This window comes from Myotis nattereri (assembly GCF_964212035.1).
Source record: "Myotis nattereri genome assembly, chromosome: 8".
NCBI lineage: Eukaryota > Metazoa > Chordata > Mammalia > Chiroptera > Vespertilionidae > Myotis > Myotis nattereri.
In genome coordinates this window covers 65,237,118-65,308,264 of record NC_138083.1, presented here as the reverse complement: position 1 = coordinate 65,308,264, position 71,147 = coordinate 65,237,118, and the positions used below count along the sequence as shown (strand labels likewise).

At 50.5% G+C, this 71,147-nt stretch overlaps 1 protein-coding gene across 1 annotated transcript; it reads left to right on the top strand.

The window, feature by feature from the left end:
• Nucleotides 1-31,622: 31,622 nt before the first annotated feature.
• ALDH1L1 (aldehyde dehydrogenase 1 family member L1) lies at nucleotides 31,623-70,842 on the top strand (the record flags this gene model as incomplete). Its single annotated transcript, XM_081096556.1, has 22 exons — nucleotides 31,623-31,749; nucleotides 33,515-33,749; nucleotides 34,551-34,716; nucleotides 36,775-36,876; nucleotides 37,702-37,791; nucleotides 38,649-38,786; nucleotides 40,687-40,812; nucleotides 41,610-41,701; nucleotides 46,430-46,577; nucleotides 48,088-48,207; nucleotides 49,383-49,510; nucleotides 51,925-52,075; nucleotides 52,368-52,438; nucleotides 53,359-53,464; nucleotides 55,851-55,938; nucleotides 58,006-58,099; nucleotides 59,680-59,779; nucleotides 61,930-62,028; nucleotides 64,436-64,601; nucleotides 67,238-67,343; nucleotides 68,534-68,733; nucleotides 70,533-70,842. The coding sequence occupies 22 exons, from the start codon at nucleotides 31,623-31,625 to the stop codon at nucleotides 70,586-70,588; spliced, it is 2,709 nt and encodes a 902-aa protein (XP_080952682.1). The 3' UTR covers nucleotides 70,589-70,842.
• Between the last annotated feature and the right edge of the window lie 305 nt (nucleotides 70,843-71,147).

Sequence of the window (71,147 nt, the reverse complement as noted above, 5' to 3'; positions counted from 1 at the left end):
TGCTGCACTCCGCTGCCCCCCTCTGGTCAGGCTGCGAGGACACCGCAGGCTCTGAGCCCTGGTTTGCAGACCAGGAGACAGGAGGTGTCAAGCAGCCCTGACCCCAGGAGTGCTCTAGGAGGAGACGTTTGATCTGCCTTGGAGACAAGCTCTTCCTCCCCCTAGGGCAGTGATGGCGAACCTTCTGAGCTCGGTGTGTCAGCATTTTGAAAAACCCTAACTTCACTCTGGTGCCGTGTCACATATAGAAATTTTTTTGATATTTGCAACCATAGTAAAACAAAGATTTATACTTTTGATATTTATTTTGTATATTTAAATGCCACTTAACAAAGAAAAATCAACCAAAAAAATGAGTTCGCGTGTCATAGGTTCGCCATCACTGCCCTAGGGATGGCGCTGGGTATGTCATTTACCGAACCAACCATTGAAATTTCTATGCGATTCTTCAGGGGCCTTGCAGATGCTCATGGACATTAGGTAGGAAGAGGGCACGTACTTCCCTGACCTCTGGATGAGGTGGGGAGGCCAGGCCAGCCTGGGCAAGCCTTTCACCTGCGGAGAAATCACACAGCCTGCCCTCTTTTCTTCGGTCTCTTTCTGTCTTTCTTATTCACAAGAGTCAATAGATCTGGGTCCCGGTCCCCAGTTTGTCATGCACTGTGAGACCTCAGACAGGAGGCATTCCTCCCAGGGCCTCAGTTTCTCCCTCCGTAAAATGGAGCTCTTGTGCTGGGAGGCCGTTATATTCCTCCAGCTCTGACATCGCTTCAGATGCTGAGATTCAGAACAAATAAAAACCTTCCTAGCCCCCAAGAAAAGATGCAGTCATGGGCCCCTTTCCCTGTGTAAAGGCTGGGGCAAGATAACGGGCAGGAGTGCTTTAGGCCTCCATTTCTACTTGATACTTTTTTTTTTAATATATTTTATTGAGTTTTCACAGAGAGGAAAGGAGAGAGATAGAGAGTTAGAAACATCGATGAGAGAGAGAAACATCGACCAGCTGCCTCCTGCACACTCCCCACTGGGGATGTGCCCTGCAACCAAGGCACATGCCCCCGACCAGAACCGAACCTGGGACCCTTCAGTGCGCAGGCCGACGCTCTATCCACTAAGCCAAACCGGTTTTGGCTACTTGATACTTTTGTATTTAAAAAAATGTAGGTATCTTAGTAGATTTTTCCAGTTATGAAAGTACTATGAACACATAAAACAACACTCGACTTTCCAGCAATCAAGGAACTGGAAATGTAAATGACCACATATGGCATTTATCACTCACCAGAGTGGCAAAAATGCAAAAGTCTGTGAATGACTAGTGTTGTCGAGGGTGTAGGAAAAGAGGCAATTAGACATCCCGTGCCCTGTTCTGAGCGATTGCATGTCTATGAATCTGCCCTACAGAAGGACTTGCTCAAGGATGCTGGCATGTGGTCCAAAATGCCCACTGGGGCATTCTTTGTAAGAGCAGAAATGGGAAATGAGCTGGATTCTGTCCACAGAGGGGGAGCTGGCTTACGATGCAGAAGTAAGCAGATGACTCACGCCAGCTGTGCCCATGTCCGCTGCAATATGACTACAGTCCCGCACAGCACGAGCTGGGGCCTGTTTTTCACCCTTAAAGGCCGGCCTGTGACACACACACCATGTGGGAGTGGCCTTGTGCCAGACCCTCACAGCTTCTGCTGTCACGCTGAGCCTTACATGTTATAGCAAAGACTGGTCCAGCCTGCTAAAGGAGGGTTGGGGGGGTCCCCATGGAGGGCACCTGGCCCTAGTGGACAACCAGCACTGCTGGATGTGAGCAAGGTCTTCCTGGGCCTCCCGGGCCTTAGATAAGCCATCTGATGACTATTGCCACATGCGTGATCATGGCTGAAACCAGCGGAAGGCGCACCCAGGCCGGCAGCCCTCAGCACCGTGAGAAATAACAAATCTTTGTAGTTTTCAGCCTCTAAGATATGATGTTAATTTATGTGTCAATTTGGCTACACTATGATACCCAGTTTGGGGTCAAATACCAGTCTAGATAGGTAGTTTTAGATGAGATTAACATGTAAATTGATAGACTTTGAATAAAGCAGATGACCCTCCAGAATACGTGTGGGCCTCGCCCGTTCTGCTGAAGGCTTTCAGACACAAGACTCAGGAGAGGAAGGAATTCTGCTTCAGACTCTGCTGTGATTCCCTCCGGGCCCTGTGATACCTTCAGAGACAATCAGCACACTGCCGGCAGTCGGCATACTTCATTTTCCCTTTGCATCCAAGGAATTCCATGGGCAGCACATCTGTCCCAGACTCCACAGGAGACGGGTGGCGTGCTTACAGAGCTGAATGGAAGAGAATGAAATGACACGGTTATTTGCCAGAACAGGGCGGGGTCAGCAGCCAGCCTGAGAGCTGCTAGGCCTTATTCTGCAGAAGCTGGCGGGGCTGGACCCATGAGGGCTGGAGCCTGTCAACATAAAAAATGCCAAACCTGTCAAGAATTTTTATAAGTTTATTTGAGCCAAAATGACAATGATTGCCAGGAAGCAAGTTCTCAAGTGCGCCAGAGAATGACATTTTTTCAGATTCTTTTATGCAATTGGAATTAAGGAGGGACATAAGGAAGGTTACCTGAAGGTCAGAGAAAGCAGACCATGATTGGATTACAGGATAGCTAAGATTATGCGCTCTCTTGAGGGTGTTCTTGCTATTTCAAAGGTGTGTTAACCTAGACACACAGAAACAATGGACAGGTCTTAGGCAAAGATAATCTTTTGCTAAAGAAGTTATATGTCTGGGGCAAGACTGCCCACCGTGACCTGCCCAGTGAGGAATTCATGACCACATCACTCTGTGGGATAATTTTGATTAGATTGATCACAGTGCCCTGTTTTTGTCCCCCACAAGCCACACACGAATTTCCTAGCAAGAACAGTGGCCCCAAAGGAAGCAACCACTATCAGAACCACAGGGAGGGGAAGAGGAAATGGGGAGACTAACCACCCTGATCTCTCCCCGCACCCCCACTCTCCAGACACCTGCTCCCTTTGGCCCAACCCAAGTGGAAGCCAGAGGGTGAGAAGCTGCATGATGGGAACTGCGTCTGGCCGTCTGGAGCTGGAAACAGGACGGAGAAGGGCAGACTGCACAGGGAGGACAAAGCGAATAACCAGAACACAGGCCCATGCAATCTCTTTCTAACGCGCTCATTTTTCACTGTGACTCACAGAGGGGTGCCAACCTCTATCCCAGTGCTTGGTCCTGTGCCTTCCGCCTTGGCCCTGTAGCCTCTGGGTCCCCATGAGGGGAGAGGACTAGACCAGACCAGCATTGCCCTGCATGCCTGGCCTGGGGGTTTCTCCCTTCCCCTGAGCAACAAGCTTGAAAAAACGTTCATAAACTTGGTTTGGCCTCGGCCACCTTGGCATTTATCTCTTGGGAGCAAATAAGACAACAGCCAAGGAAATACCTGTGAACAGAAAGGACATGTATTATCTCTCTTGAGAGGTTGAGAGGGGGGCTTCAGGGTTGGCTCAACTGCTGGACCCTGTTCCCACTGAGTGGTTTCTCCCTGCTTCTCCCTACCCCAGCCCCTGGCAGCCACCAATGTGCGCTGTCTCTACAGACTCACCTATTGTGGTTATTTCATATAAAAGGAACCTACAACGTGACCTTTTGTGTCTGGTTTCCTTCAGTTACCGTAATGCTTTTGCGGTTCGTCCCGTTTTAGTTTGTATCAGGATTTCATTCCTTTGCTCTGGCTGTGGGATAATAAACAATCTGTCTGGCCTTTGTCCCAGGGGATGAGCTTCTAAAGCGCTGGGGATCCCCAGTGAAGAATGTCTTTGTTATTTAAATGAGGCCTCTGAACCTCCTAGATAACTTCAAGGCCCAAAGGCGTTGTGGTGGGAGGGGCTGCTGTGTTTGAGACCATTGTCCTAAGCTTAGCAAAGCTTCAAATATTTATTGAAGACGGGGTGGAAAACCACCCAGCTCTTAATAAATCAACTCAATAAAAAAGAGGTTGGAAGTCATATTTGAAGATTTTCCTCCATCTTTTATTTTCCTCTTTATGGAAAAAAGAAACCACTGCATTCTCAAATTTGTTATTGGCATCTGTGAAAAACCCTGGAAAATAAATTTAATATGGAAATCCTGCTCTATTCACACTGTTATGTAACTTGATTTTTCAGACATATGTGATGGCAAGCATATTATACATAATTATTTTCCCTTTCTCTATTTTTTAAAAATGGTTTTGCTGGACATCCTCTGCTCCTTACTCCCATCCTTTATAGCACCCTTCTGAGAATTCATGATAAGAAGTTTCCAGGTGTACTTTTATATTTTTGCCCATGCTGAAATAAGAATAAACTGTCCTAGACATAGACATATTAATATATATACACATACATATATATATACATATACACATATATATGCTCACATAATATGCATATATGCAATCTCCTTATCATTGCTTATTTTCCAAAATGAGATCATAGTATATGTATTTCTTGGCATCTTTACTTATATATTGTAAACATTTTTCTATTGGCTTTTCATTCTTTTTTTTTTAAAATATATTTTATTGATTTTTTACAGAGAGGAAGGGAGAGGGATAGAGAGTTAGAAACATCGATGAGAGAGAAACATCGACCAGCTGCCTCCTGCACACCTCCTACTGGGGATGTGCCCATCCCCGCAACCAAGGTACATGCCCTTGACCAGAATCGAACCTGGGACCTTTCAGTCCGCAGGCCGACGCGCTATCCACTGAGCCAAAGCAGTTAGGGCGGTTTTCATTCTTTTTATTACTAATGTATAAGAGCTTTTTACGCTTAAATACTATTAACTATTTGTGTTAGTTTCCTGGGGTAACACAGAGCAGCTTAGAACCACAGAAAGCCGTTGTCTCGGTTCTGGAGGCAGTGAGTCTGAAATCAAGGTGCGGGCAGGCATGCCACCTCTGCAACCTGTGGGGCATCCTTCCTTGCCTCTTCCTAGCTTCAGGGGTTCGCCAGCAATTGTTGGCATTCCATGTCTTAAAGAGGCATCACTTCAGTCTGCACCTTCACATGCCCTTCTTCCCTTTGTGTGTGTCTGTCTCTACTTCTAAATTCTCTTTTGATGTGGACACTGGGCACATGGGGTTTGGGCCACTCTAATGACCTTATTTTAATTTGGCTGCCTTTGTCAAGACCCTATTTCTAAATAAGGTCAAATTCTGTGGTAACAGGGATTAAAACTTCAACCCCTTTTTTGGGCTACACAATCCAGCCCGTAACACTTTCTGACGGTCATTTCAGTTGTGCAGATTTTAAGCTAGTGATTTCTTCCTCCTTTAATATTTGTGGGGCTTTTAAGCATAAATTAAAAAGAATTTTTTCCACATAGTTAAATCAGTTATGTTTTACCTCTCTCTGACTTCTGAGAAACAAAACTTTCTCCACCAAGTTTTTAGAATTATTACTCTATCTTATTGAAATGATTTTGTTGATGTTTTCATGTTTAAAATTTAATCCATCTGCATGGACAGAAGTATCTCTTGAATTAAACACAAACACGAATCTCTTAAAGACAAACAGTTCTTACCACAATGAAGAAGAAAATGTCTCCTGGCTGCCCCTTAATTAGCGAAGAATAACCACCATTCCTCCACTGCCCCTCCACCCCTGCCGCCCACTTGCATGGAATCAGTAAATCACACTGCTATCCAGGGTGGTATTTAGTCTGTGCTCTTTTTTTGCTTCCCTTTCAGGCTTAGCTGGGCAAGAAAGCAGCCACAGACCGCCCACCCCCCTCCTTCAAAGGCTGCTCCCTTAGCAACACAACGAGAGCCTTAGAAATGAGCGGTACAGAAAAGACTGGATTAAATTATTAGCAAAGGACTGTAACTGTCCTTGGTCTCCATCTGGGAGGGGAATAAAAGGATGCCCCCCATTCTTACATACATGCACAAACTTATACCCATGGTTACACACATATGTTATAGTCAGATATATGGGCAAATACTGAATTTTTTAAAGTACAGCTCTATCATTGTTTTGAAAGGGACAATTAATATAATGAAAATGATTTTGCCTCATTTCTCTGTCTTTTGGCATTGTCTAGAATTTTATGGACCATGTTGATTGACACCATAGATCAGGGGTCCTCAAACTTTTTAAACAGGGGGCCAGTTCACTGTCCCTCAGACCATTGGAGGGCCGGACTATAGTTTAAAAAAAAAACTATGAACAAATTCCTATGCACACTGCACATATCTTATTTTGAAGTAAAAAAAACAAAACAGGAACAAATACAATATTTGTATTTGCATGTGGCCGCCTGTCATAGATCATCAGTACTACATATCTGCAATTTCTAAGTGCTAAAAGCCCTGAAATCTAAAAGTTCTTCACAGGTTTGTAGCAAACTTATTGGGAAACAAAACCTGACCTGAACTAATGTCAGCTCTTTGTACTCTTTATATGCAGAATTGGGGAAGCTTATTTGGCTGCTGAGATACTAATGTGCTTGATTATGTAGGGCTGGCCCTGCCCCCACTGGGGTTGTACCCAATATATAGTATATACTAGTACATAATATTGCCTTGAAAAACTGATCACCAGATTGAGCTGATCCCAAGGGTCTCAGTGAAGGGTTTCTGCATCCTTAGCTCACTGAGCATGTGTCTGTTGCCTGACATGAATAAAGATGCGTCTAGCACTTATTAGTTAAACTTGACTTTAGCTACTGTCTTGTGACAGATACTTTTAAAGTTTAAATTAAATTAACTTTTAAATTCAGTTAAAAGCGTTTTTCATGCCATCCTTTTGGTCATTTTGGTTTACCTCCTCTTGGTCATTTTCCTTTTCATAAAAAAAATTCAATTGTATTTAGACTTAAGTGTTTTTGTTACTGTAGGTAGCTAGATATTAATACAGGAAGGGAGCAAAGGGAATCAGATGTTATCTATAATAAATAAAGCATAATATGCTAATTAGACCAGACAGTTGAACGACCTTGCAGGCATCATTCCAGACGTCCTTCCAGATGAAGCTGTGCTGGCATGGGCCAAGGCAGAGACAGTTAGAGGAGATCAGGCAGGCAGGTGAGCAGTTAGGGGCGATCAGGCAGGCAGAGTGGTTAGGGGAGATCAGGCAGGCAGGCAAGCAGTTAGGGGCATCAAGTAGGCAGGCAGAGGCAGTTAGGGGCGATCAGGCAAGCAGACAAGTGGTTAGGGGCGATCAGGCAGGCAGGCAGGTGAGCCATTAGGAGTCAGTGGTCCCAGATCGCAAGAGGGATGTCCGACTGCAGGGATCAGGCCTAAACTGGTAGTTGGACATCCCTGGAGGGGTCCTGGATTGCGAGAGGGTGCAGGCCAGACTGAGGGGACCCTTCGTGCACCAGGCCTCTAGTTAAGTATAATAAAGTAGGGAGTTGAATTGGACACTGAGCCTGATTCACTAGGAAATTGCAGCATTCATAGGCTCCCCAGGGAACCTAATCTCTGAAGCAGGCAGAAAGGATCAAAACGGATCAGAAAGGATTGTTACCAGTCATGACTTGGGGAGGAATGAAAACAGCAGGAGAAATTCCTGTGCTGGCGCATGCCCAGCTAAAGCAAAGATGACACAGGGGAGGTGCTTCTAGATGAGGCAAGTGCAGTAGGAGCCAGGATGGGGACCATAAGGGGCAGAGCCTAGCTGGAGAAAGAATCGGATTGGATAAGGGACACAGAACCCTGAAAGATCTAGGAAATGGATTGGTTATAGGGGAAGGACCCAACACAAGTTGGGGAGGAACTGGGAAATTGGCTTGACCTGGGTGATGGTTAGTGGGTATTTTTGTGTAAGATTTGCCAAGCTGTTCACTTAAGGGATATATGTTTTCTTTCTTTTTTTGTTAATCCTCACTGAGGGTATCTTTTTTCATTGATTTTTTAGAGGGAGTGGAAGAGAGGAGGAGAGACAGAGAGAGAGAAACATTGATGTGAGAGAAACACATCAATTGCTTGCCTCCCACATGTGCCCTGCCCGGGGCTGAGGATTGAGTCTGCAACTGAGGTACGTGCTTTTGACTGGAATCGAATCCAAGACTCTTCAGTCCATGGGCCAGGGCAATGCTTTCTATATTCACACTGCACATCAAAAAGTGTGTATGTGTGTGTGTGTGTGTGGGGGGGGGGGGCGGCGGGCCAAAGGTCTGGGTCTAAGGAGGCCATCAGGGTGGGGGGATGGTACTTGAAGATAAGAGTCCTGGCCTCCTTTATGCCCTCTAATTATGCAAGTGCTGGTGGGGTGCGGAGAGGGGGTGGAATCTTTCCAAGAACCACAAAGGCATTTCCCCGGCTCCTTTAGATGCTGGAGCTCCCCGGCAGGAAAGTCCACATCCTGGGAGACAGCCCTTTTGAGTTCTGGACAAAACACTTTTGGCTGCAGTCCCAGACGTGTCTCTGGAACCAACAGCCTGCATTGTCTCCAAGCAGACAGGGAGAGAGCAGAGAGGGAAGCATGGAGAAGAGGAAGCAGGCACAGAGTGTGGTTGGTAAGATGGGGACAGGACTGTGACCGGGAGAGGATGGCAGTGCTCTGATCTCTCAGTCCCCATGGACTGCTGGGAGAGTGGCCGGCCCTGGCCCTCCATGGCAATCTGGGCTCTGGCAGGCAGACCAAAGCAGCAGCCGGGGGCCCTGGCTGAGCCTCTCCCGGAGCCCACCCCAAGTTTCCGGGCCTCTGTGTCCCCGTTTGCCGCAGAACAAAGCTCACTGTCCTCTCCTCTTCTGGGAGGGCAGCCACCGTGAGGATTGCAGCCAGGACGGCAGGACGCTCTTGCCACACAAATTAGCTGCTCTAAGGCATTATGATCTCAGGCCCAAGTGTGACTCTAGCCGGAAAACTGGGGGTGGGGGTGTTCTTTGTGGGAGGAAAGCTGGGGTTGGGGGTGACAACGAGTGCTCCTGGCTTAAAAGTTTCCAGGTCTGTGACAACTGGCGACTCTGTGCAGCCTCTGTCTACATGGATCAAAATGATTTTAAAGACAAAGTTTACTTCTACAAAACGAACTCTTCCATCCCTGTCTAGCTTGCTCTTCTGCGCCCCCTGTAGACGCTTTCGTGAGTTCTCTCAGTATCTGTTACATGTTTTGCCAATAGGAGATGCAAGCAATAGAACATATAGCCTACTTCATGCCTTTCTTGTTCTGTGCCCTGCTTTTTTTATTTAAACGCAACAATATGTCCTAGAGATCGCTCACTGCCCACGAGTGAAGGACACTTTGTTCTTTTTGGCAGCTGAACTGCGCTCCTGTGTCTTTTTAACGAGGACCCTGTGGAAAGGCGCTTGGCTTGTGTGTGTGTCATTTGCACCCGTGCAGGTGTATCGGTAGCAATCGCTCCGGTTTCTGTCACCCAGACCTACCCCCCACTGACCTTCGAGGCCCTCAGTGGCCATGTACCAACCTCAGCTCCCTGGAGAGTTGTCAGGGCTGTGTGTCCTGTGGTCCCGACTTCCTGGCTTTCCCACCCTCTGTCTCCCCTGCAGGAGACCCCAGCTCAGGGAAGATTGGACAGGACCTGGTCCTTCCAGGATGGCCTGTTAGATGGGACCCGGTGTCAGCCTTGTTTTCAGAAGGCCAAGCCACAGAGGCTCTTCCAGTCCTATTTACCCCCTCGGGGGCCATGAGTGTTTTCAGAGAGCCTTGGGCAGTTAGGTCCCTGGATGTGGTGAGTCTCCAGCCCCGTGTGTTGCCCCTGAGACCTCAGGGAGTTGGGCTATGTGCTAGGGGCCCAGGCCAGTGTGGAGAGAGGCAGACTAAAGGGGCTCCGGAGGTGGACCTACCACAGCGCCGGCAGGCCTATGGCCTCTCTGGGCATGTAGGGGGAGTGAGGTATGGTGCCAGCCAGCCTCAGCAAGGATCGGAGGGGGGTTAAAATGATGTCTGATGCTCAGGTCAGATCTGAGAATAGAGGTGGGCATTTGGCCTTTCCCAATGGCTTCTGGATGGTCCATGGCTCAAGGCACAACAACAGAGAAGCCCATAGCTCACCCAGGGGCCTATCCCATGAGGCACCAGATGAAGCTAGGGGAACACTGCCAACAGGAAGTGGATGACAGGAGCCAGGAGGACACACAGAAAGCAGAACACCCACACCCTACTCTGTGCCTTCCTTTAGACCTGAGGCTGAGAAGTTTGTCCCAGGTTTGTGGAGAGGCCAGGACCCCTAGTTCACATGCAGGGCCAAGACCTCAGCCCAAATATGAAGCCAGGACTCCTTGTCCACATGTGAGGGGTTAATACTCTAGGCAAGTAGATGAGCTCTATGTCCCAAGCATGTGCTTGGGACCCAAGTATAAAGCCCATTTTCTAATTGCATATGAAATCCAGGTCCTACCTAGACCCATGGTTGAAGCTGTATTCATATGTCAACATTAAATAAGTATTTATTAAGCCCCGTGGTATATCGTGCTATTATTCTCCAGCAGTCCATGGGAGGGCTACACTTCCATGCCCTGTTGACAGTCTTAACCAGTGAGGTGTGAGCAGTAGCGTAAACTTAAGTGCCATCATGTAGGTACATTATTGCTCTTTTCCTCTTCCATCAGACTCACATGGCCTGGTAGGGGCAGCTGCTTCAGCTCTGATTCTGGATGAAGGTGACATGAAACAGACCCAGGAAGCTGAGAGAGACATAAACATGAGTGAGAAATAAACCTTTGCTGTTCTAAGTCACTAGGACTTGGGGTCATTTGTTACTGCGGTATAACAGCTTCTTCGGCTGACCAGTACAAGCGTCTACCTTGTGCTGGGCAATGTGTTCTTAGCGGGGAATACAGCAGTGAACAGGCCCATGGGAGCATGTGGACTTGAGGAATACCACCCCCACCCCACCCCTTATGGAAGATTGGGGAAAACTGGGTTTAGGGCAAAGATGGAGAGTATACTATTTTCAGTATACTAAGATTGAGGTGTTTATGAGATATCCATCCAAATGGAATTGTCAAATCTATAGCTAGATGTAGGAACCTGCAGTTCAGAAGAGAGGTTTGGGATGTAAATTCGGGCCTTGTTGGAGCCTACATTGCCAGTTAGGAGCTAGGCATTATTAAAAAGGTGGGTAGCTCACATAGTCTGGGAAAACATGAGCATTTCAGAAATCCACACAAATACTAGTAGAGGTACAGGGGAGAGGGAAGGGGGGGGGTTGCTATAATGCATGGAATAAAGATGCAGGCTGTTTGTTTTTCAACTGAATAAAAGACAGACCTCTGATAATTGGAGGACTTGGGGAGGTCCCGACTGAAGACATTTGAGGTCCTATACCACACACCTTAGAGCAATGTTTCCAAAATTGGGTCAGCATATCACTGGTGGTACACAGGCTGGTGTTAGAGGAGATTACATTATATATTAGTTATTCTATACTTGTGCTTTTTTTTAGATATACCTTCTACTTACAGCACTGATACTGGGTTTTCATTTGAGTTATAATATACATATATTTTCAAAAATATATTTAAACAAAGATATAATTTGACCAAAAATGAGTGAGTCAAGTGGAGAAACATGGCCTTAAAGATAAATCATGTGACAGATGAGAAAAAGGGGACTCGATGAAATTCAGTAACCTGGCTGAGCTCTCCCAGCCAGGCAGTGGTGCAGCTGGGACGCAAGCCAAGTCTGGAATGATGGTCACTCTATCTGAGCCAGGAGGGGAAGGACTGGGGCTGCCACCCCGCACCCCCCAGGCACCAGCACTGCTCAGCCCTCACAGCTCTGTTGGCCCCATATCCTGGAGAGTTAGAATCTGTCAAACAGTTCGTTTTCCAATGTGGCCAGCAAGCACTTTGGCCTCTCTTGGAAATGCTTCCAGCCTAACTGACTTTAATTATGAACAAAGAGCCAACTTGTATACTTGAGTCCACTGGGTGAGCTTAAAAATCAGACTTCCAAACGGGAAAGCATGTAATAAAAATGTTGAAACACAATTTGGGAAAGATTGCGATTAGAATGGAGAGAGATATGGAAATGAAACCATGGCCAAATTGCTCAAATCGTGTTTTTGTGTTTGTTTGTTTTTTTGTCAAAATGCCGAATGACAAAATTGTTTCAGCGGTAAGACCTGACTGGGATTTTATGAAAGCCGATGCCTTCCAAGGCCTCTGTACAGATTAGGTCCGGCACTGGGAGAAGCGGGGAGATAGGGAGGCCTGAACCAGTTGGTGAACAAACACCTGACTCTAGGTGGCTGGAGACCCGGCAAGCTCATGGGCACATGCTACAGGGCCTGGGGAAATCCATTTACACACCGTAGGACACAGAACCTAGATTACGGCTTTCTCTCTGTCATTCACTTGCAGTGACATTGATCAAGCAATTTCTCATCTGCAAATTGGGGTAACAATGGCTACTATATGTGGATTTTATGTAAAGACAGTGAGATGTTTATTTATGGTCTGTGACCCAGAGCCTGGCATGTGTCGCTCTCCATTTCCCCAGGAGCCTCACCTCTCTGCTGCCATTGGCAGTTCTTTAATTGGAAGCGACAGAAACTGTGTCTGGTTGACCAGAACAAGAATCAAAGAGGGGGTTGGGTAGCTCACAGAATCAAAGAAAAAGTGAAAACTCAGCTCTTCAGAACCAGAGTGAGGTCAGACCTGGCGAGTACTCTTCTCAGGGGGCACAGGGCAGCCACACAGGAGTCAGACTCCTGGGGACCCAGAGTCTCACTGGCTTGTTTCATAGGCCTTTGCCTAGGAAACGCCCCGACTGAGTTTTTCACCACGACTGCATGCAATAGAGACCTGCAGTTTTCCAAAGCAAAATCAGGAAGCGCTATCAGAAGTGGGATTAGGTATGGGGAGTGAAGAAAAATGGGGCGAGGGGAGACCATAAGTTCCTGCCACTGAATGTGCTGCCTCTCAGCCCCACCTTCCCTTCCGCATGGGCCACTCCCGCTGTTCTTTGCCTTCTAGTTCCGGCCACTCTTCTCGGACCATAAGGATAATGCACCTACTAGATTGCCAAAATCTTGTTAACGTCCCACGTGAACACCCATCTTTACATTCTCCAAAGTGCCCTGTGATCACAGTTTCTTCATATCCACTCTCTTCCTGGCTCTTCATGACCTACCTTCCAGCCGCCCAGGCAGGGGGTCCCCGACTTTCAGAAGGCTCTGCGAGACTCAGAAGAGAGAGAAGAGATAGGAAGAGGCTCATCCCACTCCATAAAGCTTGCGGGACTTCACTTACTAATTTTAATAGTTTGTCTGTTTACTCTCTTAGATTGTCTGTGGATCAAAATCAACATATCTGTACCTAGTAATACTTTGTCTCTTCTAATACTTATGTGTTCTGATTTTTTTTCATTGCACTGTCCCAAAATTGTACAATAAAAACAATAGCTCATTTTTTATGTTTAGTTCCTGAACTTAATGAGCATGCCTCTCATGTTCTGTAATGAAGCATGATGTTGACTGATATGAAAAGTGCTTAAAACAGTTGCTTGATATGAAAAGTGCTTGGCACACAGTAAGTACTATATGAGTGCTCTAGAGTAATCAGAGGCCCAGTGTGGGTGCTGGCTGCTGGCTGGGGCCTCCCTTCCCCCGGCTGCCTGCCACCACCCACTCACCTTCTCCACCATCCTGCCATGGGGCCAGCAGCTCCTCCATTGCCACCAGCTGCCAGCACCCACCATGTTCCACGCTGCCCCCTGGTGGTCAGCGCACATCTAACTCCCAGTTGGTTGAACTCCTGCCCGTGGGGACAATTTGCACATTAGCCTTTTATTATATAGGATTCTTGTCCCTCTGTAGTTCTGTGCTCAAAGACCTCACAAGCACAGGATATGACTTAGTGAATGTTTATTGGCTTAAAATGCATGCCTGAATGAATCAGTTGAAGGAGTTCCAGCAGCTCTTATCTGGAGCCTGCTGGCCTCATGGCTAAAGGGAAAGAGCTTGGCAGAACCATGCAATGGTACCTATAGTTGAGATAAAGATAACCATCATCACCCCCACCCCCACCCCACATGCACCTACCCTCCTTCCCAGGAGCATGGCTGACCCTCCAGGGCCCTCTCCCTCTCTAAGTGTCCAGCCCAGAACTGGCCCCATAACCTCCCAGGAAGAGGCATGCAGCCTTCAAAGCCGAGTTCCTGACACAAGGCTTGGCAAGTGCCTCTGAAGACCCCGTCCTCTGGAAATATAGTCTTTAATAAACAGTTGCTTTCATAACTAACATGGAGTAAACACCCCAAGATTCCTAATTTTTGGAGGTAAGACTCTAAAGCTATGAATCCTCTCTCTGGGATGAAACCCACTTGTGAGCAGTACAGACAAATTCCTGTGCAGTATTTCTAATGGTTACTGACTCTGTGAATCTTCCCTCAAGTCCCAAGTTGAGAAGAGCCTATATTTCAGAGGTTTACATGACAAAGGCCGGGAGGAGATGGGTGAGACAAAGGTGAAGGAGGGATTTCTAGCAACAATCAATGGAGGGTGGTAAGGGGGAGAAAGAGAGAGTAAGGATAAAGGAGGCCTCCTAGACCTCTGAGAGCCCGGGGAGCTGGGGAACCCCAGGGAGGTGAAGGACACCTCTCCTCTGAAACTGAAGGGAAGGCCAGGAAGAGAGGGCAGGTGGGGCTTGCTGGGCCCGGGCACCACCAGCCTCCTGTACACATGACCCTCCTAGGTGCAGGTTCGTGGGAATGAGTGTCAGAGCATAGGGCATCATTCTTCCCACAAGCATTTACTGAGCCTCTACTGTGTGCCAGGCTTTGTTGTAGGACATGGTCCCGCTCTCAGGGAGTTGGAACAGGGCAAATCAGTGAGGAAAACTGCATTCATAAACATGGCAATTTCAGACGCTGCTCAGAGCTGGAAGGAACTATATTGGGGTTAGGAAAGGGGACAACGGGAAGCACCTCCAGTCGGTATCTAAATGAAGGACAGGAGTCAGCTAAGTACAAGGCACCAGAGGGGAGACAATGAGTACATCAGCCCCGTGAGAGGTCTCACTCCAGAGCCTGCGGGCTCGCCTCACTGTGTAGGTCTTCACTGCCCACCAAGGGCCGTGGACAATGTTGGCAATGTCCCACGAACACAGAACAATAGTGTGGTGAAGGCCAAGGGGGGAGGGGAGGGGGGGATAGGTGTGTTACAGGATAGCAAGAAGCTGGGAACATTCCAGGGCAGGAGGAATAGGGAAACTGAGACAAGAAAATTGAACAAGCCCAAGCAGTTTGGACAGCTTGCAGCTGGCTAATAAATAACAAGCCATTATCTTCCCCAAACCAAGGACACGTGGGAGCAAATGGTTAAAAGCCTCCCTAATGAGGGAATGCAGGAAAAAGGGGGAAAGGGGATAGAGGCAGTTTTATGTCACTCCCTAAACAGAGAAGCCAGCAGTCTCAGGGCTTGGAAAGATAAAAGTGCCAGGAACATCTCACAAATTCCTGGAAAGCCACAACAAAGTAAAAGGGGGACCTTGAAAATTAATTTGTACCAAGATACCTGGCAGAGGAATTTAAAAATCTATAGGCAGAAAAGTATACACGGCAGAAACCCCTCACTCCACTCGCCCCTCTGATTAGCGGAGAGAGCCCATCCACACTTTGAAGTGAAATGGGGGGGGGGGGGGGAGAGAGAGAGAGAGAGAGAGAGAGAGAGAGAGAGAGAGAGGAGAGGAAATCCTTTATTTTAATTTTCTAGTCCCTATAGAGGAGAAAGGTAAGGGAGAAAGTGGGTAGGAATCAATGAGTCTCTGAAAGTTATTATGCTTGTTTTTATAAAAACAATACATGGACATAATTAAACATCCAAGCAGTACTAAAAGCCTCTGACAAAAATTCCAGCTCTCCACACCCCACCGTCCACTTCTGTTGGCTCTGCTTCCTGTGAGGGATCGTGTTCCCTTCTTCAGGTGTTGGTTTTCCCACCCGCAGGTCCCCAGTGCCTGCAGCAGTGCCTGCCATGTAGAAGTATTTCACAACTACAAGTTAAATACTAACTGAGCTGATCACTATATCCAAGTAATGTGCTTATACTATTGCTCAAGGAACAAGTTTTGAAATGTCCTATTGAGAGTCTGTTATGGCAAATGAGGATTTAGTCCTTTACAGTGACCTTCCGCTTCTCTGCCATCTCTCCCTCCCCACTGCCACCCGCTCCCCTAGCCTCCCAATAGGGGCATAGCAAAATTTTGGTAAAATGAGTAGTCTGTTATAAAATTAATAATCTGTTATGACTATGTGATACTATGCACTGTAGAGGCCATAGTAGGAATTTTTTCTTGTCCAATTTTGTTGTTGTTGTTGTTGTTGTTATTTGTAGAGTTTTAAATTTGCTTCGTTTTCACTGTACTGAGTTTTGTTTGGAAGTTTTTCAGAATGCCCCATCACACCTGCAGGCATAGTGACACTCTCCTCAGATGCTTCACCCGAGTGGAGGATCCGTCCGTGCCTGTCTTGGCGCGTCTGGGCCCCTCTCCATGTGGACTCCTTGCTGTCTGGCCTGTCACCCTGAGACCAACCTTTGCCCATTTCTTGTACTGGTCCCCTTGTTGTCTTGATCCAAACCTTGCTGTTTCTTGGTTTATTTTGTTGATTTTTCTGGATGCTGTACTCCAATGGCTCCTAAGAAAACGTGTAGTATTCGTTTGTTTTAAAAAGTACTCCTTCTACTCTCAGTTTCACTTTGAGTTGGAAATAAAATATGTGATTGAAAGTAATTTCCCTCAGAATTTTGAGGGCCATTGGTTCTTGCCTTTGAGAACACGACTGTATCTGCACCCCCATTTCTTTGTAGATGACTTGTTTGGATTTTGGTTTTCAGTGTCGCCCCATCTGTACGGACACATGCTTTTTCCATTCAGTGCAATGGCAACAAGAGTCCCTTCCATCTGGTTGTTATGGTCCTGCAACTCCTACACAGAGCAGGCTGAGCTTACCTTCTGTGGGTGAGAGGGGGCCCATGAGTAAGAAGGTACACAGTACCACTACTTGAGACTGTCTCAAATCATTTATTTTTCTCTAGACTCTTGTTTCAGAATGTAAGAGCCTTTCTTATTTCTTGGATGATATTAATTTATGATTTGGAGCTTTCTTATGTCCTTTACAGGGTGTCTAACTTCCTCGGTATGTGTGTATGCACACTTTCACCTATCGAAAAGAAAAGATATGAGGTAGGCAAAGAGTTTAAGTCTAATATACACAAGGCTTCTATAAATTAACAAGAAAAACACCTCCCACCCCACCCCCTCATAAAAAAGGAAAATGCAAGAAAATTACAGGCAAATGCAGAGGAGGAATTCAGAACATCAGTAAACACCCTAAAAGATGATAATTTCCTCTGCTTTGTTGCAATCTTAAAGCAATAGTGCGATTCCAGTTTTGCAGGACTGATGGACAAAAATTAAAGTCAGATAACATCCAATGTTGGTAAATCACCTGCTCTCTTACACTGGGGTGTAAGGAGGGGGTGAAAATGTTATAATATTTTTAAAAAGCAAATTTGATCATCTCTATTAAGATCAAAACAATCTATACCATTAATGCAGCAATTCAACTTTTGGGAAAGTGGCCTACAGAATGAGTTCTAGCACATAAGGATACAGTATTGCTACAGTATTGTGGTTTGGGGTGGGGGTACTGAAACCCCGTGTGATGTGCATCAGGATGCTGACCACACCATGGTATGCCCACCTGCAGTCATTATGTTCATTAGTTGTGAGCTTAAGGCAATGATGGTGCATGCACTCAATGGAGTGCTCGGAAGATATAAAGAGGAGTACTAAAAAAATTCTTGAACTCTTTTCAGTCATCAAATAGTCAGAAGTGTCAGTACAGTTATTCCTACACTGTTGTCCGGAGGAGTGGGATACAGGAAGTGGTGATTACTCCCGGTGTCCTTGGGATGGGAATCTTCCGCAAGGGAGGAAAGTGAAACTGAGATGCATTTTTTAAAAAATATTTTTTATTCATTTCAGAGGAAGAGAGGGAAAGAGAGATAGAAACATCAATGATGAGAGAGTCATTGCTCAGTTGCCTCCTGCACACCCCGCACTGGGGATTGATCCTGAAACCTGGGCTTGTGCCCTGACCAGGAATCAAACCGTGACCTCCTGGTTCATAGGTCAACACTCAACCACTGAGCCGCACTGGCGGGTGTGTGATGCATTTTTTAATGAGAAAAGGCATTGCAGAGTAACAAGCACAGTAACAGTGACTTCAATTTGGTAAAATAAACAGTAATTACATCAGTTATGCCAGGGAAGACCAAAGGGGGTGAATGTGTGCGGGGGATGGGGTGGGGAGAATTATTCTTTATCCACCTTTGGATTGGTTTACATTTTATACTGAGCATATATATATTTTGTATTAGTTTATAGTCATTTAATAATTTCTATACACATATCTTAAGTGTTCAGTTTAATGCGTTTTGAAAATTGCATAACGTGTTGTAGCCACCACCCACAAAGCTTTAGGAAGGTTTCCTGGTGACCTTTTCCTGTCAATTCCCTTGCACCCTGTCCCAGTTAACCGCTATCTGACTTTTACCCCATGGATTGGTTTTGTCTGACTTTACCTATCCTATCAGTGGCTCTCAACCTTCCTAATGCCGCGACCTTTTAATACAGTTTTTCATGTTGTGGTGACCCCTAACCATAAAATTAGTTTCGTTGCTACTTCATAACTGTAATTTTGCTACTGTTATGAATCGTAATGTAAATATCTGATATGCAGGATGTATTTTCAGGGGTCACGACCCAGAGGTTGAGAACCGCTGCCATAGATGGAATCATACAGTGTGCACCCTCTTGAGTCTGGCTTTTTTCACTTAACATAATGTTGCCACACCTATTCGCTCCTTTTCATTGATCCTAGTAAGCCATATACTACTATATAATTATATCACACTTTGTTTATTCTTTCTCCTGTTAATATGCAATTGGGTTGTGTCCAGGTCTTGGCTGTGATGAATAAGGCTGCTGTGAACACTCTATAAGTCTTTGTGTGGATGTATATTTTATTGGCTTGGTTAAAGTATCTTGGAGTGAAATGGCTGGATCATGGGGTAGGTAATTATCCTATATAATAAAAGGCTAATATGCAAATCAACTGAGCGGCAGAATGACCAGTTGCTATGACGTGCACTAACCACCAGGGGGGCAGACGCTCAATGCAGGAGCTGCCACCTGGTGGTCAGTGTGCTGCCACAGGGGGAGCGCTTCTCAGCCAGAAGCCGGGCTCATGACCTAAGCCGTCAGTTGGACATCCCCCGAGGGGTCCCGGACTGTGAGAGGGCACAGGCTGGGCTGAGGGACCCCCCCTGAGTGCATGAATTTCGTGCACTGGGCCTCTAGTTTTTAATAAAGTAAATTGAAATATAAAGCATGAAAACTAAAGCAATTAAAAATGGTAGTTGCTGGTCCAAAAATAGAAAGACATCAATTACAGGGAATATAAAAATGTGTGCTTCTTCCTAGTGCTAGTCTCAAAAGGGCCCTTGCTGCCATAACCTCCTCATGATCACATCTTACAACTGTGGTCACCTAGGCCCCCTCCACTTCCAGAGCCACTGATTTAGGCATCCCATTTTCTGCTCACATGTTCTCTCATTCAGCCTCTGGTTCAACTGTCCCAGCATGACCACTTGTTGGCCTTAAGGAACCTCTATCTAGTTCATTGACCTCTATAATTTCCCTCACCAATCAGCAATTTCCTTGTCCAACTTAGATACAGCAGTTCACTACTGCCCTTTGCTTTTCACTGAAATCATCTGGGAAAATTGCCAGCTGTGGATGAACACAAAGCTCTCTTTACTTTTGTGTAGTACCTCCTCTTTGAGTACCTGGTGCTGCTAGAAAAGGGTCTCAAAATAGTACAGATGGGTCCTAATCATGACCACCAATATCAAATGAGCCTTCAACACTGCCATGGCTTCTCAAACTTTCACAAACCAACCACCTTCCCCCCTCCTACTTCACAAGATGATCTCACCTGTTGTTTAGAGAGAGAAGGCAAGCTATGAGGTGAGATCTATCATCCTGAACCAACATGAAACAGGCAAAGGAAATCCACCATTCATCTATCCAGCCATCCATCTATTCATCTACCCATCCATTCATCACTCATTCCTATGACTACATGTCCATCTATCTACCCATCCACATATCCATATCCCTTTTTTCCTTCATTCTTTCCTTCCTTCTTTCCTTCTTTCTTTCTTTCCTTCCTTCCTTCCTTCCTTCCTTCCTTCCTTCCTTCCTTCCATCTATATATCCATCCATCTACCCATCATCTATCCACATATCCATCTAACCATCCCACCCAATCCATCCTGCCTTGCTTCCCTCTGGTTAGTGTCATTGAAGAACACTCCATGAATCTGTTCTTAAATGCCTTCCCTTCCCACCTGTTTAGGGACCACAGACACTACTAATTTTCCCCTTTCTTCCTTGTACATTCAGTTTTTCCTTCTCAACCGAATCCTTCCCATAGACTTTTTACACTGGTAAGTTTCTCTCATTAAAAACCCTTTTCCTTGACTCCAGGTCTTTCTCCCATCTTGGCCTTTCTCAATATCTTCCTCTTCACAGCCAAAAAAGCCACAAGTGCTTGCCTCCATGTTTTTTATCATCACACACTTGTTTCTTACTCCCTCCAAGATGGCTCTGCTCCTGTTACTCACTGACATCACCAATACCTTTCATGTTGCCAAATATAATACACAGACTATCTTCCCCATCTTGTCCTCTCTGTAGCAGTCAAAGCTCTTGTCCCGCTGTGTCAGTCATGTGCCTTGTTACTCACTCCTCTGTTTCTCCCTTGCCCCTCACCCTGTTCCATACTGCAGGTGCCTGGCCTCAGGGAACCACATTTCTTGACTGCTGTCAAGTGAGTGCCTTCCAGTGTGTTCAAGGCCTGGGGAGCTCTGGGAAGCCCTGGGGGAGACGGGAAAGAATGAGCATCATCTGTGCTTCAGGCTGCATTTCCAGGAGAGGCCTGATGCCCTTGATCTCAGCTCTCCCTGGGCCACCCTGTTGGTCCCAGTTCCTAGGTGGTTCTCTTTTATGTTTGTTTTTCTCCCCCTGCTGGATGACTCCAATTTCAGAGCTTTGCAATGCAGAGCAGATGAGGGCAAGTGTTTTGAACAACCAGGCTCATGATTGACACAGGGGACCAACAGCATTGACTACTATGGAGAGGTCAAGATGGGGGTAAAAATGTGTGCATTGGGTTTGGCAATATGAATGGCACCAGTGACCTCATTTTCCCTTTGTCAGACCACCTGGCCTTAGGGGTTTCAGCTTCTTATCTGCTGCTAAGCTCTGGATTGCCTCATTATTTCTTGTCTGCACCCTCAGTTCTTCTAATGCTTCTGTAACTATGGCTTCATATTAAGTTCCCTCCATTAAACTTGGGTGGGTTTTCTCCTAACTGGATGGTATCTGCTCCTCCGCTCCTCCTGTCCTTGCTGCTTGCTGCTCGGGAGTCTGACCTGGAAGGACTGCTTCTACCGGCCTCTTTATCCATGACTGCCAGTTACCCAAACACGAGAGAGTCCTGGAAGGAGATCTGAGGTGAGAGGGAAGAGAATGAGATGGGCTTTTATTCTCCTGGCTCTCCCTTGTAGTTGGCTGTGTCCTTGCCCAAGGTCACAACTCCTCTCAAACAGCCTTCTCTCCACACTGTCTTCCTTTGGATGTGGCAAATGCTCCATGCCCCCTATGGAGACCATATGGAGCTCATGTGAAGACACATGAGAAATCTGTGACTCAGAGGAGGGCTCTCACCCAACCATGCTGGTTCCCTGATCTCGGACTCCCAGCCTCCAGGACTGTAAGAAATAAATTTCTGTTGTTTATAAGCTACCCAGTGTGTATTGTGTAATAGCAGCCAGAATGGACTAAAACAATATGTAAAATCACATGTTGGCCTTGATATTCCAGGGGGATTATCAAGGAAAGCCATCCTGAATCCCAGGTTCCCACTGGGGATGGGACATCAGGTGATACAGTGAGTAATTCACAAGGAAAGTGGAAGTATGGGGTGGTCTCACTTTGCATCTGAATAGGAGGCCACAGAAGTTGAGCAAAGGGGAACACTGGCCCCAAATTTGAAAAGAAAGTTCAGGTCATGTGTCCTGCCTGTTTTGATTTCCCAAAGGTCATAGACCTTGCCAAGTTAATGTTTCCTTTGCAGGGTACACATAGCACCATCCAGTTACTAAGTTCCCAAAGGACAAGCTGAATCATCCTTACACAACAGAAAGCAAACCCACCTCTCTAGCCACCTGGTCACCCACCCATGTGGCCCTGGGCAAATTCATCCTCTAAACTGGCCCTGGATTGGAACAGTAGCCCCATCCCCTTAACCAGAACATAGGACTGTGCAAGCACCCACTATCCTCTCAGCCACCTAGGGATCCACAGAAAGTTCTGGCAGAGGCTCTCTCTGTTGGGCACATCCTCAATCCACAGTCAGCCACTGGTGCCTTTGAGTCAGGTCCCATGCAGGGCTCTGGGCTCCACAGATGAAGTAGTCCCTGTCCTTGCCCTCAGGAGCCTTACAGTTGAGAGAGACAGACAAGCATTTGGAAAATTATATTAGAATGTGACCTGTGCTGTAAATATGGGAATTTCCAAGGGAGAAGCGCTGGGGAAAGCTTCCCAAAAGAGATAATACATCAGCCAATCCCTGAAGCATAAGCTTAGATAGATGAAGGGAAGGAACGTTCCTGGCACAGTGAACTGAACTGGCCGAGGGGTGCTCAGTATGACTCATTCAGAGGTTTTCATAGAGTTCGAGGATAGAGAAGAGCTCTCTTCTGCCACTTCTGACCACAGGCCCAATTTCTCTATCTGGTCTATGGAATAATAGATTCAAAAGCCACACTTTGTCACTTCTGCGCTATTTCACTTGTTAGAAGCAAGTTACTGAGTCCAGTAAATGCTCAAGGGCTCAAGGAATTGTACTCCTCTTGACGGAGAGAGTGTGAAAGAGTTTAAAAATTACTACAGTTCACCCAGTGGCCACAAATTATTTACTGTCCTCCCACTTGCAAAACATACACACCCTTCCCAATACCCACCCCTCGCCAACAGTCCCCTCCTACTGCAGAATGAGCTCCAAGTCCAGAATCTTTGCATCCAAAACAGGTTCTTATGAGAAGGAGGCTCCTTGGGTGTATTTCCTTCAGTGCACCTGCTAGTTGCTCTCAATTTATAGACCCGTGAGTTCCAGAGACAAGTTGTCTCTACTCTTGCCCCACCCCGCCCCCCCGCAGCATACACTCCTACACCCCCCTCCCCAGCATACAATGGTGGGACAGGCATAGCATAACCACTCTAGATATTCCTGTGCAAAGGTGGGCTTCTGTGGTTCCACCTTTGGGATCTTTGCTCTGCTCTCTAGTCATGCCGTCTGTTTCCATGAAATGCAGCCCATGTTTGCTTCCGTGTACTCTCTGGGATTGCTTATTGCCAGTAGAATTGGGGCGGGCAGCTCCAGAAGTCTTTTTATTTTGTACTATCGCTCATTCTTTTAGTCCAAGCTCCAAACGGGCACTGTTTTGCCAATATAATTCTCTTAAAAAACTGTGTGTGTTTTCCGTGAATCTTATTGAGGTTCACTCCTCTGAACAACTGGCATCTCTTTGAGATTAGTTCTTCTCTACCTTGGGCTTTGGCTAAATGACAACTTCAAGATTCTTGGAAGTCCTCCTGCTTAACTGAATACTCTGAGGTGCCACTTTTGATGTTTTAAGAACTTAACAAAGGATTTCACAGCCACCCTTTGGCTTCATCTTTAAACCATCTTTTCCTGGCATGGCCCTGGACTGCATCGTTGCCTGGAAGTTGTTAGTTAATTTAAGCATCATTTGATATTTGGAAAAGCTGGGAATTTTTTTAAGCCAGCAAGTTTTGGTCCCTTTTATTTAACAGCCCTTTTGGCTTATCTCTCTTTTCTCGCTTTTTAATATAAGCAGCAAGAAGAAGCTAGGAAACAACTTCAAGAATCTGCCTGAAATGTCCTTACCAGATTACCCAGTTCATTTGGCACATTTCCTTTTTCCATGTTACTGCAGGTGGCAGCGTTGCTAAACTTTCTGCTTTAACTCCCCCTCCTCCCTGCTCCTTATACCCTGTAAGACTATGGGTTCTTTTCTGATTTTCTAGCACCTTTTTGGGGTGTCTAGTCTCTTAGTCATCCTTTTGGTGGTTCCTGTTGCCACCTAGTATTCTGCCTTCTCTATTCTAGCTTCAGTTCTGCTCACACTACTTTCTCATTCCAGGCCCCTGACATTCAGTGATTTATTCCACAAATTTCATTGAGCACCTTTGGAACACAAGGCATTACACTAAGTGTTGGGGGAATTCCTGGGGACCAAAATAGTCTTTGCCTTCATATTCTGGTGGGGGAGGCATGTCAATCAAATAATCCCAGAAGCTGGGATAAAATTACAACGGAAGGGGGTGCATGAAGGGAAGTTAGAGGCCCCTCCGTAGTCATATAATCTGTCCCGGTGGTGCGTGCTTAGGGAAAGCTGCCCTGATGATGTGACATTTAAGTAGGAACCCCTGAAATGTGAATGAGATTCCCTTGGGGAAGAGGATGAATTAGCACATGGGAAGTTTATAAGGCAAGAAGGTTGGCGTATGTGAGGGATAGTGAGGAGTCCTGGAGGCTGGAGCAGGACGATCAGGGGACAGCTCCGAGAATGAGCTAGAAGGCTCCGTAGAGATGGGCCACCTCAGTGTTGGGTGTTCCTGCTGGCATGTGGGCATTAAGCCACTCAACAAACATTCAGCCTCTACGAGGTGCCATCACTGTGTATTGGGAACACAACAGTGAATTGATCACACCAGTTTCCTGCCCTCCAAGAGCGTAGAAGCTAGTGGTAGAGACAGATAATAAACAAATAATGAACAAGAAAACTCAGCTATCCAGTGAGTGCTGTGAAGGAGGTACGAGAGGGTGATGTGACAGAGAGAGGGTGATGTGACAGGGAGCGGCTGAGGGACTTCAGACCGTGTGACCCAGAACAGCTTCTCCGAGGCCCTGCATCAGGTATTTGACGTGTAAGCCACGATGCGAAGGCGAGAGGGGGCAAGCCTCTGTAATATTTGAGAGAAGAACGTTCCAGCAGAGGCCAGTGTAGAAGCCTGGAGGCTGGAGCGAGCTTGATGTGTTCAGGCCCTGAAGAGGGAGGGGTCCGGGTGGCTGGAATTCAGGCAGCGAGAGCCCTGGCCAGGAAGGGCACAGAGGGGTCCAGTGCGGGTGTGAGGGAGGCATTCCGGTGGAAGGAGGCCGCGCAGCACAGGCTGGAAGGCAGGACACAGTGGGCAGGGTTGCTCTCCTCCGCATTCTTTTCCCTGGGGCTGCTTTTGGAGCGGAGGGAAACCATAACCCTGCCCGAGACAGGACTGGTCAGGTCGGCAGCCAGGGCAGGGGTCCTGGCATCCAGACCGAGTGGGGGCAGAGCGAGGGGGGGACTTGCCGAGAAGGGCGGGCGGACACTGAGCAGGCGGAACCCCATAGGCGCCAAGACGCGCCGTTACTGCCTCTCTCGGGCGCGTGGAGGCGCAGGCGGCGAGGGTTTTGTTTGGTTCTACCTGTGTCCACAGCACCTGGTAGGCACGAGGCGCTTTGTTTTTGAGTGAGTGGGTGAAAACTGCCGGGTTTGGCAAGAGTTTCCTTTCCAAAGCCCACGCTCTGTGGATCCTGGAAGGACCCGTAGCCAGCAGCCCCCGAGGGTGAGAGAAGCGCCCAGCCTGCGCCGCAGTTTGGCGAGTCCTTCCCACCGCCGTCCAGATAGAGTTTCCGCGGCTCCGCGTCCCGCCCCCGCCCCGCCCGGCGCCTCTCCCCCCCGGCTCTGGCCTTGGACGCGGCCCGGGACTGGCCGCGGCAGGTCCCACCTCTCCGCCTCGCCTCCCGGGGCAGCCCCAGCGCCAGGAGCCCAGCTCTCAGAGGTCCCTTCAGGCCCGCGGCCGCTGCCCCTCCTTCCGAGCAGGTGAGTCCCCGCGCACCCCGATCCGCCCCTTCTCCCCAGGAAATCAGGCTGCTCCAGCTCGCGGCTCCGGGGGACTCTAGGCTCAGGGGCTCCCGCGGGGCCCACGAACCTCGCCGTGGGAATGCGCGGGCCTGGGGTCTGGGTTCGGGGTTCCCTTGGGGGCAGCGGAGCCTCCAGCCTGGTGTGGGGTCTTTAGGCTAAAGGGCCACCGCAGGGCGCTGGGTAGGGTCCCTGGGCAGGACGTCGAGCCCCTTGGGTGGGCGTTACAGACCATGTTTGCACACGAGAAAGCAGGTTTGGAAAAGAAGAGGAGCAAGACAGGGATGGTGCGTGATAGAGGGACAACGTGCCGCCCTTTTCTAAGTGCCGGCCCCGTGCCAGGGACGGTGAAAACCACCCTATGGTTGGTTCTGTGCAAGAGGAGCCTGGACCCCAGGACTTAGTTCTTGGGGTTGCCCCGCTTCGAGCCCAGGCCCGCCCGGACCTGTTGGGGCCCCTCATTTGCCACCCGCCTAGGTGGACAGAGGCGGAATTTACAAGTATTCCCAGCGCAGGGCTTAACAGGTGTGGGCCCTGGCTCCCTCCCCACTTCCTCCTACTCTGGGTTCTTAGGCAAGTTTCCTAAACTCGGAATCTTAGTTTCTTGGGCTGAAATTGAGAAGGGCGATAAACAATAGTACCATCCTCCTAGGGTTGCTTGAGGATTCCTTGAGCTTCTGCACCGTCTGGCCGTAGGAGGCCCTCTGTGAAAGTTGGTTATTAACCTTTGCAACAATGTTGGGAAACAAGCCGTTATAGCAGCGGTTCTCAACCTGTGGGTCGCGAGCCCTTTGGGGGTCGAACGACCCTTTCACAGGGGTCGCCTAAGACCATCGGAAAACACATATATAATGTCATATTGTTTTTGTGATTAATCACTATGCTTGAATTATGTTCAATTTGTAACAATGAAAATACATCCTGCATATCAGATATTTACATGATGATTCATAGCAGTAGCAAAATTACAGTTATGAAGTAGCAATGAAGATAATTTTATGGTTGGGGGTCACCACAACATGAGGAACTGTATTAAAGGGTCGCGGCATTAGGAAGGTTGAGAACCACTGCCTTATAAAGACAAGGAAACTGAGGCTGGGAGATGAAAGCTATTGGCCGCGGGGAAGCCAGGTTTACAGCCTCCAGTGCTCTCGGTACCCTGCTCTAGGTCTGTCCCCTGTGCCCAGGACCCAGGGGACCCTGGCTGTGGGAGGACAGGTGGGCTGCCAGCCAGGTGCCAAGCTGAAGAGACGATTGCTGGAGAGGAATCGGCTTTGGACCCTCCAAATGGCAATTAGAGGAACGGGACACCTTGTGGGGGAATGAAGGCCGCCCGCCTGGCAGCTCAGCTGAGCCCTGCCCTGGTCTAGAGCTGCATTCCTTGGTGGGCCCGAGGCTATAACATGACAGGTGACCCGGAGCTGCTCTTCTGCACGGCACAGCTCCACTCGCTCGCAGGGCCTAGTAGCTGGGTCCTGGGGACCCAGTCCTGGGTGGGGTCTGGGGTAGGAGACCTGGGAAGCCGCTACATTCCTACCGCTGCCAGCGCAGCCCACAGCGTCCCCACACACCACCGCCTGGGCAAGGACCTTGACCGGTGTCAACTCTGAAAGGAGGCATGGGCTGGGAGGCGGCCAGGCTGCCCACACAGGCTCCAGGCTCCATTGTCTCTCCTTCCCAGCTCCTCCCCCTTGCTGCACCTGATCTTTCTTCGCGGAGGGCCAGGGGCTAATGGTGAGCTGAGACCCCCTCTCACCACCCCTCAACTGTGACAACAGCCTCACCTGGTGGCTACCAGACCCTACCTGCTTCCAAAGGAATTGTTTTGTTCCCCTTTGTTTCTCCACAAGGAGTACATGCCCAGTGTGGGGAAGTAAAAGAAGCCCTGGCTGGGTGGCTCCGTTGTTTGAAGCATCTTCTCATACACCAAAAGGCTGAGGGGGCTGAGAGGTTGGGGGAGGGGTGCACGGGAGGCTCGGTGCAGCTGCCACACTTGGACCAGGGTCGGCTTGCTGGAGGCCAGCGAGCCCTTTCTAATGTTGCCACCTCATTCCTTCCCTTCTTGGACACCCCCACTTGGTAGATCAGTTCGGTCAATGCCCATATCTAGGTTACCAATTCCATCCCCAGTTGGGGCACATAGGGGAGGCAACTGATGGATGATTCTTTCTCACATGGATATTTCTCTCTCTCTTTTCCTCTTTCTAAAAAAAAATAATAATAATAAAAGCATATCCTCGAGTGAGGATTGAAGAAAAGCAAAAACAAAAAACAAACAGCATTCTGGTAAGAAAAGGACAAATGCAGTCATTCCTTCTGACCCCCCAAAACACCCCAGACCCAAAGAACTTCATCCAGTGACTTTTAACATTTCTGTCTGAATTCTTCAGGCAAGTGCACAAACACAGGTGCTTGCACAGATACCTTAAAAATCATAGTGCTGTGTTACTGTTTCAGTGTTTTAGCTCATAAATTTCTGGGAGTGAAACAGGTTATGTTGCCATTTCTAACAGCAGCATGGCTGAAACAGTGTGAATGTCTCATTATTGTAAAGTACTCATGTCTTTATTTGCTTGTCCAAACATAATTTAGAAGTGAAATTGCTGAGTCAGAAGAATTATTTTTAGGATTTGGATATTAATTGCCAAATTTTCCTCCCGAGAGTTCGGACCACTTTGTCAGTGCACTGAGTTGTCTATCATATACCACTATCAGCAGTATATAAGCGTGTCCATTTTCCATAGCCTAGCCAACATCGGATATTTCTATTGTTGTAAATATTTTCCAATTTTATAAGAGAAAAATAGTCCCTTGTTTTAGTTTACATTTTTTGATTACTTGTGATTTGAATATGTTTTTATTTGTCTATTGGCAGTTTTTATTTGGCAAATTGTTTCAGAGACATGTAAAATTTTCATGTATGAAAATTTGTCATATACTCTCTTTTACATTTCTTGTATAGTGTCAGGCTTGTAAAGCCTAAAATTTACCAGCATTTTCTAATACTTTAATGTTTTCTTCCTATATTTAATATCCATATATGTAAAAGGCTAATATGCAAATTGTCCCCATGGGAGTTCGACCGGGAGACTGATTCTTGCTATGATATGCACTGACCAGCAGGGGGTGGTGCAGAATGAAGAAAGGCTCTGGCCGGCAGCCAGAAGGCCACGATTGGCCCTGATCACTAGCCAGGCCTAGGGCCCCTACCCATGCATACATTTTGTGCACCAGGCCTCTAGTTTTAAATATTTTAAAACCCAATTGAACTGTATTTTAGAGTAAGATGTGAACCATAGAGCTAGATTTATTTTATTTTATCTAATTAATTAAATTAATAGATACGGTTTTTTTTAGAACAGTTTTTTTTAAACTTCTGTGCTCCACCTGTTAATTCCCCCTTTTCCTCCCAAACCTCTGGCAACCAGAGATCTTTTCATTGTCCCTCTAGTTTTGCCCTTTTGAGACTGTCATATAGTTGGAATCATACAGTGTGTAACCTTTTAATATTGTTTTTTTTTTTCACTGAGTAATATGCATTTAAGGTTTCTCTATGTCTCATCATGACTTGATAGATCAGGTTTTTTTTTAGTACTGAACAATATCCCATTGTCTGGATGTACCACAGTTTATTATCCGGTCACCCATTGAAGGACATCTTGGTTGCTTCCAAGTTTTACTAATTATACACTAAAGCTACCATAAACTCCCACGTGCAGGTTTTTGTATAGACATAAAATTTCAACTCATTTAAGTAAATGCCAAGGAGTGTGATTGCTGGATTGCATGAAAAGAGTATGTTTAGTTCCCTAATAAACTGCCAAATTATTTTCCAAAGTGGCCGTATCATTTTGTATTCCCACCATGGCTCTACATCCTCATCAGCACTTGGTATTGATCAATGATTTGGATTTTAGTCATTTTAATAGGTGTGTAGTGGTATTTCATTATTGTTTTAATTTGTGACCCCTAATAACATATGATGTTAAGCATCTTTTCATATACCTTTTTACCATCTGTATATCTTTTTTTTTTTTTTTTTTTTTTTTGGTGAAATGTCTATTCAGGTCTTTCCTCCATCTTTAAATTGGGTAGTTTGTTGTTTTTTTATGTTAAGTTTTATGGGTTCTTTGTATATTTTGAATACCAGACCTTTATTAGATATGTTTTTGCAAATGGTTTTTCTCTATGGCTTCTTTTTATTCGCTTAACAGTGTCTTCTGCAGCGGTATTTCATGTTAGCAAAATAGCTGAGATGAAAAGGCACAGGGCTGCAATGGAAGTGGGAATTGGTACAACCACTTTGGAAAACTGGCAGAGTATGCTAAGGCCAAACATGTTCATATCTGTGAGCCAGGAATTCCACTCCGAGGTCCATATCCCACAGCAATGTGTACCTATGTGCAGGAAGAACCGTGTGGCAGAATCTTCATATCCCTGTTGGTAATAGCTTCAAACTGGAAAACTACCCAAAGGCCAACCCACAGGAGAGTGGATAAATAGATGCCTGTGTTTACATTCACACAATGACATATTATGCAGCAAGCAGAATGAGCACAGTACAACAACATGGGTGAAGGGAGGATAAATCCACAGAACATTACAATGTACGATTCCACTTATATAAATGAAAAAGATATATAGGCAAAAGTATTTGACATTGCTAAAAGTCCATTTACTCTGAGTGGGGTGTAGTGTCTGGAAGAGGCTCACGGGGGGCTTCTGAGGTAATTCCTTTTCTTAGTGCTGTTTATAAGGGTGTTCAGTTTGTGAGGATTCATTGAGCTCCATACCAATGCTTTGTGCATTTTTCTGTATGTATGAGGCTTGTTACTTTCATAAAATTTTCTGTAAAATATGTATGATTTTGTGAATGGACAATTCAAAGCAATGTACCAGGAGAATAATAGGTTTTACAGATATGCGCGCGGCGAATGAATGAGCCAACGTTGGAGACATTTGCATGATCTGGGTATGCGTCATTCCACATGCCTTCCTTCTTCTTGGCCAGTGGCACCCCCTCCCCCTCTCACTTTCCACTGCACCTTCAGTCCTCAGGGCCTGTCCAGCACGTGTGCCTTTCTGTGAGGTTAAGGTAATAGGCCCCCAGGCCCAGGCCCCCTTGCTGCTTCCTGGCTCATTTACAGGCTGAAAGTCATTTGAGGCACGTAACATCCTTCTCAGTAACGAGCGAGGAAACTGAGGCTTGCTGTGACTTGACCAAGGTCACAGACTGGTTAGTACCTGAAATACGTTCAGATACACCTCAGGGAATGTGACGCCCAATATTCATGCCAATTTGGAGGGGTTCAAGTAGGCATCCCTAATTCTACAATCTCTGTACGTCTCCCCCGCTGTAACATCTAAAATCTGCCCCCTTCCCTTGGGAAACCTTTTCCTCTGGTCTCCCTGCAGTGGCTCGCCACTAGGAAGCCCCAGAAAGGGGGCTGAGAGGTTGGGGGAGGGGGGTGCATGTGAGGCGCTGTGCAGCTGCCACACTTGGACCAGGGTCGGCTTGCTGGAGGCCAGCGAGCCCTTTCTAATGCTGCCACCTTATTCCTTCCCCAGGTTCTTCCCACCCACCCCTGCTGCCATGAAGATCGCGGTGATCGGGCAGAGCCTGTTTGGCCAGGAAGTTTATTGCCACCTGAGGAAGGAAGGCTATGAGGTCGTAGGCGTGTTCACTGTCCCAGACAAGAACGGGAAGGCGGACCCCCTGGGTGAGTGGGTGGTCTAGGGGCAGGGGAGGGGGCGTCCAAGAAGGCAGGCGGCAGTGGGTGGGAGCAGAAGCCCGCAGGATCTAGTGGAGGGGCCACGGGTGGCCCTGGAGACCTCCTACCCACCAGCTGTGAGGCAGGGCTTCCATCCCGGAGAAGAGCCACGGGAGCGCTCCGCCTGCTCCCAGCCCTGCTGTCTGGTGACTCCATGTTTCCCTGACCCTAGCCCCCAGGCCCTTAAAGGGATGCCAGGCAGGCGTCACTGTGTCCCCGCCACTGAGCAGGGCTGACTCACAGAGTGCTAAGCCCCACCCTGGCAGTTTCTGTTCAGGGGATGGAATGGGGCCTGAGAATTTGCATTTCTGACAGGTTCCCGGGTGATGCTGATGCTGTGGCTCTAGGAGGAGCAATTTGAGAATCAGGGGCGGAGCTGGGAACTCAGCAGCCCAGTGAGATGCAGGGCCCGCAGCTCAGATTCGCAGACTCTCCAGGGACACTCTCGGGTCTTCTCAGGCCTGACAGACAGGGAACAGGGGGCCGGGCTTAGGAAAGGGGCCTGTGGGGCTGACCAGACACAAGGCTTGGTTCATAAGGAAGAGCTGAGTCTCCCCAGACAGCAGTGCAGGCCCCGTTCTTAGATCTGGCCCATGACCTAGCCTGGGCCCAGCCCCGGCCACGAAGTGACCATTGACACCAGCTCCTGAGCCTGGGCCCAGACTGGGACTGCTACTGACCTGACCTCAGATGTCACGCAGAAGCATTCCCTTGGTCCCAGTGGGAACAGCTTGTGCAGGCACAGTCCAGTCTGCTCACACTGACCCCACCCTCCAACACCTCTGGATGCCAGGGTATAGAGATGGAGAGGCTAGAAGTGGGCCAGGTCCAGTCAGGGGCCAGACATCAGGGCGAACAGAGGATCAAGTACAAGCAGGTGTCCAATGGGTGCTAAAGAGGGGCAGACAAAGAGAACTTGGAGCTGCCGGTATAGTGACTGCAGGAGGCAGCTGCCACCGCTAAGGCTAGGGAAAGTCGAGGGGAGAAGTTGTGACTTCTAACACTTGGAATTGGGGGGGGGGCGGCTATAATTCAGACCTGTGAGGAGGGTGTGCTGGCCATGGGGCTGGTAACAGGATGGGGAGAGGGGCATGAGGGCTGGGACTTGGACCTTGGAGTGCCGACACCAGCAAGAGGGGGTTGTGTGCACTGAGGCTAGTTAGGCAGATACTGGGAAGACTGCAAAGGACTCAGCTGCTTCTCTGGGTGAAGAAGTGAGGCTGGGGTAATGCTCACAGAGAGGAAGGAGCCCTCCTCCCCTCTCCTCCCCTCCTCTCCCTCTCCAGCCTGGCCGTGTCCCTCCTGCACCCGTATTGCCAGTGCTTTTGTGGTTTGCAGGCCCCAGACCCCTCCCCAGAGAGCAGGGTAGAGAAATAGTAACTTGGTGATGGGCATGGTGTGAGGCCTTGGGGAGCGGTCTGAGGGCAAAAGGCCAGCCTTTGGGGGTCAGGCAGGAGTCTGACAGAGGGAGGGGCTCAGATGGCATCTCTTGGTTGTCAGCAGAAGTCCGACCAGATAGAGCAGTCCCTGAAACCTCACTCCTGGCTAGTGCTGCCCCCTCTGTGCTGTGGGGTGGAGTCTGGCTGGGCCGTGGGGAAGGCTGAAAGGGACAGGCCTAGAGAGAAGAGGCAGGAGTTACTTTGCTGGGAAGGCAGAGGTGGCCACGTGTGGGTGGGTGCAAAAAGGGGCTGGTTTCCCTGTCCCTGTCCCACAGGCCTGGAGGCCGAGAAGGATGGAGTGCCCGTGTTTAAGTTCCCCCGCTGGCGGGAGAAAGGACAAGCTCTGCCTGACGTGGTGGCAAAATACCAGGCTCTGGGTGCTGAGCTCAACGTCCTGCCCTTCTGCAGCCAGTTCATCCCCATGGAGGTCATCAATGCCCCCCGCCATGGCTCCATCATCTACCACCCGAGTCTGCTCCCCCGGCATCGAGGGGCCTCGGCCATCAACTGGTAAGGTGGCAAAAGCAGCCCCCTCTGCCTGAATCGTCACCCTCCCTTAGCCAGGTGCCTAGCTGTGCTGCCAGATGGCATCCACCCACCGGATTGGTTTAAGTGTTATCCATCAGCAAGAACACTCAGAGAACGGGGATAAGCCTCGCTAAGTACTGTGCGCTCCCACAGTAAGCTTCAGCGTGGGCAGTCATGATCCCACCTTGCCGCGGGGTCTCAGAAACAGTGTGTCAGGGGGCCTCACCCAGTAGGCTCCCAGGACCACCAACCAGGTGATGTGTCCAGAGGTCTGCTCTAACCTCCACCCACTGCCACCCTCTCAGTAGCACCCCACTTAGAAAGAGGTAAAGATGGGTGATGAGAAGTACTAAGAAGACAATGAACGGTGATGTGTCTGGTAGGTGGGGTAGTTTAGATGAGTAGTCAGGGTGGGGAGACAGCTAAGCTGGGAAAAGAGAGTGGGTTTGCAGTCAGACTGGTCTGGTTGGAATTCTACAGCCACATCTCTTCACTTCTCTGGATCTGTTTCCTTGTCTGTAAAGGGGGCAATGCCTGTTACATCAGTGGGGAAGATTAAGTTACATGAGGCATATCGGGCTTTTACCACAATGCCTGGTTGGTGTCAATAAATAGCATTTTATTTCTCCTTCCCACTCTCCCCAGAACAGGCATCGATCCTCCCAGGGGTGGAGGGGGTCAAGAGGGTGTGCTGGGGGATGGCAGGGTCTATACAGGCTGCTCCCAAGTCGTCCTTCTCTGTGGTCCTTGCTGCTAGACTCAGGGTTTCATTCTGTTCCCTAGGACCCTCATTCACGGAGATAAAAAAGGGGGGTTTACCGTCTTCTGGGCAGATGATGGCCTGGACACCGGGGACCTTCTGCTCCAGAGGGAGTGTGAGATCCTCCCGGACGACACCGTGAGCACTCTGTATAACCGCTTCCTCTTCCCTGAAGGCATCAAAGGGATGGTAAGAGCTGGGAGCTGGCCTTGCCACATGTGCCTGCTTGTCCCAGACACCCTTTCTAGGCCCAGCCTGGCCTGGAGCTGGCTGGGAATTTGTACCCCCAATTCAAGGGTTCTGGAGGGAGAGAGCTCTCACTTCACAGTTTCAAGGAGGCATGATTAGGACGTTTAATATACTGTATTAGGCAGGACTCTTGCTTACAACTGCAAGAACCAAACTAAACAGCTTTAGCCAAAACGGGGACATTTTGGGTTCATTAAATAGAGAAGCCTAAAGGCAGGGATGGTGTCGAGCATGGCTGAATCCTGAGGCTTAAGCCATGTCACTAAGATTCTATTTCTCTCTTTTTCTTCACCCTAAATCTGCTTGTCTGTTTGGTTAGCTTCATTCTTAGGTTGACTGCCCTCAAACGGGAGGAAAAAAGTCACTGGAACCTCAAGGCTTACACCTCTGGGCTCCAGGGGAAGAGCAAACCTCTTTCTCCTAGAAATCATGAATGAAAAATCAGAAAAGGCTGATTGGCTGGTTTGGGGGTCATGTGATCACACGGAGCCAATCACTGACCAGGATGACGGGGTACTCTGATTGGCTAGCCTCAGCACAGGCTTCCTGCTGTGGCCTGTGGGGGGAAGGAAGGCTGGTCCTTGTGGGCTGAGATTTTTCCACCAGAAAACTCAGTGTTACCAGAGGAAGAGACGAGAATGACTGATGTCAGAGACACTTATGCTTGGCTCGCAGGCAGGCCCCGTGGGACCTGACTCCAAGGGGTTGGTGTGTGTCCAGCGGGACAAGGCCAGCCAGCGATGGCCAGCATTCCCGCTTCTCACCGATTCCAGCGGCAGCAGGAGTCAGACAGGGGAGTCCCCCGGAGGACAGCACGTGCTGTTTGGAAGTAGCAGTGAGCATAACAGTGCCCTGAAAGTGCTCACTGCCACCCAGACGTCAGCAGTCTGCTGTGCGGCCACCTTTTACTTTTCAGGCGTGTAGGACTAGATGCCTCTTTGTTGTTTTGTTGTTGTTGTTTTTTAAATATATTTTTATTGATTTCAGAGAGGAAGGGAGAGGGAGAGAGAGATAGAAACATCAGTGAGAGTATCATTGATTGGCTGCCTCCTGCACGCCCCCTACTGGGGATGGAGCCTGCAACCCAGGCATGTGCCCTTGACTGGAATCGAACCTTGGTCCCTTCAGTCCACAGGCTGACACTCTGTCCACTGAGCCAAACCAGCCAGGGCTCGATGCCTCTGTATTCTCTCCCATGCAAAGTAAACTTGCTGAAGATTTTGTATGAGAGACAGAGAAAGGGGTTACCTTGCACATCTCACAGGAAACAATTAAAAATATCCTTTAAGGCTGTGCTGTCCAATAGGGCAGCCACTGTTCACATGCGGCTATTAAATTAACTTAAATGAATTCTAATTAAAAATTGAGTTCCTCAGTCTCACTAGCTACATGTCAAGTGCTTTGGGACGACGCACGGCCAATGATCCCTGTGTTGGACAGTACAGATGTAGAACGTGTGCCTTGCCACAGAGCATTCCACTGGGCAGTCCTGCTTTCGACATTCTGACACCCCCATCCCTTCCTAGTCTCGCTGTGTCTGGGGGCTCTCCACAGCCCCTTCCTCACAAGGAGCCCAGGCTTCTTGGCTGCCCTTCCTCCTACCCTGAGTCCTCCTCCCCCCCTCTTCCTCTTCTCTTGAACAGAGAAACTACTTCCTGCTTAATCTCAGACCTCCAAAACCATCGCGAGGCTCACGACCCGTTCTCCTTACCAGGCAGGGAAGGTTTTAGATAAAAACATGGAAATGTGTGTGTGTTCTATGTAATCTTTCAAAACCTTGTGTAGTGGAGAGGGTGGGGTTTAGTGCCCATTGTACAGACTGGAATTGGATTCAGACTAGCTCCATCTCTTCATACAGGAGATATTTCCTGGCTGCCTGTGGTGTGCCAGGCATGTGTGATTAGTGTGGGGCAGGGTCCAGACTCAGTGTGAACCCAGGGATTGGGAGTAAGGGGAAGGTCCTAATACTGGGAATGTTGACCGACCGGGTCTCCGCAGGTGCAGGCGGTGAGACTGATTGCGGAGGGCAGAGCCCCCAGAGTCCCTCAGCCTGAGGAAGGAGCCACCTACGAAGGCATCCAGAAGAAGGAAACAGCCAAGGTGAGTGCCAGGGACTGCCCACCCTGCAGCCAGGCGATGCTCAGGCTGGGGTGAGGAGGGTATCCCGGGGAAGCTGGGGTTCTGGCTGGGCAGCCAGATTGTAATTGTTTAAGGCCAGAAGAGAGGGCTGCCAGGGTGGGGAAGCGTGAACCAAGCTGTGGATGTGGGAAGGCACGCGGCACCCAGACAGGCCAGGATCAGGGTCCTTTCTGGGTTTTCCTCTGTTTCTCTTTAGGAAGAATGGGCAGACAGGATCCCCAGAGAGAAGTGTGTGTGTGTGTGTGTGTGTGTGTGTGTGTGTGTGTGTGTGTGAAATCAGCTGTAGGGCTGGCAGTCTCTAAGCTGAGGAACGAGAGGTAATTCAGTTCCTCAAAGCTGTCACCGTAGTGGAGTCTGCAGGCTGTATCTCTGCTCCTCTGCTCAGGGCTTTTGGGGTGCTATATGGGATCTGTGTGAGTCCTAGAGGCCAGGAAGAGCTGTGGGCAGCAGGGCACTATGGGATGGGCCTGCACTTTGTGCCGGGGACTTCATGTAAGGCCTTGGCCATCTTAACAATGGAACGGTCTCTCCCCCAAACCGTTAGTTTATGTTTACTCAACCTGCGGAAGTCAGAGTGTCGGAGAGCACCCAGACCACGGGTACCAGGGAGACACCCACCCGGCTCAGGAACTCAGACTAGTGTCTGAGAAGCCGGACTTCCCCGCTCTCTTCCCTGGGCTTCACCTACTGCCAAGGGCCAACAGGCTGGAGGGCAGGGCATAGGTGTTACCCAGGTGGTCAGCAAGTGGAGAGAGACCTGCTAAGCAGCCGTGTCCTGCCTCACAGATCAACTGGGAGCAGCCAGCAGAGGCCATTCATAACTGGATCCGTGGGAACGACAAGGTGCCAGGCGCCTGGACAGAGGCTTGTGGGCAGGTGTGTTCATGCGTGACTGGGATTGAGCTAGGTGCACCGGTGTGCCCCACTCACTGCAAAACTGGTTGGCAAATAGCCACTGCCCTGAACTCCAACCCCACCCGAGTGCCCCAGCCACTTCAGCCCCTCCCCTAGGACCATGGGACCTACCCACCATCTGGTGGCTAAAGGATCAAGGCCTTCAGGCCCTACAGCAAATCTGAGGTTGAGCTGTGTTGGTTGTAAAATATTTTGACTCTCACCTCTGAGCTCATAGGGACCCCAGGTCCACCACTGACTTAGACTTAGCCCCAGGGGGAGGGGCAGCAGGCTTAGGCCAGGGGCTGGGCGGGAAGCAAGTCAGATGGTGCTTACAGGCTCTCTTGAGGGGTCAGGGTCTGGAAAGACCATAAGCAGGGACTTTGCACCCCATGGAGGGCAATCCTGTCCTCCACAAAGTCCCAGACTGTCCTAACCCCTGATCATTGACCAACCACCCAGACTGTGTCCGGGAGTCCCCTGCTGCCCTCACCACCACAGGACCCCTTTCAAAGTGACCAGTGCTTGGTGGCACCCCAGGGCCAGTGTCCTCACCGTGGTGTCTTGAGCAGATGTCTATCTACCTGAGATCTGAGGCTGGGGCCAATACCAAAGGTCTTAGGGGCACACTGGGCTTAAGGGCTCCAGAGGCTGCCAAGGCCTTGCTTGTGCCCCTGGAGGCAGAGTCTTAGGCCCGCATAGCACTGTCCCCCGCCCCCACTTCATCTCCCTGCCCTGCCCAGCCCTGCCCAGCCCTGCCCAGCCCTGCCTAGGCTGCCAGCAGTCGGGGCTTATTCTCATTCACTGCCTTCTGGTTTTCCTGTCCTGTTTCGAAACAGAAGCTGACGTTTTTCAACTCCACGCTGAACACCGCAGGCCTGGTGCCTGAGGGAGAAGCTTTGCCCATCCCGGGAGCCCACCGGCCGGGGGTGGTCACCAAAGCGGGACTGATCCTCTTCGGGAATGATGACAGAATGGTAACAGTGCTGCTGCGGGACACATGTCCCTTGAAATTTCAAGGCCACACAGACTTCTGCCCAGGGTTCTGACCTGCAGTTAGACCCCAGGCTGCTCTGGAGAAAATAAGATGGCAAGCTCTAGGAGTCCACGTGTGCCCCTGGCCACTGGGTCTGCCCACTTCCCTATTCCAGGAAGGCTGGCCTTTTGCTCTTTTTGACCAGGTGTCCTACCCAGAGCTGGGTGTCCTGTGAGAGTGTCAGGATCAGGGGAAGCTCTCTGCAGGGAGTCCTGAACTTGGGGCCTCATATTAGTCCTGCAGGGTGTCCAAGCGACACTGGCGTGGTCATTAGAGCACTGTGCCTCCGTTTCCTTCTCTTGGAAGGGCCCTGGAGTCATGCCAGGCACAGGGCATGCTCCGATTTGTCTTAGCAGACTCTGCAGCTCAGAAACAGCTAATATCATGGAGCACTTTCTGTGTGCTAGGCACAGCTTTAAAACATTTCCATGTATTAAATTTAATTCTCCCAACAACCCTATGAGATATGAATATTATACCCATTTTACAGAGGAGGAAACGGAAGCACAGAGATTTAAAAAACAACAACAACAACCCAGTTTGTGGCAGAACTGGGATTGAAACCCTAAAATCCTGGCTCTCAGGCCCACCAGTTGGCCATGGTTCTCTATTAGTGCTCACTCCGTGCATTGCTGAGCAGGTTGGGGCCTTAAGATACCAGGGCAGGGGAGAAAGAGGACAGGCAAGGGACTGCAAACATGTTAGGGGATGTCAACAAAACCTGGATGCTGACTCTTGGCTGCATTGGTGTGTGTGTGCAGGCCAATTTATCATGACTGATAAATGCAGTTGGAAGACCAGGTCTGTCTTGGATCACATTTCCTAGAAGCGGTTCCTGAGATGGGAAATCTTGTGCACGTGATTTCTGGACCATTCGGGGAGCAGGCTAGGACAGAGGGTCCTGGAGGAGTCCAGCCTTAATCAGGACAGGCTCTGCAGTGTGACTTACATCAGCTGATCATGTCCCGGCATCCTCACATGACTCAGTTCTCAGTTTCTGCACAAGTTAGGATGGGGGTCAAAGAGGCATAGCCCCTGGCCTCTCTGTGCAGGGCCATGCTTATCTGCCCACATAGGGGAGGACACGGGTACGGAAGTAGGCCACTAAGAGCCCACGCTTGCAGCAGGGCCCTGTTATGGGGGAAGGGCACCAGCTCCGTCCTCTGTGATATTCGCAGGTACAGCAGAGCAAAGGGGCAGCCTTGGTGGAAACCCGTGGTTGAACCATCTCTCGGGAATTTCCAGCTGGGTATGGCTGGGCTTTAGCTCACAGAAAGCTCCAGAACATATTCAAAAGGCAGCAGGCTGGGGGTCAGGCATGGGACTTGGCACTAGATCTATTAGGACATGTGTGGTATATGCCATTCTTATAGACTTCTTATCAAACAGAGATGTCCTTCTTTACCCAACAGTATATCTGCTCCTCTTCCTGCCTCGTTATGCCCGTCTGTCCCCCAGAGGGCATATATGACCTTCACCAGATGTTCTCATGGGGTTTGGGGAGCTGGGTGATGAATTGTTTTCTCAATTGGTTTTCAAAGTAGTGCTGGAATTATTCTGTCTAATGCACGGGCACTGATTTTATAGAAATAATAAAGCCATTACACATAAAAGAACGAGAGCATGGTGGGGTGGGTGACAGGGAGAAGTGAGCGTGAGCTCCAGTTTCCTCTGTGTCCTTACACAGCAGCCTCCCCACTCTGAACGCCTCCTCATGCATCTGAGACTCCCTATGCCTTTCTCGCGGTGAGGGCTGGAGGTGAAGCACAGCGCTCTCTGCAGACTTGCTCTCTTCCCGGCATAAGGGCAACCACAGGCCCTGAACATCCTTTCTTGTGCAGCTGCTGGTGAAGAACATCCAGCTGGAGGATGGCAAGATGATCCCGGCCTCACACTTCTTCAGGGGAGAAGACAACAGCGCCCTCGAGCTGACGGAGGCAGAACTGGTCACCATGGAGGCTGTGCGGGTGAGACCACTTCAGGGCTACCGTCTGGTTGGGCAGGTCCTGCACTGCGCATGTGTTTTGTGACTCACACTCCCTGGAGTCAGGCTCTGCACACTCTCTGTGGATGTGCTGGCCCCAGGCCCAGTGTTGGTTCTATCCTGTCTTGGGGCTTTCTATGTCCTCTTGCCCCTTCTTCCTCTACTTTTGGAAGCCTGAGATTCGGTCAGTTATCTATGGCTCTTCTAGGGACTCATTGTCAACAGGAGACAATGAAACAGAAGCCCCTGGAATAGCTGAGTCAGGTGCCAAGCCCAAGGTCTTCCCTGGGGTCCGTCTGCCCTGGGGTTAGAGGGCCAGCTGGACAAACTGACCCTCTGGTTACAATTGGGTGGCATTCGGAGCGGCATGAGATTACGTGTTTATAGAGCTGGACTTGAGTCAAAAGCTGCTACGGCTGAGCCCATCTGTGAAATGGAAGGAATAAACCCCACCTCCGTGGATGTTGTGAGTGGTAGAGGAGAGCATGCGCATGAAAAAGGTCAATTTAGTATCACCTGTTAGGATCTAAAAAAATGTTGGCAAAGAGCCTAACAGTCATCAAAAGAATCAGGTACTTCTAGAGTGTGTACACACGTAGAGTTCTAAACACTTCAGAGGGTGGTCAGTCCAGGACCTTCAGGCTCCTTGAGGCAGCTGCACCTTGGAGTGGACTGAGAGCCAAGCCTGGTACCGTGCACACATCAGGGGCTGCTGTCACCCAGCTGACACCTGCTCCCAGCTCCCTTGAGACCTATGTTCTCACCACGCCTGTTTTTCAGAGTGCCTGGAAACGGATTCTTCCCAATGTCCTGGAGGTAGAAGACTCCACCGATTTCTTCAAGTCGGGTGCCGCATCAGTGGATGTGGTGAGGTATATATGAAAACCCAACAAAGGAGAAAGAGGGAAAGAAATGCTTGGTAAAGGCCAGGAGTGTTGGCGGTGGGGGGGGGGGGCGGTTGGGGGAAGGATCCTATCCCAGTTGTCTGAGGCCGTGCCACTCATCAGCCCAAAATGTAATGGCGGGAAACCACCACCATTTGTTATACTCATGGTTAGCAGGTCAGTGATCCAGAAAGGGCCCGTGAGTGCAGGCCTGGCAGGCCACCCTTAATGGCTACAGGTCAGTGGACTGGCAGGAGCTAGGACAGCTGAGTAGGGATGTACTACTGCTAGCTGGCTTCTCACTGCCATGCTGGCACCTGGACCAGGAAGGCTGGCACCACTGACCAGGCACCTGCGTGTGGTGGCTCAGGGACTTGGACTTTTCATGGTGCTGAGAGTGAGAGTGCCAGCAAACAATGCAGGTGTGGTAGCACCTGTCGTCACCCAGCCTAGAAAGTCTCCCCATCGAGTCACTGCTCCTGACTTGATTGGTCTCAGCGGTCACAAGCCTATTCAGACTCGGGGGCAGGGACAGAGACCTACCCCTTCAATGGGAAGAGAATCAGCTAATGTACGACTGTTTTAAAACCGCCGCGAGCTCCAATACCCGCAGTGAAAGCCAAAGTGTGCAGAAGGTGGGGGAGGACAGGCAGGTTGGGCCTGAGCAAATGAGTCTAACCTCACAAGTGTCCCCACTAGATGTGTGTTGGGGGTAAGGGAATCATGATTTCAATATTTTAAAAATTGAGGTATAAGTTCATGTACAGTGCAATGCACAGATCTTAAGACGATAGTTTGGTAGGCTTTGGTTTAACTTGTGTAACCCACACAAGCTATATAATATATAACCTATAGATGATGTTATATCTTTCATATATAACGTAAGTTATATCTTGATCAAGATAGACACCAGCCTCACCCTACGAGGTTCCCTCCTCCTCCTTTCCAGTCAGTAGCCCCATGGCCCATAGACAATCTTTCACCATAGATTAGTTTACCTATTTTTCAACTTCCTATGATTGTCCTGCCTTCCATTTAACAGTGTATAAACAGAAGGTTCAGGATTAAAAAGAAAAAGAGCCCGGCCGGTGTGGCTCAGTGATTAAGCATCAACTCATGAACCAAGAGTTCACTAATTCTATTCCCAGTCAGGGCACACCCCCAGGTTGTGGGCTTGATCCCTAAAATCAATAAAAACATATTTAAAAATAAAAAAGAGAGAAGGATGTGGAATACACTAGAACATCTTTGCTTATAACAATAGTAATTAATTTATTCATTTTGGTTTAAGCAAAAAAGCCAAAAAAAGAAAGTTCAAAGTCTACAGTAGCTTTCTTTAGGCATAATAATTGACGACTCCAAAGAGTCAAATTATGTCATTAACTTGTCACCATCTGTTGCTTCATTTGGGCAGGGATTTTCTTCATAGTGACAAGATGGCTGCACAGTAGCTTTGGTCTCATTTCTTTTTTTTTTTTTTTTTTTTTTTTAAATATTTTTTATTGATTAAGATATTACATATGTGTACCCTCTACCCCCCCTCTCCCCACTCACCCCCTCACCCCCCCATTGTCCGTGTCCATTGGTTAGGCCTATATGCTTACATATAAGTCCTTTGGTTGATCTTTCCCCCTTGCCCCCACCCTCCCCTACCTTCCCTCCAAGGCCCGACAGTCCAATCAATGCCTCTCCGTCTCTGGATCAGTCCTTGTTCATCAGTTTATGTTGTTCATTATATTCCACAAATAAGTGAGATCTTGTGGTATTTATCCACTCTCCAGTTCCATCCATGCTGTGGCAAATGGTAAGAGTTCCTTTTTCTTTTTCCTCTTCTTAAAGAATACCTTTCAGCATTTCATAGAATGCTGGTTTGGTGGTGATGAACTCCTTTAGCTTTTTCTTATCCGTGAAGCTCTTTATCTGACCTTCCATTCTGAATGATAACTTTGCTGGATAAAGTAGTCTTGGTTGCAGGTTCTTGCTATTCATCTCTTTGAATATTTCTTGCCACTCTCTTCTGGCCTGCATGGTTTCTGTTGAGAAATCAGCTGACAGTCGGATGGGTACTCCCTTGTAGGTAACTGACTGTCTTTCTCTTGCTGCTTTTAAGATTCTCTCTTTATCTTTTGCTCTTGGCATTTTAATTATGATGTGTCTTGGTGTGGTCCTCTTTGGATTCCTTTTGTTTGGAGTTCTCTGCGCTTCCTGGACTTGTAAGTCCATTTCTTTCACCAGGTGGGGGAAGTTTTCTGTCATTATTTCTTCAAAAAGGTTTTCAATATCTTGCCCTCTCTCTCCTTCTGGTACCCCTATAATTCTGATGTTGGTACGCTTGAAGTTGTCCCAGAGGTTCCTTACACTATCTTCATATTTTTTGAATCTCTTTTCTTTTTTCTTTTTCGGTTTGGTATTTTTTGTTTCTTTGCATTTCAAATCTTTGACTTGATTCTTGGGATCCTCTTGTCTGCTGTTGGATCTCTGTAAAGTATTCTTTATTTCAGTCAGTGTATGCATAATTTCTAATTGGTCCTTTTTCATGACCTCCATGGTCTCACCATACTCCTTGAGGGATTCATTAAATTTATCGGCGGTTTCCATAAAATTCTTGACAAACCTTATAAACGTGGCCTTGAACTCTATATCCAGTCGTCTGGCCTCCTCCGTTTCTGCCAATTGTGACCTGTTTCTTTGTCTCCGCATTTTGGCTGCTTCCCTGTGTTGATAGAGTGGCCTGCGCACCGGGTGTCCTGTAGGGCCCAGTAGCTCAGCCTCCCCAGTTACCTGGGGTGGACACTCTTGGTGCACTCTTGGTGCCTTGGTTGATGTAGGATCACTGGGAGGAATTGACCTCCAGGCCAATTGGCTGTGGGAAGCAGCTGTGTCTGAAGTGGGAGAATGGTCCTCCTCTGACCACTGGGTACAGTGGCTCCTGGATCTAAGGAGGTGCTAATTCAGCCCCTGCCTGAGGCCACACAGCCGGAGCCGCCACGAAGAGGCTCAGCTGTGAAGCAATGCAAGCCGCTGCGGGGCCTTGGGCCTTCTCTTGGAAGTTCCGGGTCTGGCTGGCCCGGCTGCAGTTAGGTAATTATCAGGTTGCAAAGTTCTGGGGCATTCACATGCAAAAGCCTCTGCCGCAGCCCGGGTGGGGCGGGGTCTCAGGGAGTCAAAAGGCCGGGGAAAGAAGCAATGGCTGATTCTCCGCGCCCAGAGTCGCGCGTCTCAGTGTCCCGGCAACGGCTGCAAGCACCTCTGAGGGAAAGTGGCCCCCCAAGTTCGCCCGCTGCCGCCTGAGAGAGCAGCCTCTGCCCGTATGAGTCCTGGGTCCCCAGAGACTTCCCAGAACCGGAGATCAGAGCAGTCGGGAGCTTGTGATTCAAAAAGACAGCCGCGTCCTCAGGTGCCACCCCCTTTCCGCGCGCGCGAGCCGCCGCGTACCTCTGCACTCAGCCTCCGCAGCTCCTCTGGCTCTCAGCGTGCTTTTCTTTTCTTCTAGTTGTAGAAATTACACTCAGCCAGCCTTCCTGTTGTTTTGGACGATGTTTGCTCCGTCCTTTGGGCTAATTTTCAATTGTTGTGGGAGGCGACTATTTCCCGGTGTTTATCTATGCCGCCATCTTAGTTTCTCCTCTTTGGTCTCATTTCTTGCCTTTCCAGCTTTCCCACTGAAAAAGGGGATTGCTCCTTCAGCAGTTTTCACAGAAGTCCTTGACTTGAATTTACTGTTTCTGGTGGAGTCATGAACCAATCACTGGCCAGAGAGAGGCATGCTGTAATTTGCCAACACTTACCTCCCTCCTCCTCATGCTGTCTCCCCTTGATACGGCAAATGTTCACTTGAGTCCAGAGTTCCAAAACATCTGACTCAGACAGTTCTACCATTTCAATAGTTATGTAGGTGGAGGGATGAATTTTTGGTTTCTTGCTCTATCATCTTTAGTCTTTATGTAGGCTTTTATTTATCTTGGGTAGATACCTACAAGTGAAATGGAAAGTATATATTTGAATTTTAAGCAACTGCTTTATAGAGTGGTTTCCAAAGTACCATTTTACAGTCTTACCAGCAGTGTATGAGAACTCGGTTGGTAAGGTCCGGCTTTATAATTGTAGACATTCTAATGAGTATGCAGCCATAGCTTGTGGTTTTAATTTGCACTTTCCTAATGACTAATGATATTGAGCATCTTTTCATATGTCATCCATGTTTCTTCTTTGGTGAAACATCTGATCAATCTTCTGACCATTTTTACTTAGGTTGTTTTTTTCTTAGTGTTGAGTTTTGAGAAATTGTAATATATCCTGAATAAAAGCCCTTTACCAGATATCTGATTTAGAAATATTTTCTCTCAATCTGTGGCTTGCTTTTTAATCTTTAACAGTATCTTTTGAAGATTATTATTAATAGTTGGATTATCTCATTTACTCATCACAGAGTGGTAGCAGAGCTTTTATTATTCCCATATTACAGGTGAAGAAACTCAGACTCAGAAGAGTTTGTCACTTGCTCAAGGCCATAAATTAGTAAATGGTGGAGCCAGAACTTGAAACCAGGGCCTCCTGAGTCCATGGACTTGGATCTTAACCCCAATTCTAGACTAACACTCATGCTGTGGCTGCTGGGAGAAATGTCTTTGGCACCACCACCTCTGCTGCTAGAATAGTGCAGGTCTGCCATGCCTCTTCCCATGCTCCCACTTTTAAAAATCTCCTCTCCTTCAGACTGGTGGAGGAGGTGAAAGAGCTGTGCGATGGTGTGGAATTGGAGAATGAAGACGTTTACATGGCAACCACTTTCAAGGACTTCATCCAGCTGTTAGTGAGAAAGCTGCGAGGGGATGACAAAGAGAGCGAGTGCATCATTGACTACGTGAGTTCTGGGCTTCCCCACATGGGCATGACCCGACAGACCCCTCAGGCATCTACTACTGTGGATTCAACAGAACACACAGGGGTAACCTGGATGTACAGGAAGGCAGGACCCCCCAAGTGCCCACCTTTCCGTGTCCCAAGCTCTCCCTGGCAGCTCTGGGGAACCCGAGGATGCCAGGGCAGTGGGGCAAACTCAACAGAGGAAACTGCTGTCTAAGGCTCAGTATGTAGGGTAAGTTCTGAGTCCCAAGACACGAGACTAGGACAATAGGAAGAGGCCTCTCCCGAGCATTTCTCTCCCTCTTTCTCCTTCGTTGGGTTTTCCAGCTGCATCTCTACTCTGCCCACAGCCCCTCCTAGATTACCTGCCTCGTTCTGGTGCCCCTGGATGGCCCTAGACCCTGGTTCTGGTACGACCTTCTCCTCCATTTGTCGCTGTAATTTAGTGAGGGCAGTGACTTTGTGCTGTTGCTGATGTCTGGGTTGACTCATGGCTTCTCAGCTCTTCCATCACCTGTGTTACCAATTCTCTGCATTAAATTATTTTTGTTGAAATGCCAGGGAAAAAAGAAAGCAAGAGAGAAAAGAATTGGGAGTGTTTTCCCAATAAGGAAAACAAATGTTGCTATACATTTAACTTGTATTATGGAAGAGTGATGAAGTAATTGCAAGTCTGTTTCTTAGAGAAACTCTTTATTTATTTATCCTTTAATCCTCAAACAAGGATATGTTTATTGATTTTTTTTTAGAGAGAGGAAGGGAGAAAGAGAGAGAGAAACATATCGATCAGTTGCCTTCCATGTGTGCCCAGACCAGGGATCAAATCCACAACCTTTTTGGTGTACAGGACAATGCTCCAAGCAACTGAGCCACCTAGCTAGGGTGTTTCTTAAAGATATTCTTGAAAATTATCTCTAGGTTATCTTGGTACAAACTCCTACAGCAGTTAGCTTTGGGGTAGTTTGTCTGGCTGGTAGTTTGAAACAAAACCTGATGAAGAAAACACAGGCGGTCAGGATGGACCTCAGGTTGGCTATAGATTTGTGAACAGATGACTGATGAACAGGTTTCCCAGAGGTTCCTGCATTCAGCATGGAACTGCAGATATGTAGGTAAGTGAGTGGTGGGGCTGATGTCATGTCTGGCGGCTTACAAGGGCCTGTCCACCTTCTTTCTATGTGTGAAGGCCAAGCAAACAGCCTGGGGTCACATAGCAGGTAAGTATCGGGGTTAGGACTTCAACCCAGGCAGTCTGGCCTCAGAGTCCATGCTATTCATTTCTTCTTACCACTCAGATCCTCAGACTTCTCATATAATAGACCCCTTGGGTGTGTGCTTGTGTGTGTGCTTGTGTGTGTGTGTGTGTGCACATGCACACACACATGCGTGCCAGTGGTTGTCTATCCATCTGTGTTTCCTGTGTCTCCATGTGGGTTTGTGCCAGCCAATCATGCCCATTTGTGAAGAATCCACACTACAGCTAAAGCCTGTGAAACCTTTCTTTCCAGGTGGAAAAGACAGTGAACAAGCTGACCCTCCGAATGCCCCACCAGCTCTTCATTGGGGGCACATTTGTGGATGCCGAGGGTGCCAAGACCTATGAGACCATCAACCCGACAGATGGAAGTGTGAGTGCAGGCCCAGCACCTTCTTTTCCCTCCCTCCCCCTGCTCCCCCATCCATGGTGTGCCTTCCCATCTACTCCCCTATCTGACACCGGCGGGTCCTGGCCCAGGGGACCTCTGCTTGGACACAAAAGGGCAGTCCATTGCCAGTCCTCCCTACAAGAACGACATAGAGGGAGGTGTTGTGTGGATGGGTTGGCGGGGGGTTGGGGCAGGACTCTAAAGGGCCTGCTCTAGGACTGGAATAAATTTCAAACCGTTCCCTCCCCTCCACACTTCAACAGTTATCCCAGAATGGCCCCACCTTCTCGAATATTTGTACCCTAATGTCTGGAAATTCTTCCTTGAATCCTACGTTTGTCAGGATTCTTGACTATGGCCCTCTCACATCGTGACCCATGTACACACACATTCTCACACGTGTATATACTTGGGACAACACATACTCTTACAGGTGTCTACCGAACGTTTTCTATCCTGCCCCTTCTTACAGTATTGCTCCGGTCCCTGCAGAAAATAGGTAGCACACTCAACGTGGCTCATTGGAGGGAAGTTTAAAGAAAGTGCTTCACAAAGAGACGGACAAGGTGTGGTGACACAGACAAAGGGTACAGTGCCCTTGGCAACAGCATGGAGTGCTGTTAGCACCTCAAAGCCTGTTTTGGGCGTCTTGGGATAGAGAGTGTGTGGACAGGGCTGCCCAGCAGGTGCTGTCTGTAGTGACCAGCAAGAAAGCCCTGGCCTTCGCCCTCTAGCCCTTCTCTCCCACCTGCACCCAGGCCCATGCTGTAGACCATATGGGTACCCTTAGGGCATGCAATGCAGATTGGGGACAGGGCTAGTCACCCCCAATGTCTAGCCTATTCCACTTAAAAAATAAACCCTTTGCCTGGGACTCACTAAATGAATGCGTCTATGCTCTTGGTTTGAAAATGCTCAGCCTTAGTCGGCAGCCCAAGTCTGTAGCCCTGTGTTGGCTCAGTGAGAAAGTGATGAGAAGGTCCCTGGTATGTACAAACACAAATAGACCTTTCCCAGGCCTCATCTTACTCTGGTTGCACCCTCCCAGTGCCCTTCCATTGGTAGAATTTCCTCTCTGAGTGCACCCAGGTGGCGGGGGAGCAGGCAGGCGTGTCTGTGTCCAGGGAAGGAGGCTTAAGAGTTCTGCTCCACCACAGGTCATCTGCCAGGTGTCCCTGGCCCAGGTCAGCGATGTTGACAAGGCAGTGGCTGCTGCAAAAGATGCCTTTGAGAATGGATTGTGGGGGAAGATCAGTGCCCGGGACCGGGGCCGGCTCCTGTACAGGTGAGGATGGATGCTCAGGTCCTTTCAAGAAGAATTGGGGTTCCAGACAGGTCTCCGAGACTGGAGGCTCATAAAAGGCTACTCAGAGGAAGTGACTTGAGGGGCAAGAGGGATTTTGCAAGTGACCTCAGGGTAAAGAGTAGAGGGGACAGTGTGAGCAAAGATGAGGAGGTGCAAAAGTGAGGGAGTGGAACCACAAACTGGCAAAGCTAACAGCTGGTTCTGGGAAGACCCAGACAGACAGGATGCTCACCTGGACCAGCCCAGGGCTGGTGTGCACAGAGGCCGACAATGGCAGGGACGGGCTCATCCTCATATTTCCCCACCCCCCCCTTTTGTAAAGTCAGGTTGTAAATGGCCCTCCCTCCTTAGCTCCAATCAGAAGTCTTAGAGAAGGACTTGGGATTGCTCTGGCTTGTGACCACAGGATGGAATGAGGCCTGGAAGAGAGGAGCTGCTCCCCTAGAACCAGGTGTTCTGAGTGGAGGTGGAGCGGTCACCCCCAAGAAAGGTGGGGTGATGTTTCCAGCAGAAGGGAGGGTGCTGGACAGACGAACAGAGCAGTATCCAAAAGCCTGGTGAGCCGGTTTCAGGAACCTGGCTTTGATGATCTGGTTTCTGGGGAAGCCCTCAGGCACGGAGCCTGGTGATGATGTAGTCTACCCTACCCCCCGAATACCTATGACCCTCACATCAGTGCTGGTCATCTGGCGGGAGAGGCCCCACCCTGGCCATGCCATCGGAATGCCTTTTGTTTCCATTCCAGAGGTCAAACATGCCAAGGCAGCCCCCGCAGCAGGAAAGCAGAGAGAGGAGCTTGCATGACTTGCAAAATGGAATAGATATGGTGGGGTTGGGGCCAGGTGAGGGCTGTGGAGGCTGGGCATGCCCAGCATGCCTTTAGTTTCAAGATTTCTTGGAGCATCCATCAATTTTAGGCAGCCATTGGCTAATGACCTAGAGCCTCTGAAGGTCAGTCAGAGCTATGAAGCGTGCATGCCTGGGCTGGTGGTGGTGAGCTACTGGCCCTGGAACAGGGACCCTGTGGTAGACGGTGCCAGCCCAGAAGAAAGTGCCTTTCCCTGGAGATGCTCTCCTTCCATCTGGCGGCACATGTGATGACCCCACCGACAACAAAGATAGTGAGGAGGTGGTGCCATGCACAGCTGTAAGTGGAGACTCCAACTGGACGGACAGACATGTCAAGGCCTGAGAACTCCTGGTGATCTGCTCCCTGCCCCATGCAGCCTCCTAGTCCCCAGGGAGGAGGCGTGCTCATTGCTGCCCTGGAATTTCCCTGAGAAATGGCTGCAGAGCACCCCTGGTTCAATGAGGGAAGTAGGACTACCATGGTTTTTGTGGAATATGGAATATATTATAGGAATAAGACATGATGCAATTGTGGGAGGAGCTGGGAAGATAGATCCAGAGGGGAGAGTTAGAGAAAGTCACTTGTAAGCTCCCCAGAACCCCAGGGAGATAAGACAGAACCTCCCTGGGAATCTGGGGAGCCAGTCACACCCAGCTGCCGGAGTGGGATCGTGAGGGTCAGGATCAGGTGGAGGTGTCAGGACAGGGTTGGAGCTGTATCCTGCGTGTTATGGGCAGCCACTGGGAGGACTGGAGGTATAGGCAGGACTGGACCAGGCCTGGGGGTGTTAGGGCCTTGCCAGTGGCTGTAGGCAGAAAAGAGCAGAGTGGAAACAGGTCAGCAGGCTTTGATCCTGGGCTGGTACTTCCCATTGTGCAAGACAGGGCTGTTCTAGGTAGGTGGTCTCCACCTTTCTCCGTCCATCCTACCCCTTGGATACCTTCGATCCTCATATCAGGAAGGGGGACACTATTCTAACTCCTAGGCTGTCCACAGCAGCAGACCCGCCAGAACCGTGGGAGAACAACTGGATGTTGGAGTGTTCAGACTCCAGGAGGACTGTGTAGACATGCCTTCCCTTGCATCGCTCCCATCATCCCTCCCTCTCCATCCCTGGAGATGCCAGCCTTGGGAGCATCTTCCACTGGATTAGCTGGTGCTGGAAGCCAGAGAGGCTTTCCCCTGGTGGAGGCCACCCCGAGACCTAGAGGGCGGCCTTCTGGGATGGGGACCTCCTTGTTGGAGGCAGGCAGCCTCCTCTGCAGGATCAAGTGTGAGGATTATTATAAAGTAGTCAATCCATCGATATTTCGGGGAGGAAGCGAGGGAGAGAGGAACGGAGAGCAGGACAGAGGACCTCATCTTCACACTCATCCAGCGAAGTAAATGTTACTGTTCCATCTCACAGATGAGGAAACGGAGGCCAGCACATCTGAGTGTGCAGGGCAGGGCTCCTGACTCCTTGAAGAACAGCCCTGAAAAAGCAGGCCAGCGTGTGCCAGGCCTGAGCCCACCTTCCCCCCTTCCTCCATGCCTTGGCCAGGTTGGCAGACCTCATGGAGCAGCATCAGGAAGAGCTGGCCACCATTGAGGCTCTGGATGCAGGCGCCGTCTACACCCTGGCCCTGAAGACCCACGTGGGCATGTCCATCCAGACCTTCCGCTACTTTGCTGGCTGGTGTGACAAGATCCAGGTGGGGACCAGGCTCCTTCCCACCGCAGGAGAGCTCACACAGGCAGGCCCGGCCCGGCAGGGAAGCCCGAGGGCAGCACATTACTCTGAATGTTGTAAACAGCATTATACATAAGCTGAGGGGTTTGGGTCTCCTACCCATCTGGGTAGTGGGGGTGTCAGGACACAGACAAAACCTTGCTCTTCCCTGGGCCTCAGCGGAAGGCTGGCTGCCCAAAGTGAAGGGAGGAGAAACTGGGCTGGTACTTCCCACTGACACCCCTCCCCCCCCCACCCCACCATGCTTCTTCCAGGGCTCCACCATCCCCATCAACCAGGCCAGACCCAACAGAAACCTGACCTTGACCAGGAAGGAGCCAATTGGGTGAGTCCCAGCACAGAGTGGAGAGTGGCCACACCCCAGGTGCTTTTCATGCAACACAATGTGTGGGGCACTGATATCGTCTTCTGTTTATGTATTTATTGAACATCTATTTATTTGCCAACTACTATGTGCCAGACATTTCAGGTGCTGGAGATAAAAAACAATGATAAAAATTGATGAAAATTCCTATTCTCGGGATAAAAACAGCTTCCACTTCCCACATACCTGTTCTGTGCCCGGCACTATTTTAACTACTTTATAACCCTAATTTTATGTAATCACCACAAAAACCCTATATCAGTCAGGGTCATGGAGGAAAACAGAGCGTAGACTAAAAAATGCATCTGAAAACAGTATAATAATTAATGTGCTTTAAAATGAGAGACTCCTACGCAGCCCAACGAACAGAAATACTGATGGAGAAAGAGGCAAGAGCAGAGACAAGTGCTCAGTGGAAGGAGAAAGAGAAGTGTCCAGTCAGCGTAGACAAGACTAGGGACTGGGGAAATGATTCAAACCCAGCAGGAGGAGGCCCTCCTGCCTGCCGTGTCACCCTGGGCCCTCTCTCTAGCTGCCAGGTCCTTACCCATGCCTGCCTGCTGTCACTGCCCCCATTGCTTGGTGCCACGCCCTACCAAACTGCATCACTAGACTGGTCTCCCAGCTCCGATCAGAAACCGTTCAGTGTCCCATGCCATCGTGCCCTGGGAAGAGGGGCTCCTGCCAGACCGGATGCACTGCCCCGTCAGGGCCTGAAAGGCAGACGGGAGCTGCCTCCAGCAGGACCGTTGGCGCCATATCAGGAAGCCTGGCCCTGGAGTGGATAGCAGGCCTGGGAGAGAGGAGGAAGCTGGAAGGCCTGCGGTGGGCACCAAGCTGAGTGGAGAGATGAAGGCCTTCTTCTTCTGTACGTACGGCAGGGTCTGTGGCATTGTCATCCCCTGGAACTACCCCCTGATGATGCTTTCCTGGAAGACGGCCGCCTGCCTGGCTGCTGGGAACACAGTGGTGATCAAGCCTGCCCAGGTGGGTATGGGCAGGCCGAGGGCTGCAGAGGTGATGGGGAGGCCCCTGGAAGGGAGCAGTCAGATGGCCATTCGCCCTTTGCCCACACCAGTCCTGGTTTCTCCTCGAGAAAGGAAGATACTGCTGATGAGAGCTGGCCTGCTGTGGGCCCCGCAAACTGCATCACTAGACTGGTCTCACAGCTCCGATCAGAAACCGTTCAGTGTCCCATGTCATCGTGCGCTGGGAAGAGGGGCTCCTGCCAGACTTGATACACTGCCCCGTCAGGGCCTGCAGAGTCAGACGGGAGCTGCCTCCAGCAGGACCTTTGGTGCCATATCAGGAAGCCTGGCCCTGGAGTGGATAGCAGGCCTGGGAGGGAGGAGGAAGCTAGAAGGGCCAGTGCCATAAGCAGACTTCATGTTCTTTTAGCTCTCGGGTCGCTGTGTCAGGATAACTGTGCTTGTGTTTGCAGCTGCCTGGTGAGTGGAGCCAGGTATTTCTCCACAGCACAGGAATTCTGGATTGGGGAGCGGAAACCCTGCTTGGTGCCTGTGCTCTGAGACAGCCTGCAGGGGTCTATTAGAGAGCAGGTGCCGTGACCTCACAGCCTGCAGTGGTCTCACAGCCTGCAGTGGTCTATTAGAGAGCAGGTGCTGCGGTCTCACAGCCTGCAGTGGTCTCACAGCCTGCAGGGGTCTGTTAGAGAGCAGGTGCCATGGTCTCTCAGCCTGCAGTGGTCTCACAGCCTGCAGTGGTCTGTTAGAGAGCAGGTGCCATGGTCTCTCAGCCTGCAGTGGTCTCACAGCCTGCAGTGGTCTATTAGAGAGCTGGTGCCGTGGTCTCAGAGCCTGCAGTGGTCTCACAGCCTGCAAGGGTCTCACAGCCTGCAGTGGTCTCACAGCCTGCAGGGGTCTATTAGGGAGCTGGTGCTGTGGTCTCTCAGCTTGCAGTGGTCTCACAGCCTGCAGGGGTCTCACAGCCTGCAGTGGTCTCACAGCCTGCAGTGGTCTCACAATCTGCAGTGGTCTCACAGCCTGCAGTGGTCTCACAATCTGCAGTGGTCTCACAGCCTGCAGTGGTCTCACAATCTGCAGTGGTCTCACAGCCTGCAGGGGTCTGTTAGAGAGCTGGTGCTGTGGTCTCCTGTTTGGCTTCAGAGACCAAAATCCTGGAGGGAAGTGGATTGAGCAGTGGAATTTGTACATTTGCCACCCCAGCCCCTTACAGAGGGCACAGAGGTAGGATGTCAGAGGCTGCTCATGCACGTCCGGAGGGCCTGAGCAAGGGCCCCCAGGGGTGAAGATACCCCCTCATGCCTGAGCCTCAGCCTCTGCATCTGTGCGTTGACAGTAACAGCCCCCTCCCTGATGCCTTCAGGGGAGTCAGGAACTGAATGTGAGGTGCACCAGCAGGCAGCTCTCAACAGTAGGCCCAGGTTTCTCACTTCCCCAGCTTCTTTGGGGCAATTTGGCCCCAAGGATATAAAGGTAAATAAAATAATGATAGTTGACATTTGTAGTATTATAGTGCCTGGAGTTAGGCACTCCTTGAGCATTTTAACATATATAACGAATTAATACTAGTAGTCATTTACATGCATGTGCTTATTTAAGCATCACAACAACCCCTTGAGAGGACCCTCAGCCTCCCCCCTTTTTATGGGGGGAGCTTTGTCCCTGGAAGACCCCCTCACTAGCCCACTGCCCTTGGAAACACGAAGACCTTCCCAGGGCCCACACCTCACAGGTCTGGCCCCTGAGCCTGAGGCCTGGTGGTGGGTGGGGCATAGCCTTACCCAGACAGGAGAGTTTCCTGGGTCACCAATTAATTCCCTCTTCCTCCAGAAGGTCAGTTGCTGGCTGGTCAAGGGCAGGACACCACCCCCAGCAGTGGAGTGGTTATCAGAGTCACAGCTGGACCCTGGAGCACCAGGCTCTCCTTGGCTGAGATGCTGCCAGAGCCCAGCATGTGGGCAACTAAGGTGGTACCACAGCCAGAGAAGGAGCCGTTTTTTTCTGAGGAGGCAGGAAGTGGGTATGCCCTGCAGCGCTCTGCGTATGATGCCCTGCTGGGCAGTCCTCAGACTCTGCACTCCCTGATGGCTCAGTGTAAACAGTGACACATGCAGAACAGGGTCCAGGCCTGGCTGAGGGGCGGAAGTCCTGCCAGGAGAAGGTACAGAAAGGTACCGAGGTTAGCAAGCCCTGTTCTTGGCTCCCAGCTGGAGCATGAGGGAAGCTGACTGGTTGGTGGTGCCACTATGATGAGGCATGAACATGGCTTCCCCCAGGGGTCTTCCTGCCACCGCTGCCTCTCCCTGCTTGCGACCTAGGCTGCTGGGAGAAGAGGGCAGAGCCCCACTTCCCAATCCCTTCTGACCCAACCTTCTTTCCTGCCTCCTTAGGTGACCCCGCTCACAGCCTTGAAGTTTGCAGAGCTGACCTTGAAGGCTGGCATTCCCAAGGGCGTGATCAACATCCTCCCAGGATCTGGTAAGGGTGTGAATGGGGACATGGACATCTGGGGGATCCAGGGCTCCAGGCAGCTGGAGATACACTTGGTCAGAACAGGGCCTGCTGAATTATGTGCCCTGGCAGGTGAGCAGCCCAGTGCAGAGCCAGTGGGAAGGGGGAGGGGTGACCCTGGAGCCTAATTGAAAAGGGGATCTGAGGGTGAATAGGAATTAGCCACATTTGGGGACAAGGTTTATGCAGGGCTTGCGGTAAAGTGGAAGGCCGTGGGATAAGGGGCAAGCTAGTTTCCAAGCATTCCAAACAGGTGGGGTAGTGAATGCCTGGGTCTGCATACCTGGGCCCTCCACACCCCGTCTCGCCATGCCTGGGCCCTCCTGGCCAGGCTGCATCCCCAAGGAAGGCCTTTTGGAGTCTGTGATGCTGGAGCACCACCGCCCCCACAGCCAGGCCAGGCAATCCTTGGGTATCTGCTGGAGACCCTGTAAAAGCTGGAAATCTGGTTGCCTGCACCCTTGGGTGTCTACCTTGATAGGTTGAAAGCTACATGTGGACTGTATGAGTTTGCTTGGGCTGTCGTAACAAAGTGCCATAGACTGGGGGCCTTAAACAATAGGCATTGAGCCCTGGCTGAGTAGCTCAGTCGGTTAGAGCCTCGTCCTGATACACCAAGGTTGTAGGTTTGATCCCTGGTCAGGGCAGATACAAGAATCAATCAATGAATGTATGTATGAATAATTGGAACAACAAATCAATCTCTCTCTTTCAAAATCAATAAATTTAAAAATACACAGACATAGCTTTCTCATAGTTCTGGAGGCTAAAAGTCCAAGATCAAAGTGTGAGAAGGGTTGGTTCCTTCTGAGGCTTCTCAGGACCTTTCCGCTGCGTGTGCCTGTCTAAGCTGCTCTTGTAGGGACACCAGTCGGATTGTGTTGGGCATCACAACCCTGATTGGATTGGTTGATGACCTCATTTTACCTTGATTGCCTCTTTACAAAGCCTGTCTCCAAATACAGTCACATCTGAAAAACTGGGGGTCAGGGCTTCATCACATATTCCAACAGTAGGCAAAGGTAATGGCCACCATAGTGAGGAGGTATCTTCAGATCCAAAGATGAAGCAGGCCACTCCATAGATATAACAGAATTTACTGGAGGGTAATTTACTTATAGAAAGGTTGGGTCAGAGTGGAAGGGACGACCCAGCAACTCTGCACAGACCCGATAGTGTACTTTTTTATAGTATAACTCGGGCACTAAAAACTGACAAGCAGCGGTTCTCAACCTGTGGGTCGCGACCCTTTGGGGGTCGAACAACCCTTTCACAGGGGTCACCTAAGACCATCGGAAAACACATATATAATTGCATATTGTTTTTGTGATTAATCACTATGCTTTAATTATGTTTAACTTGTAACAATGAAAATACATCCTGCATATCAGATATTTACATTACGATTCATAACAGTAGCAAAATTACAATTTGAAGTAGCAACGAAAATAATTTTATGGCTGGGGGTCACCACAACATGAGGAACTGTATTAAAGGGCCGCGGCATCAGGAAGATTGAGAACCACTGGGCTAAAGGATGCAGTAGCACCTGGGGCCATACCTCCTCGTGGTCTTGTGATAGGTGATTGTTTATAATGGATGCTATTACCACTTTGATATTTATCTCAGTTGTCACACCATTCATGGCTGTTACTAACAAAGATATTTATGGCTACATTTAAGGAACACAGATAATCGTCTAGAAAGCTTTGGTATACTTTCTAAAGACAGTGAGGTTGGTCAAAGGCCACAGCATGAAGCTAAACAATGAAATGAAATCCAGGACACAGAGATGGAGTTGATTTTGTTCACATCTACATCTATCCAGTATGAATTTTGAGAAGATATAATTATGCCCTAACAGGGAGCAAGACCCAGAGAACCTCAGGAACCGTCAGTGCTAAGCACACAGAACATGGCCCAGAGTTCTGGCCTCGGGGTGGACGTGAGGGTAAAGGGGCTCATGCCTCTCCACCCCAGCACCTCGGAGACCACCCTGACTCCCTCCCTTCCCCTGCCTACTCCCATCCGCAGGCTCATTGGTTGGCCAGAGACTCTCAGACCATCCTGATGTGCGAAAAATTGGGTTCACAGGCTCCACGGAGGTGGGAAAGCACATCATGAAAAGGTAGGTGGTGGGGGTGTGTGGGAGAGGCCACCATGTGGCGCTGGTCCTGGCGTCTGGAACTGGACAGTGCTGTGTGTGAGCTCGATTCTGCTCCTCAGCCTCCATGTGCGTGCAGCGCCCACAGGCCAGGTCAACAGGCTCTGATTTCTAGTGTGTGGCACACTCTTGGCATGGCCGGTGGTAGCTGCTCGTGGTGCTCACTTGGATGGGTGGGATGCTGGAGCTCGGGTGGCTGCGGAGCGCCTGGGATAGAGCTGTCTTTCCCTGGGTCAGTTCTGAAGCCCTTGACCCCACAACTCCATGAGCCTCTCTGTGCCCCTCAGCCCTGCACAGGCCCTCTGAGAGCCAGCCTGGGCCGCGACCCCCTTCTCAAGTGGGCACCATGCTTGTACACAACATGCACTTTTGGGTCAGGAGCCACAGCCAATTGGCTGGTGGGTCATGTCTTTAGGGTCAGTAGAGGCTGATGTCGCAGCCTGTGATGCACCAGGCAGGGCTGGCTGTTCTGATTCATTTTGAGTGCAGCAGAGCAAGCCTTGGTATTGAAGAGAAGGACGGTGGAGAGAGCGAGGGACTGAAGGATGGACAGGCAGACAGACAGATGACAAAGCAGGGGAGGTAACTGCCAGTAGTAGTAGCAGCTCATTTACCTTTTCTGATTCTAAAGCTGGCCAGTCTCTTCATGTAGGTGACAGTCACGTCCAAATGCGCGTGTGAAAGTTCAGAGGGAGGACTCAGGAAATGTCCACTATGAGAACTCCAGGGATGAAGGGTTTGGTGAGCAGCATCCGTGGCTCTGTGGCTGCTGTCTTCCCGGGATCCTCTCCACGCCCCTGTGGCTGGTGCCTGAAACAGGGGCGTCCTCCTCCTGCAGTCAGTCCTGAGCGAGGAGCCCCCTGCCCTGTGTGATGCCTTGTTTTCCTCTGGCCCAGTCCACTGAGGACAGTATCAGTAGGTCCGTTTCATGTCCACTGAGGCAACAGGCACAGGACCCCCAGCTACTCCCTGTTGGCGCCCATCATTAAAAGCCCTACAGTACTACAGCTGCCCTAGGGAGGATGACTCTGTGTCTGATTTATTAGTTTGACATGGAACACCTAGTTCATGCTCAGACAAATGCCTGCCCACTCCAGCGGGCCTTAGGCTCAAGTGGATGGGATCAGACAAAGGCACCGTGGTGACGGGAGCTTGGGTTTTACATGGGGCTGTCAGGGCAGGCACCCTAAAAAGACGGCTTGGGAATAGAGGCCTGCAGGAAGTGAGAAATGAGCTTCAGGGACATCTGAAGAAGGAGTGACCAGAAGGGGGAGCAGTGAGAGCAAGGCCTGAGGTGGGTGTGGGCTCGGGTGTTGGAAGAGGAGGAAGCACAGTGGAAGCCAGTGAGTCAGGGCAGCAGCAAGGAGTAGTCGGCCAGGGAGGAGTGGGGAAGGTGCAGGTCCTGGTCTCCCATGGGGCTCCCTCTACCCCTCTGCTTGCTCTTCCAAGTGAAGCATGCTTTGGAGCTGCCCTTGGCCCCCTCTTCCTCGAGCCCTGCGTACCCATCTGCATGGACCCAACCCCACCTAAACTGTTTCTTTCAGCTGTGCCCTGAGCAATGTGAAGAAGGTGTCCCTGGAGCTCGGTGGGAAGTCACCCCTCATCATCTTTGCTGACTGTGACCTCAGCAAGGCTGTGCAGATGGTGAGGGCTGGCCTGTGGGGTGAGGGAGCGAATAGGGAGCAATGTGGGGAGGAGGCTTTCTCTGATTCTTCAGTCAAACTTACACATTTAACCTAAACTGTGGTGTCACCGCAAGCATAGACTGTGGCCGGAAGGGGTCTTGGGGACAAGGAATGACGTGTACCCTCTAAAGCCAATTTCCCAAGAAGTTTCATAGCTGTAAGGATAACGGGAATCAGCCTCCTGTGCTGGGGTCCAACACCAGAAGGTCCAGGGGTCCCCAAAGGTGTGGACGGAGTCGGCGAAGAAGGAATGACACGGAGACAGCGTTCAGTTGATCAGCAGCCTAGCCAGGATCTCTAGCCAGGATCTCCGGCCAAGTTCTGGTCTCGATCTCCAGAGAGGTTCTGCTCTGGATCTCCAGCGAAGTTCTGGTTAGGATCTCCAGCCAGGTTCTGTGTCCATGTTCTCTTGCTAGGTTCTCCAGGTTCTCCAGCCAGGTTCTGTAGCCATGTTCCCTCGCTAGGTTCTCCAGCCAGGTTCAGTCACCAGGTTCTAGTCAGGTTCTCTTGCCAATTTCTGTAGTCAGGTTCAGTCTAGGATCTTTTGCCATGTTCTCTCCAGCGAAGTTCTTCTGTCTGTAGGTTCTGTGTAGGTTCTGTCTTCTACGTTCTGTGTGTCTCTCTGTCTCTTGCTGTCTTGTTACATCTGTATTTATACCAGTTGATTCAATCCTATCAATCTCTATTACAAAGGTTAGGGCGTTTCTTATCTCCATTCCAGGGAGTAAAGATTATGTAGCTTAAGCATGATTGTTCATAGTTAAAGTGATTAATTACCCGCCTGGCACTTAGTTGAAGGGTTTTATTCCCTCCCTAACTTCAGGGGAAAATCCCTACTTGGGGAAACAACCTTTCTCAGAGACCTTGGTTAAAACACATAGTGCCAAGAAGGTGAGCAAACATATTAAGAACAGTATGCCATATATGCCAGGTCCTTTGAAACAGCAAGGATGGACCGGCTCCCGGCACTCCTGGATCGGGAAACACGCTGGAACCAGCGTGGCAACCTTTCCTGCCCCAGAAAAGCAAGGCAGAGCCCTGGGCCTGGGCACAGCCCTGCTGACAGCGATCCACCCCAGCCTTCGGCTGTGTCCACACTTGCCCAGCTCTGCCACAGACTCACTGGGCAGTCTTGGGCAAATTGCTTAACCTTCCTAGGCCTCTGTGGTCTCACGTGTACAATGGGAGGATAGTGGACCTTCCTCCTATGGCTGTTACAAGGATTAAACAAGCGGTTATGTCTGAAGGACTTAGGATGGCGGCCGCACGTGGCAGGGCCGTGCGTCAGTTCTTCTTACGTTAGTGTTGCCCCCTGTTATTGTTATGCCTCCGTCAGTCCCCTGGCTGAACAGTAAGGCCCCATTCAGCCAGGCACCCAGATATGCCCCCACCCCTATTGTACTATGGAGGGTGATGTGACACCCAGCACGGATACGGAAGGGAGCCCAGCCTCACCAGATGGAGAAACCAAGGGAGGCCAGTCCCTCAGCTCAAGATCTTGGCCCAGGATCTGGGGCAAGGCAGTCCCAGCTTTCAGGAGAGCCATGCAGCCAGCCTCTCGCCCCTCCCCTGGTCCCCCACATGGAGCTCCTCAGGTCCCCAAAGCAGGCTCCCCTGGGCCTGTGTGCACATTTATCCTGGACTCCTGCCAGGAGTTCCCTCAGGCTGGGCTGGCAACCCATCCCTTCCACGGTGGGCTGGCTGCCTGCCTTTGCCCACCCTCTGCTGCCCGCTCCGTGCTAACAGACTTTCCAGGCTCAACTCCAAGGGTGTGGGCTCTGACTCCCCTTGAGTCACCCCAGGGAGCCCATCCAGTGTGCAGGGTCCCCAGGCTCACTCCACTTCGCTTCCTCTTCTCCTCCACTCTCTGCAACATGGACACAGGCCTTGTCCCCCAGGGCAGGTCACCCTTTGCCTCTCCTCTCAGGTGACTGAGGAATGGGTACAGTGCATGTGCCCAGCACTGGCTGGGCCTGGCCACCTCCGGAGGCCAGGACATGGGCATTCCTCCCCTTTCCTGTATGAAGCGGGTACCGGGGCCCAGTGGGAGTGGAGAGCCGGCACCCGTGGGAGCAGCTGTAATCCAGTATTCTTGTCTATGTGCCGAAGGGGATGAGCTCCGTCTTCTTCAACAAAGGCGAGAACTGCATTGCAGCGGGCCGGCTCTTCGTAGAGGACTCGATACACGACCAGTTTGTGCAGAAGGTGGTAAGTTCTGCCACTGGGCCTCAGCGGTGCTGGTGCATCGGGCAGTCACCTGGCTGCAGGGGCTGGGCCAGGTGGAGTTGGGCACCAGCCACCTGCAACAGGGGAGTTGTATCGAGTTTCACTGGATTTTATTATTTTAGAAACCCAGCAGCTGAGATTGACATAAACACAAAGGGTTTATCTTGGGCCAGGTCCCTAGCAGTGGAGCCTGAGCCAGGAATCCATGTGGCCTACCAAAGGTGAGCTCTCACACAAAGCCTGGGACATGCCAGGGTCCAGGAGGGAACGGGGACGGAGGACGTGGTCTCAGGTGGCGTCCAGCCTTGGCCTGACCCACAGACAGGAGATGTGGAGCACAAGTGACACCACGCAGGTGTGCCCCTGGGGTTGAGGGGCCAGGCTTTTGTCTCCTGTCAACAGCTGTTGACTGTGGCCTGTCCACCGGCTGGAGGAGGCAGCCCCTGTCAGCTCTGAGACCAGTCAGCAGCCACCTCTCACGGCCGCTGCGGAGGGGGTGCCCACAGTAAAGGGGATGGGTGGGGGCTGACAGCATCTCCTACCTTCTCACAGCATAGGTACAGAAAGGAGAATCACTCTTTCCCCGGCAGTGCTGTTGGAAAAGGCTGTGGGGAAGAGTGCGGGCTGGTGGCTCCGGGTCTCTGGTCCACCCGGATCCATTCAGGCCTAGCAGGGCGTGGGGACCTCTCGTTGGCTCAGCTTCAGCCAAGAGCCCCTCTGCCCTTCGTGTCATGGAGAGCAAAATCGAATCCCAGTGGATACAAAAGGGGATGCTGGGGGCACAGGCTCTATGTGCAGGTTTAAACAAACTGTGTTTAGGAAGCGAGGAAAAGAGAGAGTAGGCTGGAGAGAGGGTGGGACTGCTGTTAGGAAGGCGTTCCTGGAGAAGATCTTGAATACTTGGGTGAAAATGGGAAAGGCGGTGAAGAAAGGGACAGATTTTCTAAAAGGGAGTGTAACAGCTTTTGGGAGTGTAACGACTCCCAGACCTAGTAGCTGGAGATGACAGCTGCTCACGCAGCCCACGCTCCTGCGGGCTGGCAGCGCGGACACCAGCCCAGGTTCGCCGGAGCTTGTCACACATCTGCGGTGAGGTGCCAGGTCAGCGGGAGCACTTGGCGACCACGTTGGGTGGCTCATCCTTGTCCTTGCGGTCCTCTCTATTCTGCAGTTTGTGCTCGGGCACGGGCAGGGCCCATGGCAGGACTCCCGAGAGCGAGTGTGGAGCTCACTCAGGTCCACTGGGGGAGGGCAGGGCTCGGATTCCCAAATGCAGGGAGTGAGCTGCACATCCAGGAGACGCCGCAAGGTTGCTCTTGCTGTCCTGGGGAGACGGGAGCAGTTGGGTGGCCGGCCAGGCAGGAGCAAGCGAGGCCTTCTCCTGACTTGGGGACTCTTCAGGACCGTCAGAGGACCTAAGGGGCCCTGGCCGGAGGACAGGGGTTGGGGATTGAATGCCTCCTGCATCCTATTAGGCTGGGCTGGGGGTATGGAGCCTGCACAGGAGTGAAGTGGCCCTGGCTACAGAGGAGGAGCCAGTCGGGTCTTACCTCGAAGAGGCTACAGTTAGGGCAGAGATGTCCTTGCTCGGTCTTAGGAAACCCAGGAAGGAGCTGGAAAGTGGGTGATAATTACGGGAGGTGCTAACTCTAGCCTAGAGCCCTATCGGTGCTGCCCCTCCACCCCCACATGGTGGCTATGTTCACCTGAATTCCTTTTCTATCACAGCATCCCACACCCCGATCTTTTCTGTCTCTCCCCATCCCAGCCCCAGAATCGGCAAATACATCTGGTACACCCCTGAGGAGACCCAGGCCATCTCTAGGTAGCAAAGCCCAGACCTACTTGTATGTTGGCTTCCTGGAGAAGGGGGCCTTCAAGTTCGATTCTGAAGCAGGCAGAAGTGGGGGGTGAGCGGGGTGGACTCAAGGCCCAGAGTTCTGCATTCCACTCAGCGCCTGTCCCACCTTGTCACCAGGGCCTTGCGTATACTGGACTCCCGGGATAAGCCTTCCTTTAGCTTCTTAGTCCGTGAAGCTGGGTGCAGGACCAGTATAGAAACTGTGCTGCCCCAGCCCGGCCTCCCTCACTCACAGGCACACCTGCCTCTCTTTTCCATTCACCCATGTCCGTGCACAACTGTGTTTCCCCGTCCATCTGACACTGGGCTCAGGTCTCCTTGCACGTAGCATACATTTGAATTTCAGCCTGGAAGGCAGGCTGGGAACAAGAATATGGAATGTCCTAAGTGCCAGAAACCGGCGTGTGGACTTTCTTCAGGGGCCAATGGTTGGTCCTGAAAATGCAAACATGGGAAGGGGGTCAGTTACTGAGCAAAGTCAGAAACTGCAGCCGCTGAGTGAGACCTGACTGGGAGGACTTTCCGCAGGTAGAAGAGGTGAAGAAGATGAAGATTGGCAACCCTCTAGATCGGGACACCAACCATGGGCCGCAGAATCACCAAGCCCACCTTCGGAAGCTGATAGAGTACTGCCAGCGCGGCGTGAAGGAAGGGGCCACTCTGGTCTGCGGTGGGAATCAAGTCCCTCGGCCAGGTCAGTCAGAGCACTGCTGGCCCACTTGGGCAAACTGAGGCAGCAGGCAGCATGGCCTGTGGTTTCTTGCTCAGCTCTAGTAGGAGGTATGTGAAGGCCTGGTACCTGCACAATCAGACTCCCAGGTCTCAGGCCCCATCCAATCTCTTGGATGGGGTGGCCTTGGCTAGTTGGACACCTGCCAAACCAGGTGTGGGACTGGCAAGGGGAAGGCTGGTTTAATCTATATTGTAGTGGACTCTGACTTGCCACTAACATCACTGCATCCTTGGCATTCTTTCCTCCCGTGGGTTCCATGGCCCTGGAGTGCATGGTTTTCCCATCTTTGGCCATTACTTCTTGGCAGTTGCTCTTTGCTGGAAGCTCCCTCTTAAATGGAAGTAGATCCCCAAGTCTGTCCTGAGTTTGAAGCACTTCTCATGTTAGACACTTTCCCTAGAGGACCTCACTCTCAGCAATGGCTCGGATGCTCCCAAATATCTGTCTCCAGGTTCCTCCTCACTCAGGACGCCTGACCACCTGGACACCTCCCCTGCATGTCCCCCAGGCCCTTCAAACTCAAGGGTACCAAGTCCATCACATCATCACAGCGGCCCCAGACTCAACCTGACCCCAAACACACACACCAGTAATTCTAGAACCTTCCATTTGATTAAGTCAGCAGAGCCAGAGGGGCCGGAGCCACAGGTGTGGACTGTCTGCGCTGCTTCCCCTTAGACTGCCTGCTCCAGGGGCACAGGAGCCGGTGTCCCCTCTACATCGTTAGGTCCTTCGTGTCAGCACCGAGCTTACACCAAGCCTGAGTTAACTTGATGGAACGAAGGAGGGAAGGAAAGAATGAATTCATGACTCCTGTCTTTTCTTGACCTCCTACTCTTAATTAAATTAATTAAATGCTCTGAAGTCTAGACATCTGTCTGCTTCTCCTGTCTCCCTGCCACCATGAGGTCGACCCCCTGCATCTTGCTCAGCTCTTGCCTGGACCGTCACTGTGGCTTCCTCTGAGATCACTTGAACCCCGCTAATCCTTTACTTGTGCGGCTGCCAGCGGTCTGGTTGTGCCGTCCCAATGTTGGAACTCTTCCGCAGTGACCCCGTCTCCTGGAGAGCAAACTCCAACTTCTCAGCTTCCCACCAAGAGCATCCTGATCTCTATCTAATTTGCTTGCCTTTGACCCATGCTCTGGCCATGCTTAACTCTCCTTTGAACACGTCTCACATTTTCTCTCTGTGCATTTGCCGCTTCTCTGCTTAGCAAACACCCCCCTGGTTTCCCCACCAGGGGAAACGTGGAAATACTGGTGAACGTATTTTCCAGCTTAAATGTCAGCCAGGCCCAGGCCATCGCTGTGCCACAGGCACTCCTGGGCACCTCAGACCTCAATAGTTTTATTGCCACTATCTACCGACCTCTTCCCCGCCCCCCAGTCTACTGGGAATTCCATGGGGCCAGAGCTCAGGGGTGGATGAAAGAAGGAGACATGAAAGCACTGTTCAAAGAGCAGGTTGGGGTGCAGCTTCCAGGAACCAAGAGCCCTGGGGAACCCTCACCACCACCACTGTCTGAACTGAAGGGCAAGAGGAGGGAGTGAATTCCTGGGACCTGGTTAGGGCAGAGCCTCGGGACAGGGGCTGCCTCCTAGTGGCCAAACCCAACTGGAAATTGGAGGATGAGAGAGCTCCCCACAGTAGCCCAGAGAAAGGAGCAGAAGGGATGGGAGAGGGACAGCAGCTGGCCAGCCCAGAGCTCCCAGCACCTGGTGGGCAAATACAGGCCACACCACAGGAGTCAAGATGTATTCATACATAACATAGTTTTTAAATGGTGACTAATGTTAAAATATATTTATAAATATATAAAATATGGAATATTTTTATTAACTGAATGACTTCTAAAGTTAATTTGTTTTAAAAACCAGAGACAGAAAATGTGAAGTCTGTTGATTTTTCCTAAGTCAGAATTAAATCTCAGTCTAGCAGGGTCTCAGCGGAGAAACAGTCAGAGAACGCATTTTTGCCATCGGAAATGGTTTTGTCCAGGCAGCCAGGGCCTGTAGGGTGGCAGTCTGGGTGGGAATACGTGGTGGATCCATGCTGACAGGAGAGCAGGAGGCTGTATCTTGGCCAAGAGCACTTAGCCTGCACCTGGGAGTCAGTGCCTACATCCAGGTGCCAGGCAGGAGAAGGGAGGCAGTCCTGGGAGTTCTTGCTCATCAGGACCTCCCTCCCCCACCATTTCACAGTGACCAATGGAGAGCCATCTGGGAGGCTGCACCAGCCAAAAACATCTGTATATATTTTCAGATTGAATATCACCAGAAAAACCCAAGTCTTTGTCAGAGTCTGGAGCTTCTGTGCTGGTCTTGGACAGACTTGGACCCCAATGTCAGCTTTATCATAGACCAACTCTTAGCCTCATTTTCCTCAGCAGCATTTAGTTGAAAGGGTTGTGAGGCTGAAGTGAGCTCACATGTCTGGGACAGGAAAGCCATGCACAGTGTGTGGCATCACCATACAGGTATCACACATGGCATTGCTGGAGTGGGATGTGCGTGTGGCTGGCGGGACCCAGCCTGGAGGGGAGAGGCTGCTGGAGGAGGGCCTCCCCATGCCGTGGGTCTCTGTCTCCCCCACAGGTTTCTTTTTCGAGCCAACCGTTTTCACGGACGTGGAGGACCACATGTTCATAGCCAAGGAAGAGTCCTTCGGGCCTGTCATGGTCATCTCTCGGTTTGCCGATGGGTAGGGAATCCTGCTTTTGTCTCTCAAGAGCCTGATGTTTTGCCACATGTTACGGGTTCTCCACATGAGCTTGTGGGAACTCAGGAGGGGAACTCAGACAGGTGGGGGGCTGTGGATGCAGCCCAGCTGCCTGCTGAGGCCAAGTCAACCACTGAGGTGAGGAGAGCCCCAGGGCACTGGCAGGGCTTTGGGTCCCCAAGTGAGCATTCCTCAGCCTTTGGATGTCTCTCCTGGTGTGTTTGGGCTGTGTCCTAATCATCTACTGCCGTGTACTAAACCACCCCAAGACAGTGGCTTGGAATAGCGACAGTTATTTATTTCACTCGTGAATCTGCAATCTGGTTAGGGGCTGAACGCCTCTGCTCTGTCCCAGGTTCGGGACTCAGTGGCGATACCTGGAGTGGTTGTCTTTGAGTGGGTCCGGCCTTCCTGAAGGCTCTCTCCCCCATGGCAGCCTCAGGGCCTCCCATACTGAAGCTGGGTGGATGTTTCAAGGCTTCCCAAGACCCATTGATCAGCCTCAGAAATCCTAAAACCTAATTTTCACTATGTTCTTTTGGCCCAGCAACTCACCAAGGCCAGCCTGGGTTGAAAGGGAGAGGGATTGGACTCTGTGGCCATATTTGAACTACCACACATTCTTTTTATGGACTGTTATTTTTCAGAGAAGAGCCTTTGGATAGATTACAAAATGACATCTCCTCCTAATGCACTATACTTTCAAAAAATTATAAAAATTACCATCACATTCTGATTGTATTAGAATAAGATGCCTTTCTGCCATCTACCGAGCAAATATTGTGCTAAATCTTCAAGGGACACCTGGACATGGCTCCCTGGGAGATACCCAATGCATGTGCACTTCCCTGTGTGGTGGGGGCCTCACCAGCCTCCTCCGGGCCCCTATCCCCCTGTCCGTAAAGTGAGGGGCTCACCCTTGGTGACCCAAAGGGTCCTTGTGCCCGACTGTGTGCAAATCCAACTCTGTCCTTCCTCTTCTCCTTAACTTTGTCCCCTTCTCTCTGCTGCCCTGTCTCCTCCACGTTTCTCCTCAGAAGGTCCTGAGTGGTGGGAAGTTTGGAGGGGGCCAGGCTCCCCTTGGGGGAGAGGATGCAGGTCTCCCTGAATCCCGTATCCAACGCTGTCCTCCAACCCTCCTTCACCAAGTTCTTTCTGGATGTTCCCTGCAGCGACATGGACACTGTGCTGTCTCGGGCCAATGCCACAGAATTTGGCCTGGCCTCTGGCGTCTTCACCAGGGACATCGGCAAGGCCCTGTACGTCAGTGACAAGCTGGAGGCAGGCACCGTGTTCATCAACACGTACAACAAGACCGACGTGGCCGCTCCCTTCGGAGGCTTCAAGCAGTCTGGATTTGGCAAAGACTTGGGTAACCTAACCCTAAACATCTGCTTTAAGCCACTTGGTGCCAGGCCCTGTCCCTGGGGGCAAGGGTGTAACATTGAAAGATGGTTGTTGACGCTCACTTCTTACTGGGAAGGGACAGCGATAATTCAGGCAGTAAACAAGATCCTTCTAGGAAGTGAGGGATGCTGGAAAGCAGACAAGTCAGAGTAATCCGGGCGAGGAGACTGGGAGGACAACTTTAGGCAGGGACCTTGGAGGGCCTGAGACCCCAGTGGTGGGAGGAGCCATAACGACCTGAGGATGTGCGTTCCTGGAAGAGGGGAGGCAGGTCCTGAGGGCATCAGCTTTGGTCCCAGAGCTGCAGAGAGAGGCTGGTGTGGGCGGGGTGGGGGTGGGCGGGGGGGGGGGGGAGTACGGCAGGAAGAGAGCAGGCCCAAGGGATAGGCAGGAGCCAGATCGAGGGACCCAGGGGCCTGCTTCAGACTGGCCTCAGGCTTCATCCTCAGAGAGAGGAGAAGCCACAGGGCCAAGTGTGCCCAGTGGTACAGTGTGAGTCCCTAGTATAGAGACAAGGTCATTCTAGGTGGCAAGCAGAATGCAAGCTGGGCCTGACCTGATGGGAAAGTGGAGTTCTGCTCCAGCACCCGCTCTCCCTGGGCTACTGTGTAACCTAGGGTGCGGCCCACTCCCCGATCCTGCCACTCCGGAAGCCAGCAGTTGGGGATCATAGCTCTGATGCCAAGCACTGTCTCAGAAGCCTCCAGCCCTTCCGGCCTCCCCTGCCCAGCTCAGGGTCTCCAGGGAGCTTCAGGCTGAGGCTGAAACCAAAGGGTAGTTACAATTTTATTTTTCCGTCCCTCCCTCTTTCAAACCCTGAGGAAGGCTCCAAGGGCTCTCATGAAAGGGCCCAGCAATACCCCCCAAGCCTGACTACAAATACTGTGCATGCAGAACCGGGTGCACGCGTGCACACACACGCATGCACATGCATGCTGATCACCTCTGCCCCCTCTGTCCTTGCCTCCCCTGGCCTACCTTCCTGGTGTCCTCCACAGAAATCCACGAGGACCATCATCCTCCACGGAGGCCACGGGTCCCCAGGATAGGATCTCTGTCACTTATAAGTCTGCCTCCTGCACCCCTAGACCTTCCTCCCACTGTCCCTGTGTCTTGTGCCGACAAACCAGCCCTTCCAAATAGCCTACCTGGGATGGGCCAGAGACCTCAATGGGCCTCAGCTGGTGGTGAGAACAGCGTGGGCAGCAGCATCAGGGAAGCTTGGCTTCTGGAGCGAGCGCCTTAGCAGGTGGGGGAATTGTCAGGCCTCTCATGCTGTGTGTGGGGCTGAAACACACCAGCCACATAGCTCAGCCAAGTTCCAGGGTCCCAGGGACCCTGTGAGGCACCCCTTCTCCCAGTCCCAATTTGATCTGGATTAGCTGGGAGGCATCAGTGGAGAGGCTGCACACCTGGGTAAAAGAAAGGCACCATGAGGGCCTCAGGGCTGCTCTGGAGCTGATAAGGCTCCCCCCGCCTCCACTTAGGCAGGTGGCTGGAGCTGGGGAAGTCTCTGGAACAGTGACCTCAGATTGGTTCTGTATTCTGATGCCTGTTGGGATACCCCCTCCCCCTCTCCCCCCCTGCACACACACACACACACACACACACACACACACACACACACACACTTACTAATGATGACCCCAGGTCTCGGTTTCTTACCTGAACCTGAGGCTGAGTCAGACCCCACTCACTTGCTGCAGGTTTTGTGAGATAATATGCGTGCAGGGGTACTCTGATGATGATGGTGCTGTTTTGCAGGAGAGGCGGCCCTGAATGAGTACCTGAGGGTCAAGACGGTTACCTTTGAGTACTGAAGAAAGGTCTCATGCGAAGAAGCCTCCGTCTCTTCCACAGCTTGACCTGCCTCCCCTGTCAGCCCGATTGTCCTTCTAGCCCCCTCCTGGGTATACAGCACCTCCACCCCAACTGGCTGGTGGAAGCCTGCTGCCTGCAACCCCTGTCCCTGTCTGGGACCCCATCTCCCCAACCCCAGTCCAATCAGAGCAACATTTGGCTACTGAGAAGGTGGCCCCAGGGCGAATAAATGTTCTGACCAGCAGCAGCCAGCACCTGTGTGACTTCCCTGCCCATCTGGGGGTGCCCTGGGGGGCCCCTGCAAATCCTGGCACACAGTGAGGCTTCCAGCCCCGGCAGAGCCAGTTGCTGAGGGGAGAGACAGAATTGAGAAATGGGTATGTGTCAGCTCCAGCCTCAGAAAGCAGGTGCTGAAGAGGAGTTAAGAGTTTGAGAGGCCTCACCCCAGACACCAAGGGGAGGAAACAGGAAGGGTTGAAGAAGCTCAGACTCTGATGCAGCAAATCCCGCCTGTGTGGGAGCCGCCCCAGGGCAGAGAGGCCTCAGCTGATCGCTGAC